At 38.8% G+C, this 72,089-nt stretch overlaps 3 protein-coding genes and 1 pseudogene across 9 annotated transcripts in view; 2 read left to right on the top strand and 2 right to left on the bottom strand.

Moving 5' to 3' along the window:
* LOC146453132 (uncharacterized) overlaps window positions 1-11,823 on the top strand; it is a 20,866-nt pseudogene extending 9,043 nt beyond the window's left edge. Inside the window, exons 3-5 of the transcript XR_014859563.1 lie at window positions 5,525-6,603; window positions 9,128-9,284; window positions 10,682-11,823. The product of XR_014859563.1 is annotated as an uncharacterized LOC146453132 (transcript). The remainder of the gene's footprint in view (window positions 1-5,524; window positions 6,604-9,127; window positions 9,285-10,681) is intronic.
* A 6,998-nt stretch (window positions 11,824-18,821) lies between these two features.
* On the top strand, window positions 18,822-22,111 carry LOC146453131 (apolipoprotein L3-like). Its single transcript, XM_085097002.1, has 2 exons — window positions 18,822-19,390; window positions 20,678-22,111. Exons 1-2 carry the CDS (start codon window positions 19,381-19,383, stop codon window positions 21,754-21,756), a joined length of 1,089 nt encoding a protein of 362 aa, XP_084953128.1. The 5' UTR covers window positions 18,822-19,380; the 3' UTR covers window positions 21,757-22,111.
* A 1,807-nt stretch (window positions 22,112-23,918) lies between these two features.
* On the bottom strand, window positions 23,919-46,342 carry LOC146453130 (anion exchange protein 2-like). Of its 6 annotated transcripts, none has more exons than XM_085096990.1 (16): window positions 46,163-46,342; window positions 44,923-46,085; window positions 44,137-44,222; window positions 39,012-39,460; window positions 36,718-36,818; window positions 36,291-36,465; window positions 35,252-35,553; window positions 33,882-34,160; window positions 33,248-33,425; window positions 31,636-31,985; window positions 30,902-31,096; window positions 30,043-30,210; window positions 28,394-28,916; window positions 26,926-27,095; window positions 26,094-26,264; window positions 23,919-25,645 (listed from the first exon to the last, which is right to left on the bottom strand). In XM_085096990.1, exons 4-16 carry the CDS (start codon window positions 39,376-39,378, stop codon window positions 25,598-25,600), a joined length of 3,027 nt encoding a protein of 1,008 aa, XP_084953116.1. In that variant the 5' UTR covers window positions 39,379-39,460; window positions 44,137-44,222; window positions 44,923-46,085; window positions 46,163-46,342; the 3' UTR covers window positions 23,919-25,597. The 6 variants fall into 6 exon arrangements, with proteins under 6 accessions (XP_084953116.1, XP_084953122.1, XP_084953117.1 ...); XM_085096996.1 differs by having other exon boundaries at window positions 39,204-39,460; XM_085096991.1 differs by having other exon boundaries at window positions 45,919-46,085.
* A 3,717-nt stretch (window positions 46,343-50,059) lies between these two features.
* LOC146453129 (Golgi SNAP receptor complex member 2-like) lies at window positions 50,060-61,279 on the bottom strand. Its single transcript, XM_085097003.1, has 8 exons — window positions 61,118-61,279; window positions 59,603-59,667; window positions 57,365-57,473; window positions 56,780-56,858; window positions 55,845-55,898; window positions 53,620-53,763; window positions 52,978-53,064; window positions 50,060-51,634 (listed from the first exon to the last, which is right to left on the bottom strand). The coding sequence occupies exons 1-8, from the start codon at window positions 61,267-61,269 to the stop codon at window positions 51,560-51,562; spliced, it is 765 nt and encodes a 254-aa protein (XP_084953129.1). The 5' UTR covers window positions 61,270-61,279; the 3' UTR covers window positions 50,060-51,559.
* Between the last annotated feature and the right edge of the window lie 10,810 nt (window positions 61,280-72,089).

Below are 72,089 nucleotides of genomic sequence, written 5' to 3'. Positions count from 1 at the left end.
ACGAACTTGGGCAAACATTTGTTGTTCGTCTGGTTATTCGTTTCTAGTATAAAGACGGGCAAAGGGCGCATAATCCGTCTGGACAAACTATTTTCCGTTGTGCGTCGTTCAAGACGAATAATTGAAGATAATTCGTCCAGACGGATAATACGTCTTGTGCCCGTCTTTATACTAGAGACGAATAACCAGACGATCAACAAATGTTTGCTCAAGTTCGTCCAGACGGATAATGCGTCCTCTAGTATGAAAACGGCCATTCTCAAGTATTATTACTTGGGCCGTAAGGCGGCACGAGTTGGTTTCGGTAGCATTATCAAATTCTTTTATAATTTTTTGGTCGCGATGGGCCGAAAGATAAGACTTCGGGCCACGAGTTATTGTTCTCGTTCTCGTTTATCATACTCGGGTGGCACGAGTAAAGTATTCAGTCGCGTTATCAAATTCTTGAAATTTTCGGTCGCGTTCTTTGTACTCGGGCCGTAAGGAGTGTATGCAATATGCCAGCCAGCGAGGCATGCGAGGCAGACGTGCGAGGATTGAACAAAACATGCGAGGCATGAACAACCCCAACATAAACTGCTAACCGTTAAGCTAACCGGGGAGCTATTTAAGCTAACCTGAGTGGTATTTAGGCTAACTGGAGTGTTCCTCAGGCTAACCTGAGTGCCTCACACGTCTGCCTCGCTGGCTCGCAGATTGTGCATCCCCGCCGTGAGGCGCCGCGTCTGAAGTTCACCACATGACGTGTCACATACAGGATGGCAGATGCAAGACAAATGACTAAAAATAAGACTTATTACTTGGGCGGAGCGCCAAGTTACAGGCGGTGTGCGTCACCACCCACAAAGGGTGTTGGGTAAAAATATGGAAATGGCTCATTTGCCTCTGGTCACGATCGAGTAAACATCTCCCGAACGTAAGACTTAGGTCGACTTACAGTCGCACTGAAACTGGGCATTCATAGTTTGCTTTCTTTTCCAAAAACTATCACTAAAGACAGCAATTTGGCAAATTTTAACGGTCTAGTGGCAGCGGTAGATGCTTCTTGTTGGCTATTGACAAGGCGATTTCGTTGAGTTATTCCCGGTTCGGAGACAATCGAAGGCAAGAATTTTTTTATGTTTATTCTTATACTAGTATTAAGCCCGCCGCACACATGAGGAAAGAGCTGAGCAAAATGCCTCGCGAGGCAGGTAGCTCAGCTGTTTCCTCTCGTGTGCGGTGAAGTTTTGGTGAGAATTTCGCCTCGCGAGGCGAAATCTCAAATATCCAACATGTTTGATATTTGAGATTTCACCTCGCGAGGCGAAATTCTCACCAAAACTTCACCGCACACGAGAGGAAACGGCTGAGCTATCTGCCTCGCGAGGCATTTTGCTTAGCTCTTTCCTCACGTGTGCGGCGGGCTTTAGGTGCCGTCGCGTCTGCTTATAGACGCTTTTTATACATTTATATTTAGACCGCGAGCGGTCGAGCGGTCTCTTTCTCCCAAGTTCTGTAGCTCAGAGTTCATTTTTGGAATTTGCATAATTTTACTGTCACTTCTCGCGCGTAATCAGTGAGGAAAAAGTCCGACTCCTTGCAGTCTATTTTTCATTGCTTTCGCTCATTTTTAGTTTGCTTTTTTACCTCAGGGTGAAAGTGATCTATATTTCCTTCTTGGATTTCTTGAAGAGAAATAGCATTTGCCCGTTGGCTTTTCCGGTCGGTTTCCCGGGATTTGAGCTACTTGGTTTACACGATCTCTTCATAGATTCTTTATTAGTTCAACAGCTTCCAACGGAAAAACCATAAGGGGTAGACCCGGGTAGACCCCGAAAATTCCAAAGTAGAGAGGATAAGCTAGCTTAACGTGCAAAATTATTGGCCAAACCCAGCAAGAGTAAGTAGCTTTAGCCTCAAGAAATGCAGTAAATCAACGACCAAAACAACATGGCGGCAGGCGCGAGGTCGTCACCTTTGAAATGGCTACAAACGCGAACAAATGCCTCAGTTTAAAAAGTAACCTAACCAGCATTTCGCCAAATTGTTCCTCTAACCTTAAAACAAATTTAAACCGGGAAAAAATGTCTCAGACAATTTTCGAGAGGCTGACCTCTCCAGACTGATGTTCTTGGGCGCGAAGACTACTGATCAAATAACGCATTCTGATTGGTCGAATTTCGTGACGCACACCGCCTGGCCAAGTTATAAAATAGGATTTCTTCGTATACGCCAAATTGCAGAGATCTACTGCGCGTGCGCTACATGTTGGCCGAGTCTGCGAGTCTGCATGTATTCATCATAAGCTATCATAAGCCGCCATTAAGGGACAAAAAACAAGGACGTAAAATTAACACAACGAATATCGTATTCTTAAAAGAAAACAGCTAGTATGTGTGTTGTCTGCTAACTCCTTCCATTGAACGAAACTAAGGGGCAACTTTCATTCAGGACGGATATTTTCCAAAAGTTCGACTTCAATTAACCTCAGACGCTCTTTTGGCTCTTCTCGATAAATCCCCATTCGGTGTCAAACGTAATTGATAAGATCAGGCCGTAAACACTGAATTTACATACAGCCGAGCAAAACATTTCATTTCCCTGGCCGCAATATAAAAAAGAAAACGTTCAATTAACTTTAACGATTCATGACCATTCCGTGGGTGAAAGGCTTAGGGTAAAGTAGGAAACTAAAACTAAAGCTTCGAAAATAAATTTCATTCGGGGTCCAGTGTGAGCGATAAGATCTATTCACCAGAACAAATGTAAACACTGAAAGTTTGCTAATGCACAGTGACAATCAACGCTTGACTATTTACGTTCACTTGGATAAAACCAAAATGTGATCCTCACGGGAAAACAGGGGAAAAGGTGAACGCACGGGCACGCCAAATTGACACGCTAAACGTAGAATCTGAAAAAAAAAATCTTTCCTTCGGAGTCGAGTGTTAGCGATAAGATCGATTCATTGGAACAAACGTAAACGCCGAAAATTTGCATATTCATACCAACAACAACTGAGTACCGCAACGCTAAACGCATTTTTATTTTTACGTTGGATAAAGCCAAAATAGCAACTTTAGCACCCGGGCTTTAGCAAAACTGAAAGCCCCTTCCGATGATACAAAGCGTTGAAAGAAGCCGTCGATGCAGAAAGGAATTGCCACGCTGAAAACACCGGGAAGAAATCGGTCACGTGCTAGGTAACCAAAATCGTTCACGTGTATCACGACACGGCATTCAGAAAGAAAACATTTTCGGCGGTTCTTGGAAGGAAATCTGGACGGTTTCTGCTTGTTATTCAATTGCCACGGGAGCTGCAGTGTCTTTCCACTTTATAAAACCAGCTTCTTTCATTTAAAGCCCTTTTAAATCCTGGAAACACTCTCTTTTGTGTCATGATATTTTGTCCATTGGCAATCACGCAAAACCACTAAAAGAATGAACGTACACTTCGACCCTTGCGTTGCCTTCCAGTGCGAGTGAAGTTTATTTTCTTTTTTGCGTGTTTAATAAACAAATAACTGTAGACATAATTTGAAATAGTTCATTCTTTGGTCACTCACAGAGCGCTTTGATTTTGTCATTTAAGTTCTGTCCTATTCCAGTGATCATGAAATAGATTCGTTGAGTTAACTTTCTGTAAATCGGATGTTCTGTGAGGTTTGTCTTATCCGCACGCGCCCCATATAGAACGCATGTCTTTTCGCACGCGTGTCATATTGCACGTTCTGCGTGACATTTTGCGATCGTGCGCTGTTACCAGTGAAAAAGATGGAACATCTCTCATAGAAAGCCCAGAAAAAAAGGGTATCAGGGTGGAAAGGTATTCGCACAAATACCCCTCTGTCGCCAAAATTCATCATTACCACTGGAACCGAAAATACTCCTTTGTCGCCAGAATTCATCATTATCTTAGATGCACCTCATGGTTACAAAATCCGACGTGTTTAGTATTAAAGAGAGTAATGTTTTATTTTGTTTGCGTGACATTTTCGGTCGAACTACATCACGTTTATCGCAAAAATGATGTCTTAGACTCTCAGCGAACCTTTTATCGTTCACCTGTCACCAAAGACTGAGCTCAGATACTCCTAATACAACGGCGCCCAAGTAAACGCTCCCACAGCGTCTCGTTCCTCTAGAATTTATCAATTCTAACAGAAACGGCATTCGCTTACCTAGAGAGGCATTTTCTATTTCCAAGGCGAAGACTCTTACACTTTATGTGATGGACAGACGCGAAGAAACATAATCTGTTTATATGTCTATTTTTATAGTGTCGTTTGTGCATCTTTTAACTTTCCAAGTTTTTCAACCATTCATATCTCATCTTTTCATTACTAGCACTTTAAAAATTCGAAAGGTTTTTATCGTTTTTTATTTACTTGGCCTTTTTTTAGTTCCTCAAGGTTAGTGTGGTTTAACCGAAAATTTGGCAACTAAATCAGTCTATGACCCCGCGCGCCAAGATAGATGAAAATGTCTCACGTTTACTATAAAAAAACAATCAATGTAGAAACGGTTTCTGTCTTCAAATGGAAGGTGAATAACAAATGCTTTCCCCTGAATTTGATTTAAAAATATAAACAGCGAAACCTTGAAAAACGTACAACGATAACGTACGCGTGATGTGTAACGTTACTCTAGACCAGGTCTAGATCATACCGGAAATTACGATCCGCCATTGACCCGGCGTCACATACATATCAGGAACGTACAAATGGTTTCTGTCTCTAAACGAAAGGTGAAAACGTGAGGATTAAAGCCCGGGGATTACAAAAAGCATTCGAATGACAAATATCATTTCCCTGTATTTCATTCTGACTGCAAGAAACGCAATTTTGTCTGGTGGTTACTTATTACCTCACTATATCTCTGTATCTATCTCATTATTTTGGGGAATTAGCGATGCTGGAGCGGGTTATCACTGCTAAAAGATTGTAGGCTTACGCACCACACAGTCAAATATGGCCCGAGTATGAGCTGAAAAAAGCTTCTTGTTTAACAAATAGTTGGAGTGTTTGTATGTCCGATATCAATACATTCCTTTGTTTACTTTATGCCTTCTGTAGAAGTGACTTCCCTTATTGTACAACTTTTTTTTTTCGTTGAAAATAGTTCCCCCAGCTGAGGTTCTTGATTTTCGCTTTGTTTACCCTCGCCCATCATTGCCACTGTCTAAGTCAGCCGAGCAAGCCTGCAGAACGGGCATTATATTTTTGGCGTTTTACAGGCGAGCGGACGGGAGGGGTTCCCGTCGCGAGTGACTCGCACTCCGCGCTTGCCTCGTGCTCGCCTTCTCTCGCCTGAAAAACGCAAAAAAGTAACGCCTGTTCTGCAGGCTGTATATTAATCAGATATGTTGCCTTGTTGTGTCCTTCCCATTAGACCACGAGTATAGTCCCATACTTTTCACATGGATAGTTAAATGCGCGAGATACACGCGAGCTCGCGTGAAAATCCCTAAGAAAAATAAATAAACTCGTGATCTACGTTTGATGATCTGTGCCAGTCATGTTCAGGAATTAACTTTTTGCAGCGAATGATCCGACACGAACGGGAAACGATGACGATAGTGATGATCTACCAGATAACGATGTCGGGAACCAAATCACGGGGCAGTTTAAACAGCTGCGTAGACTTCGCAAGGACTTACAGAACACTTTTCTTCGATGGATACCGATAAGAACGCGCACAAAGGAACAGTTAGATGAACTCGCAACTAATCTACAGGAACATCACAAGAACGTGAACATTTCAACCGTCACGGGAGCGTCCATGGGTACCTTGGGAGGGATCCTCTCGGTAGCGGGCCTGATTGCTGCACCCTTCACATTTGGGGCCGGGATTGTTGTATCTCTTGTGGGAGCTGGTATTGGTGGCGCGGGCGGCCTTGTTATGTCTGGGTCTAAAGTAGCTGAAATAATTCTGGAAAAATCAGGACTCAAAGATGTCCAAGCAGCGATTGAGGAAGATCACAGAGCTTGCACAGAACTTCAACAGAAGTTAAACTCGATAGAAGATTTCATTTTTCAGCTGGTGCAGTTCCTTAAGCCTCTGCACGATAATGCAATGCTGCTCAGGGAATTGGAAGGGAGTGGCTTCCAGTTCCTTCGTGACCGGTTTTTCGCTGAAGACATCGCTAAATCAACGGAAGAAAGAGTAGACATTGGTGCCAGGTTCTTCCGAGCGGTCACATCTGGCGCTACAATATCAGCTTCAGTAGTCGCGACAGCAGGTGCCGTGGCGCGAAGCGCGGCTGTCGCGGGAACGCGCGCGGCGCATATCGCTGGTTCTGTGGTAAGCGCAGCTCTCTTACCACTGGATATCACGCTTCTCGTGAAATCATCTTTGGAGCTTCATCGTGGGTCCACATCCAAGGCCGTGGAGGATATCAGGGGGATTTTAAACCAACTAGAATGTCCGAACGAGGAAGAAATCCGAGGTTTAGTGGAGAGTTTCATTAATGAAAAGTTTACCGAGGCGTATAACCCCGGGCGTATAAAAGGCTGGATAGCAATGAACCAGGAGAGAGCGAGGATGATGATGACGGAAGAGGAGTACTTTGATGACGATGATATCCAAAAGGACGATGAGAAACGGAGGGGGACCGACAACTGACGCAAAAGTTATTCCCAAAAGAAAGTTCATGAGGAAGATGGAGTGGATATTAAAGATAAAAGAAATGGTCCTGTGTTTGTTTAAACAAGGAGATAAAAAATTCAAGATTGCTGTAGCTCCAGCGTTTGTTTGACACAATCAAAGCCGATAACATACGCTGTTTATATTTCCACTTAAAATTATTGAGAGCTAATTAAAGCTTAAGGATATGCTAATACAAGCGAACGAGGTTGAAAGGCAACCATAAAAGTAAGCATTGTAGTTAATCAAGAGATGGTCATTTCTCTTGAGTGAATGTTGTTGTAAATGCCACTTGTTCCAAGTAAAGTGTGGCCCACACTATCTGCTTTCGGATTTATTGTCTTCATTTTTTTTTATGAATACGAGATATTAACCTGAGAAAACTGGTAAACGAAGTGAAAATTTTCCATTTTGCGTTCATTATTTTAAAACCAGTGCAATTGATACTTGCCCTTAAGCCCTCTTCCTTAAATTAATGAAGAAAGTGAAACCTCCTCGGCTATACTTGTTAGGAACATATGTTAAATAGGGCCATTTATACGGGAGGAAATAAGACGCAAGACGTATCTTATTTTCTCCCGTATAAATGGCCCTAATGTCTTTGTCTGGATATACCAGAGCGTGTTGACACCAGTGCATTGACGCGAAGAAAACGCTTTTGAATGTTTCATATAATTGCCTGATTTCATACCGTGGGCGTCTGGGTACAAGTCTGTGTATTATGGGATATGGGACTTAACACCCACATAGCCAGAAAGAGCACATCAAACTTTACAACATCCTCAAGTTTGGCGTCAATCAAGCTGATATTAGGCGAGATACAGCCCTTCAAAATCTTAAAAAATTTACTAAGAAATGTATAGAAGGACGGACAAATCGTCCGTTCCATACATTTCTTAGTAAAATTTGGAGTTTTGAATGGCTGTATCTTTCTTAATATTAGCTTGATTAACACCAAACTTGAGGATGTTGTAAATTTCGGTGTGCTCTTTCTGGCTATGTGGGTGTTGAGTCCCATAACCCATAATACAAAGACTCGTACCCAGACCCCCACGGTATGAAATCAGGCAATTGTTTTGCTTTTGCATCACGCAATCTCTTCTCGTCACGTTGACGTGACAATTGCTAAAGTACAAAGGTTCGCGCACGCTTGAAATGTTCAATGAACAAAAACGGACCCAATGATTCAGCTGTTTGCTAACGGATCATTACAGTAAACAACAGTGTCACAAGGGCAAAGTATTGTGGGATCGTCACCAGCTAGTTTCTTGGAAACTTAAATTATACCGGGAGATAGGATACATGTTGACAAAAACTGATCCCTTATAAATATATTCAAAACTTTAAAAACTGCAAAAGCCGTGAACGAAGATCCTGCTTGCTTGTACGTTGGATCTCATAGGAGATCTAATCAGCCAAGCTTGAAAAATAGACGATGAGAAGTCCAAAGACTACTGCAAAGCTGACACAACGTAGTATATTTTAAAACAATATTTCGGCTGGCCAAACCAGCCTTCTTCAGGTTCAGATGCTACTAAATTATATAAATGAAATTACAATATTATATTATGGACAAAACTAACATTACATCCAAACCAACCACTGTTTCTGAATATAACCACTGCCACACTGACATGCAACTAATACCACTTGAAGTTATCCACTCCTCACGTGATTCAATCAGAAAAACCAGAGAGTCTTTTCTTATTCTCGGTTTTCACTGTCACGCCATTGAAAAAAAAAATCGAAACCATTCCATGAATGAAGTCAAGAAATTGACATGGTATAGAGGATAAATAAATAAGACATCTGTCCAAGTGTCAGGTCTGTGCGGCATTCCGTACTCGGGTTATTTGACAAAATGTTCCACATAAAATTTATCGAGCTTAGTATGGAGACGCCATGTTTGTGTCCCTCTGAGGGGCACAAACTGATGGCGGCCGGAAATACGAAAAAACATCTGGAGTTCACTTTTGCCAGAAAAGAGGTTTGTTTGCCCTTGTGAATTTTCGAATGTTTAGATTAACATTTCTCCTCAAACTTAAATTGTTTAGAATGATGAAAATCACCCGAAGAGTCATTTTTAAGATACGGAAAAGCTCTGTCACGGCCGTCCTCCTGATGTCACGCACGATGGAAACTCGGAAATTGAAACTGTTCTATTTTCAAAAGGAACCACGACATCGAGCTAAGAAATTGTGAACAGGCATATTTTTAGGTAATCTTTCCTTGAATTAAGTTAAAAATTTTGTAGGCCTCCCAGTTTTGAATTCTAGAATTTGGTGACGTCACGTGAAAACCGAGAATAGATTTAGCGGGGACCTTGGAACCCCACGGTTTAAATAGACGTGATCAATTGTAATTTTTGTATTTTATTTTACTTATTTCCTTATCCTTTGGTACCACCTTGTAAACGTCATTTCCGCCGCTCCTATGTACTGCAACATCCTCCATAATATAATATTGTAATTTCATTTATATAATTTAGTACCATCTAAACCTGAAGAAGGCTGGTTTGGCCAGCCGAAATATTTTTTTAAGATATATTACGTTGTGTCAGCTTTGCAGTAGTCTTTGGACTTCTCATCGTCTATATTCAAAACGACATCTCCTCCATCAAAACTGGAGAAGTGAGTTGCTTCAAGCCATGGCAAAAGGTTTGTTCAGATAACAATTTAATGTAAATACTGTTCTATGCGTTATGCTTTTGTGAGATTCAGTGAGAAATCTGATATAATTTTCACACGATAACGCCGCACATTGTTTACACCGGATCTTCCTTGGTTAAAATTAATATTTCGAGTATGACTGTAGAATTTGCTGATTATGATGACGTTTGCTACACAGTTTGAGCAAAGCAATCGAATGAAAACGAAAGATTGGCCATATTTAATAGCAAAACTACACTGAAACTGGGAATTTACATAATTCCTTTTGGCAATCGCCTGAAGCAAACAAATCTCAGGTTAATCGCCGATATTGGTCACATGAAACAGCTGTGATCGTGCGGAAGATCTATTCCAGTCACTGCTGTATTGGTTTTCACTTCCGTGTTTAATACTGAGAAACCGCAAGCTTCTCATGTTTCCAATAATTTTAGCCAAGTTAAATCCTTTATATTTTTAAACAAGAAAGGTATTCACAAACTTCCCTTTCCACTCCAATATGCAAATTTAAGTAAAATTTTACTGCCAACTGTGTCAAAATTCTGTCACGACAACTGAATTCGCGCAGCCAGCACAAAGAGAACGGGCGCGAAACGCGAGTATACGCGCGAGGAACGTTTTCACATGCCACTCATTCCCAAGTATTTGAGATGTTTGTATGTCCGATATCAATACATTAGTTTGTTTACTTTATGTCTTCTGTAGAAGTGACTTCCCTTACTGTACAACTTATTATTATTTTTTTTCGTTCAAAATAGTTCCCCCAGCTGAGGTTCTTGATTTTCACTTTGTTTACGCTCGCCTATTATTGTCAATGTCCAAGTCAGCCGAACAAGCCTGCAGAACAGGCGTTGTATTGTTTGCGTTTTACAGGCGAGCGCGAAGCGGACGGGAGGAGTTCCCGTCGCGTGTGACTCGCGCTCCGCGCTCGCTTCGCTCGCCTGCAGACGCAAAAGAGTAACGCCTGTTCTGCAGGCTATATATTAATCACTATACTCGTAGACCACGAATATAGTATCATATTTTTCTTAGGGACAGTTAAATATGCGAGACACGCGAAGTCGGGTGAAAATCTCTGAGAAAAATTAATAAACTCGTGGTCTACGTTTGATGATCTGTGCCAGTCATGTCCAGATATTAGGGAGCTTAAGCACAGACGTTCATGAGCCGCGCACGGCAACCGGAAGTAGAATGTTTCCTTTTTTGCCGCATTTTTGCTCCTCACAACGGACAGGAAAAGCTCTCGTTGATGACTGTGATTTGACGTTACAAACGCGATGACGTGCGCGATGACGTGAAAACGCTCCAAAAACAGAAAAATTTATTTTCCGGTTGCCCTCCGTGGCTCAAAAACGTGTGTGCTTAAGCTCCCCATTAACTTTTTGCAGCGAGTGATCCGACAGCGACGGGAAACGATGACAATAGTGATGATCTACTAGATACCAAGGATTCGTTTGTCGTGAACCAAATCACGGAGCAGTTTGAACAGCTGCGCAGACTTCGCGAGGAGTTACAGAACACTTTTCTTCGATGGATACCGATAAGAACGCGCACAAAGGAACAGCTAGATGAACTCGCAACTAATCTGCATGAACATCACAAGAACGTGAACATTTCAACCGCCACGGGAGCGTCCATGGGTACCTTGGGAGGGATCCTCTCGGTAGCGGGCCTGATTGCTCTGTTTGCTGCCCCCTTTACATTTGGGGCCGCCGCGGCGGCCTGGATTGTTGTATCTCTTGTGGGAGCTGGTATTGGTGGCGCAGGTGGCCTTGTTATGTCGGGGTCTAAAGTAGCTGAAATAATTCTTGAAAAATCAGGACTCAAAGATGTCCAGGCAGCGATTGAGGAAGATCACGAAGCGTGCAGAGAACTTCAACAGAGGTTAGACTCCATGGAAAATTTCATTTTTCAGCTGGTGCAGTTCCCTAAGCCTCTGGACAATAATGCAATGTTACGCAGGGAATTGGAAGGGAGTGGCTTCCAGTTCCATCGTGACCGGTTTTTCGCTGAAGACATCACCCAATCAACGGATTCCCGATCCCGAGCGGTCACAGCTTCAGTAGCCGCGACAGCAGGTGCGGCGCATATCGCCAGTATCGCTGGTTTTGTGCTAAGCTTTGCTCTCCTACCATTGGATATCACGCTTCTCGTGAAATCATCTTTGGAGCTTCATCGTGGGTCCACATCCAAGGCCGTGGAGGATATCAGGGGGATTTTAAACCAACTAGAATGTCCGAACGAGGAAGAAATCCGAGGTTTAGTGAAGAGTTTCATTAATGAGAAGTTTACCGAGGCGTATAACCCTGGGCGTATAACAAGCTCGATAACAATGAAACAGGAGAGAGCGAGGATGATGATGACGGAGGAGGATTCCTTTGATGACGATGATGTCCAAAAGGACGATGAGAAACGGAGGGGGACCGACAACTGAAGCAAAGGTTATTCCCAAAAGAAAGTTCATGAGAAAGATGGAATGGATATTAAAGATAAAAGAAATGGTCCTGTGTTTGTTGAAACAAGGACATAAAAAAATTCAAAATTGCTGTAGCTCCAGCGTTTGTTTGACACAATCAAAGCCGATAACACACGCTTATTATATTTCCACTTAAAATTATTGATAGCTAATTAAGAGTAAATGTCTGTAAAAACCAAAGAAATCCCGGACACAGCTCAAAATTCGAATTCGCTCATACTTTGTAGATTGATAGGCCCTAGTACCACACTTATGAAAAGGACATCCATTTAACCAAATAACCACTCGTTTACGAGAAACGAATTTTAAATGATCAACGGCATTTTTGGTCAACAAAGCCTCAAATAATGTCAATATTCATTAAGCTACCGAATCAAGCAATCGTAACTTTTGAATCTTTTACACGCAAATCCTATTCATTAAATGCTTTTTTAGTTCTCTGACTTGTAACATAGCCAGGCAACTCTTCTTATAAATATTTTACGATTTTTTTTTAAGGAATGCCAACGGCTTCTCTTAAAGGCTTTGTCAGGACCTCCAACAAACTAGCCATAACTACCTGTGGTACCCAAAGAATCTCACCGAAAAACCTTCTGGGGGTACAATTTATGATAGTTTTCAGTTTCTACCGCTTCAATTTCTTGGGATCTTTTGTACGTTAAGAAAAAAACATTTCTAAACTGAGCATATTTTCAATATCCGCCATTTTGAAATGAACAACAAACACACTTGAATTGTTTATAAAACTTACATTGTTTTTTTTAAAATAAGCCGCTTGAAACATCTATTTGTACCAAGTATCAACTGCGGTAAATCCCTTTTATGTTCTTTTTTGTGAATTGAAATCATAACCTAAAGTGTAGCAAGTTAACATAACGAAATCGCGTCTGGCAATGGTTTTGCATAATTTCTACATTTTTGCCGTGACTCACCTCATTCCTGTCACTGACCTTAAACAAACTTGATTTCTTTGCCGTTATTTTCTTAGTTCTCGGTTTAATCTCACGTTCCCTACTTTACAAGCCAAGCTACAAACCATTGTGAATCTTTCACCGCGAGCTCTGCCGTTCCAACCAGAAATTTGTGCAGTATTTTCGTCTACTTCGAATACAGGTTTTACAGAAATTCACGTGGTCAACACGGAACGTCACTTTGTGTTACTTTGCGTCACGCTCACGCAACTTCCGATACCCCTTCCTTGGCAAAACGCGCTTATGCAAACCTTGAGACTGGAAAAGGTCAAAACAGCCAAACATATTTTAAAACTTAAGCTAAGCGAAAAAAGATAATAAACTTCTTGTCGCTATTTGTCTAGGAAGACGTGAATTAACTCAACGGGAACTCCAACCAATAAACCGGCAAATGTGTGGCTTACTGCAGTACACTTTTGTTTTACGAACTTAAAAAAGATTAAATAAAAGTCAAGGCTTTTCAAAGCACTTTCAGGCTAAGGTTGACTAAAATAGAAAATGAATGAATGTTTTTAAGTTGACTGTGATCAGTTTGTACCATATAACTGGGTTTTCATATACCTTATGCAAAAATGACTGACATTTTAACATTCCTTTTGTTGCATTCACTAGCCTCGTTCAAGGTAAAATATTCTTTTGATTTTTAAACTCAATAACGAAGCTAGTGAGGCTAATTTGAATGCAAACAAAAGGATATTAAAATGTCAGCCATTTTTGCAAAGGGCCTATGCCCCCACCCTCCCACCCATTTTCTTTAAAATGAAACTCACGGTCGCGCGCAACAAGACAGTTACCGCTTCGCAGGACTTTCGCGCGCGGGGCAAACTCACGCACAGCGTCTTCTATTTGTCGCTCAAAAATTGTGAATGAAAAAGAACAAGAATTATCTTAGCCCAGATTCTAGCGGAGATAGAGAGTCTGGCCCCTCGATCTTCGTCCTTAACCTATTGCAAACACTTTCATTATATCCAATTCTGATCAAACGAGGACTGCATGAAGTGCACCAACCACACATAAACTAAACACCTTAGGGGTTCGTCAAAATAAACAATTCTATGTGAAAACGTATTCTGGCAGACTTGTTTTCACTAACACCTCTTTGTTAATGCCAAATTTTGTGGCAACCTTAGCTTATGTTGCACTGTCCAATTGCAGCTTACAATGTGAGATTTGGAAAGGTTATAATAATAATAATAATAATAATAATAATAATAATAATAATAATAATAATAATAATAATAATAATAGTAATAATAATTTTGGCAGGTGTCATTTACGTGCACATGAGCTTTCCCCAACAAGCTGGGTAAGCAGATCAATGAACGGCAAGTTCCATCCACATTTAATCCCAGATTCTCACAAAGCTCCCTCAACATTTTAACTGGAAAATTTGATAACTTCTTCTCGCACGCCAAGCTGCATGGCTTTATCGATCAACGCCAACCTAATCTCGACATTCCCGAACCGACTGAGATCAGGGTACGAGATTACCGCCAACCAATACCCAAACGTTCACGGTGCAAGGGACATATGGTCATTTCCTGGATGTTCGGCGGTGTTAGAAACAGGCACTTCTTGCTAGTATGAGCTCGACTTCCGTCTCACAGCCACTAAATTTCAACAGTTTTTTTGTGACCTGATACACTCTTGTTGCACGATACAAGAGGTAGGATCCCACACGACGGAATCTTACTTCTTGAATCACATCACATTCGCCACCGACCAAAAGAGAGAAAGAGCAAGACATTTTCCTTCTTCTGACCAAACTTATCAGCTTTCGGTTAACAGCCGCATTTCGGAAACATGAAAGAAAAGAGTCGGCTCCGAAAGGTTGTTCATTTCAGTAAATATTCTAGTAAGTTTTATTAAACTGAGAACCGGGTTTGCGAGATAACTGTCTTTCCTTCGAATTTGATGTAATAACGGCATCTATCCTTTCATGATATTTGTTTTTATTCCATTTCGAGTTTCGTTTCGACTGATTTGCTTTCTTCACTTTGCAAGAGACTCTTTAACCGAGGCACGTATTCAAACAATACTTGGCATTGCTACGGTTTCACGATTGCCGCGGGCTTTTGGACTGAACAGGTACATAATCATAGACATTATGGAGTTTAATACACTTTGGACTTATTCTGCCGTTTTGAGGTAAATTGAAGGGGTAAAGTAATGACGGAAGGCCATGTGACGTTTACTGTGAGAAACGGCCCTTCGACAAGGGTAATTTGATACAAACAGGTAAGCTTATTTCAATCCATTTCTTTGTCGGATATGTGAAACTCTGTAGTAGTCCCGAAACATTTTATTTTTGGATATTTGAACCACCAAAAAAGAGAAATTTTGGACTGACGCTTTCGAAAAAACAAACAAACAAACAAACAAACAAACAAACAAACAAACAAACTCAAATACATGCTCAGTCAGTGTCTGGTTTTCCAGGAAACCCATTCCAAAAGGGGCAGCACTAAAAGCAGGAATCCGGAATCCGAAATCCGAAATCCGAAATCCAGAATCCAGAATCCAGAATCCGGTTCCAGAGAAAGCCTCAAGATTCAACAATTAGATTGTACAAAGATTGTCTCCAGAAAACCTTAACATAGTTTCAAAATGAAGATATAGACTATCAAATTTCTTTTCTTTACTGTACGCTCGATTGTTTTTAAATGTTTTAATCGTGAGACCAATCATTTTTCATTTGCGGGAAATAATGACTTAATTAGATTTTTTCTCTGGTGCCACGAATAGAAAAATAAAACATTTGCGTTGACAATATTTTCAGACAATTTTTGTACAATCTAATTGATGAATCTTGAGGATTCCTCTGGATCCGGAGTCCAGTTTTCTGTTCCGGATTCCGGATTCCGGATTCCTGATTTTCGTGTTGCCCCTTAGTTTTCAAAATGGCGTCCGTTGGCAAATTTGTTATATTAGCAAACTTCAACGAAGTCGTACCAGTCAAACAACCAACCAACATCCCAAAAAAATGCCAGCATAACTTTTGACATCTATCCTTTATTTGTATCTGCAGTATAGTCTGAAGTCCTAGTTTGGAGTACCGACATGATTTTTAGGGAGTTATTTTAAGGTACCTCAAAACTATTTGAAAAGAGTATCGAAGGTGGCTTCAAGAAAAAACCCATGACCGTTGTTTAGGAAGAAAAATAACTGCTTGTCTTATCATTACTGAATTTTCTAGAGACCAAACTATAAAGTTCCAGCAAAGGAAGATTTACAGTGTATTTTTAACGAACACTAGAACGCCATGAATATTGTGAAATTAGCCTCAAAACCAACGCAAACGTTTTTATTAAATTACTCTTAAGGAAACGAATTTTAAAACGAACTAACCCCGTTTTGTTTAGTTTGGGTCAAAGGCCTATCTACAGAAAAAGTATGAGCGAAATCGAATTTTGAGCTGTGTCCGCGATTTGACGATTATATTTGATGCTTAGGGACATTTACTCTTAAAGCTTAAGGAAACGCTCTCTAAATACAAGCGAACGAGGTTGAAAAGCAACCATAAAAGTAAGCATTTTTTTGGATTGAGAACACACACACATACACAAGAAAACGAAATTACAAGCACTACTACAAAATATATACAAGGTATCATCTACTCGATCATTTACATATTCATTCTGTAATAATATTACGAAAGTGTTACATGCTAAGACCTTCCAATGAATATTTCTGGTTAAGATTTGCTATAAAATCAATCATGGAAATTTCACTACACAATACCTTTTGATTATATAAATAACACTTAGCATTTAAAAGGGTGAAGTTGAGCTTTTTGACGAAATACGAATCTACATTTTTATCATCAAATTTTCTACCAAATAATATTTCTATCTGTGAGTAGCGTAAGGAGGTGGCATTTTCATTATTGAACCACTTTATAACTTCCGAAAAAAATTGTTTTGTCAAAGTACAGTTTTGTTAAGTGTGAATAATTGAATCGTTCATTTGGCAGTACTTGCAAAGCATATCGTCTTTTATACCATACAAGAACAACTCCTTTTTTATTTTTAGTGACTATTATTCTATGCAAAAGTTTCAGGTAAAATTCTCTTAGCTTATTGTCTTTGCATAAAAATTGGATTTCACTGAAAAACGATTCCGGGGGGATTTGGTCTACCCGTGAATCACGAGCCCACTTTGTTTTCGCTTTGAGTTCGGTTTTCTCCGTGTTAATTAATAATCGATAATAATCTTTGTTTTTCATTTTAAGTAAGTTAATAGAGGTTTCTGATGAAAGTGGGAACATCTGTTCTGACAGGAAATTTGTTTTATCTATGACGGTCGCCCTTGTCATCTCTAGGAGATGCCTAGGGATTGTGGAGATAACTTGCCAGTAAGCAAGAAAATTACACTTTACCTGATATTTCTCTATAAATTCTGGGTACAGTAGAAAATTACCGTCCGAATTTAGAAGATCCTGTATAAGGTATACACCTTTCTTCAGCCAATTTCTATAAAAGATGGTAGATCCATCCAGCAGAATATCTTTGTTGTTGAAGAACACAAATTCCTCATATAGAGAATCTTTGTAGGATTTTTTTAGCTCGAGAAAATTTTGGAGAATCGATTTATAGAACTGGGGTAAATTTATCCACGCAAGAAACTTTTTGTCAAAATTACATCTTAACAAAAAATTGAGACCACCAAATTTTTCCAACAGATAACTGGGAATGACCTTCCAAGATTCCTTGTAAGTTTGCCCTTCAGGTAAAAATCTCGAAATCCATGCTAGGTTCTGCGACTTTGCCTTGACATCTATACTGGGTGCGCGTATACCTCCTTTGACATAGTCTGAGATCATAACTTTACGTTTGATTTTGTCTTTTTTCTTTCTCCAGATAAATTTGAATATGGCAGAGTTAACAGCATGTATATAGTCATTTGAGACGTTAAGATTTGAAATCATGTGAACCAGTTGCGAAATTCCAAGGCTTTTGGCTATGAGGCATCTTCCAAATATTGTAAGATTGCGGCAGTTCCAGATGTCCAGAACAGTTTTCAATTTCTGCAGTTTGGCTTGGAAGTTATATTTTTCATTTTGCTTTTCGTCATAAGAGATGTACGTCCCTAGGACTCGAACAGGCTCTTTAGGCCACTTAAATCCGAATGGTTTCTCTGGTTTCTCTTCACAATGTCTCCAAGGCCCGAGCCACATGGCTTTAGTTTTCGAGGGGTATAAAAGTAAGCATTGTAGTGAATCAAGAGATGATCATTTCTCTTGAATGAATGTTGTCGTAACTGCCACTTGTTCTAAGTTAAGTGTGGCCTACACTATCTGCTTTCGGATTTACTGTCTTCATTATTTTTTTTTTATGAATACGAGATATCAACCTGAGAAAACTGCTAAACGGAGTGAAAATTTTCTAATTTGCGTTCATTATTTTAAAACCAGTGCAATTGATACTTCCCCTTCAAGCCCCCTTTCTTAACTTAAGATGCGTCTTGCGTCTTATTTCCTCCCGTATAAATGGCCCTATTTAACATATGTTCCTAACAAGTATAGCCGAGGAGGTTTCACTTTGTTCATTAATTCAATTAATGAACAAAGTGAAACCTCCTCGGCTATACTTGTTAGGAACATATGTTAAATAGGGCTATTTATACGGGAGGAAATAAGACGCAAGACGCATCTTATTTTCTCCCGTATAAATGGCCTTAATGTCTTTGTCTGGATATACCAGAGCGTGTTGACACCAGTGCGTTGACGCGAAGAAAACGCGTTTGAATGTTTCTTATACAGCTGTTTCGACAAAGGTTGTCTGGGAAATACCCAAGAACTTTCAACAAATGCTCAGAATCCACATTGCCCACCATCTCAAGTCTTCGCTGTACGGTCGAGGGATTATGGATTCTGAGCTTTTATTGAAATTTTCTGGTATTTACCAGACTACCTTTTAGCTCTGTCGCGTACGCTTTTACGCTTTTTTGGACAACCTTTGTCGAAACAGCTGTACAGCATGTTATGCTTTTATATTCCCAAATACAAAATGAACAAATTGACAATGGCTGTACAAATTACATCTCTGGTTTATTCATTGGTTCGAGGCAATGCATAACCGCCCGAGCACCTGCTCTTATGAAGACAGGTAACTAGTGTTTCACGACACAGTAGAACCCCGCTTTACGACCACTTCGTTAATACGACCACCTCGTTATTACGACCCTTTTTTTTGTGCCCCGAACGAATTTAAAGTCCAGTCATTTCCTTAGTTTTACAGCCTCTTTAATCCGACCACCCCGGCCCGTGATTACGAGCACATTTTCACGGCCCGAAGGTGGTCGTATTGACGGGGTTCCACTGTATTTGTTTTGCTTTTGCATCACGCAATCTCTTCTCGTCACGTTGACGTGACAATTGCTAAAGTACAAAGGTTCGCGCACGCTCGAAATGTGCATTGAACAAAAACGGACCCAATGATTCAGCTGTTTGTGAACGGATCATTACAGTAAACAACAGTGTCACAAAGGCAAAGTATTGTGGGATCGTTACCAGCTAGTTTCTCGGAAACTTAAATTATACCGGGAGATAGGATACATGTTGACAAAAACTGATCCTTTATAAGTATATTCAAAACGACATCTCCTTCATCAAACCTGGAGAAGTGAATTGCTTCAAGTCATGGCAAAAGGTTTGTTTAGATACCAATTTAATGTACATACGGTAAAATACTATTGTATGCGTTATTCTTTTGTGAGATTCAGTGAGAAATGTGATATAATTTTGAGGCCATAACGCAGCGCATATATTGTTTACACCGGATCTCCCTTGGTTTAAATTTATATTTCGAGTATGATTGTAGAATTTGCTAATTATGTTTGAGCGAAGCAATCGAATGAAAACGAAAGATTGGCCATATTTAATAGCAGAACTACACTGAAACTGGGAATTTACACAATTCCTTTCGGCGACGCCTGAAGCCAACAAATCTCAGCCGGTTAACCGCCGATATTGGTCACATGAAACAGCTGTGATCTTGCGGGAGATCTATCGGCAGTCACTGCTGTATTTCCACGATAAATCGACCGACGTTTGCGACACTAACATTTTGAATAAAGGAAAGTTTCATATTTTCAGAATGGAAATTTGGTTTTCACTTCCGTGTTTAATACTGAGGAACCGCAAGCTTCTCATGTTTCCAATAATTTTAGCGAAGTTAAATGTTTATATTTTTAAACAAGAAAGGTATTCACAAACTTACCTTTCCACTCCAATATGCAAATTTAAGTACATTTTTACTGCCAACTGTGTCAAAATTCTGTCACGCCGACTGAATTCGCGAAGCCAGCACGAAGAGAACGGGCGCGAAACGCAAGTGTATGCGCGAGGAACGTTTTCACATGCCACTCATTCCCAAGTATTTGGGGTGTTTGTGTGTCCGATATCAATACTTTGTTTACTTTATGTCTTCTGTAGAAGTGACTTCCCTTACTGTACAACTTATTATTATTTTTTTCGTTCAAAATAGTTCCCAAAGCTGAGGTTCTTGATTTTCGCTTTGTTTACGCTCACCCATATCATTGTCAGTGTCCGGTTAAGTCAGCCGAGCAAGCCTGCAGAACAGGCGTTATATTTTTTGCGTTTCACAGGCGAGCGGAGACAAGCGCGAGGCGAGCGCGAAGCGGACGGGAGGGCCGTCGCGTGTGACTCGCGCTCCGCGCTCGTCTCGTGCTTGCCTCTGCTCGCCTGCAAAACACAAAAAGTAACACCTGTTCTGCAGGCTGTATATTAAACAGATGTGTTACTTTGTTGTGTCTTCCCCATTAGACCACGAGTATAGTCTCATGTTTTTCTCAGGGACAGTTAAATGCGCGAGACACACGCAAGCTCGCATGAAAATCTCTAAGAAAAATAAATAAACTCGTTGTCTACGTTTGATGATCTGTGCCAGTCATGTTCAGATATTAACTTTTTGCAGTGAGTGATCCGACAGCGAATGGAAACAATGACGATAGTGATGATCTACCAGATACCAAGGATTCGTTTGTCGTGAACCAAATCACGGAGCAGTTTGAACAGCTGCGCAGACTTCGCGAGGAGTTACAGAACACTTTTCTTCGATGGATACCGATAAGAACGCGCACAAAGGAACAGCTAGATGAACTCGCAACTAATCTACATGAACATCACAAGAACGTGAACATTTCAACCGTCACGGGAGCGTCCATGGGTACCTTGGGAGGGATCCTCTCAGTAGCGGGCCTGATTGCTGCACCCTTCACATTTGGGGCCGGGATTGTTGTATCTCTTGTGGGAGCTGGTATTGGTGGCGCGGGCGGCCTTGTTATGTCTGGGTCTAAAGTAGCTGAAATAATTCTTGAAAAATCAGGACTCAAAGATGTCCAGGCAGCGATTGAGGAAGATCACGAAGCTTGTGGAGAACTTCAACAGAAGTTAGACTCGATGGAAAATTTTATCTTTGAGCTGGCGCAGTTCCTGAAGCCTCTGCACGATAATGCAATGCTGCTCAGGGAATTGGAAGGGAGTGGCTTCCAGTTCCTTCGTGACCGGTTTTTCGCTGAAGACATCGGCAAATCAACGGAAGAAAGAGTAGACATTGGTGCCAGGTTCTTCCGAGCGGTCACATCTGCCGCTACAATATCAGCTTCAGTAGTCGCGACAGCAGGTGCCGTGGCACGAAGCGCGGCTGTCGCGGGAACGCGCGCGGCGCATATCGCTGGTTCTGTGGTAAGCGCAGCTCTCTTACCACTGGATATCACGCTTCTCGTGAAATCATCTTTGGAGCTTCATCGTGGGTCCACATCCAAGGCCGTGGAGGATATCAGGGGGATTTTAAACCAACTGGAATGTCCGAACGAGGAAGACATCCAAGGTTTAGTGGAGAGTTTCATTGATGAGAAGTTTACCGAGGCGTATAACAAGCTGGATAGCAATGAAACAGGAGGGAGCGAGGATGATGATGAAGAAGAAGAGGAGTCCTTTGATGATGATGATATCCAAAAGGACGATGAGAAACGGACGGGGACCGACAACTGAAGGAAAGGTTATTCCCAAAAGAAAGTTAACGAGGAAGATGGAATGGATACTAAAGATAATAGAAATGGTCCTGTGTTTGTTGTAACAAAGACATAAAAAAATTTAAAATTGCTGTAGCTCCAGCGTTTGTTCGACACAATGAAAGCCGATAACACATGCTGTTTATAGTTCCACTTAAAACTATTGATAGCTAATTAAAGCTTAAGGATATACTAATACAAGCGAAATGTTCTAGGAACGAGGTTGAAAGGCAACCATAAAAGTAAGCATTGTAATGAATCAAGAGATAATCATTTCTCTTGAATGAATGTTGTTGTAATTGCCACTTGTTCTAAGTAAAGTGTGGCATACACTATCTGCTTTAGGATTAATTGCCTTCGTTTATTTTTTATGAATACGAACTGCTTAGCGGAGTCAAAATTTTTCAATTTGCGTTCATTTTTTTAGTAAACCAGTGCAATCTCAGTCAGTACGATCTTGTGACAGTATTTTATGCTCTTGATTCGCGCCTGCGAGAAACACTCCCCCTCCCCCTCAACCCCTAAAAAAGGTGAACGAAACCAATGCTGAAAGATGTTGAAAGAATGTTTGATTGAAATCAAACTTCATTCAATACTACTCAACAAAACCTAGCGTCATTCAACGGGGCAACCAAACAACCGATTCAGCATCTTTTTAACGCAACTGTTTGAAGATCTCTCTCTCTCCCCCGGTCCGCCCTCGTTTTCGTTTCCCTTGCTCGCTCTCCTTTCGCGTCGCTGAGCCTGGAACAGCCTATTTTAATCAGTCTAACACTTTAAAGCCACTGGAGATGCCTGCAACTCTTAAAACGAAAGAAACATTCTACCTCGTGTTTGATATATTATTTCAAGCCCCAGAAAACTGGGAAAGATCGACGTAAAACATCCCAATAAACGCACACACAAAGAATAACTATTTTACATTACCCCGTAACTGTCAAAATTCCCGCGCGCTGATTGGCTCATAACTATTGTCTTTAAGAGTTCAGACAAATCCGCGCGCTTTCTTAACGGAAAATAAAGCCAATTCCGCTCGTACTTTTTCCATGTTATTGTAAAAAAAGCAAGAGAGGATTCATCCCCTCTTGAAAAACAAAATCGACGGTAGTTTTCTATGGTCTATACTCTTACAGACCATAAAACGACGCCATAATATGTCCAAAACTTGGGAGTGAAACCACTCGCCTGTGGCTCGTGGTTCCACTTGAGTTTTGAACATTTTAGGACGTTACTTTATGGTCTGTTAAACGCACTTTACTGCGAGTGGCGAGTAACCTCACAGCCGAACAGAGCACGAAGGATTCGATTCTTATCAACCCTTCTCTTTAACTTAGGGCGCCGCATTCTTTTAGGAGAATTCTGGCTATTCTTGTTCCGGATCAGGAATAACAGAACCTTCCCAAAAGAACGTTTATATTCTGAGTAAACCGTATTTCGTACATTTTGCTATCAGGGGTAGAATGAACGGAATAGCATTCTGTTCATTCCGAAAGCAGAATAGGGGTCAAAAGAACACGAATACAGTCTATTCTGTGTATTCCTATTCCAGAATAGTCCTAAAAGAAGTAGCCTGCGAACACAGACGTATTTCCGGCTGACGCTTCTCTCCGCCGGAAATACGTCTGCGTTCGCAGGCTATAAAAGAACGAGCCCTTTAATTGCGTCGCGCGGATTTTTGTTCCTTTTAGACTGCAGGTAGTCTCTTTTGCTCGAAAATCCACAGAGAAGAACGCAAAAAACTGAGCGAATACGATATTCGAGGAAGCCGCGAGTAGTGCGGGCTTCGCCATTCGTTCCTCGAATATCATGCTCGCTGAATTTTCTGAGTTCTTCCCCGCCGATTTTCTAACAAAGGAGAGACTGCTCGCGGTCAATGTTCCTTCTTGATTAGGGATTTTTCTTTCCTACTTGGTTATGTTTCTCTTTCGAATAACATCACTCATACGCAAAATACTGATGGTTCTTACTTATCTGTTTTTTATCTATTTCACTACCTCTGACCGATTTGCAAGAATCATCATTTTTGATGGAGGTAAATTAATGGCAGATAGAGAGATAGATACTGCAAAGAAGAAGACACGAAGTGTAAACGAGTTTTCTTTTCAAGACCAGATTATTTTTATTTCTTTCCACATAATACATCACAACAGTAATAGTTATTGACAAAAAAGAAAGACTGAAAAAAGTGTAAATGTAACGGAGAAAAGGCAACAAATAGTTTAATACTTAGCCCTTAACATATAAAGACAGTAAAATTATTGCTTTCTGTAAGGGATAAATTATCAGTTTTTTGAAAAAACAAAGCTAAAGAAAAAATTGTATACCTTATACAACATAAAATACATTATATAACATTAACACATACATAGCGACAGACAAAACCTATTATAAGGATTATAAGGGCAAAATAATTATATTAAGTCAATCGTAAATCGTAATACTGAGAAAAGTACAATTAAAAAAGAGTTTTCTTACATAATTTCTTTTGAGGCTTTGTTTGAATAGATAGAGGAAAGTGGTTCCAGAAATGCCGTACAATAATAGACAATTTTTTTAGGAGTATTGATTCCAAATGGAGGCATCTGTAACAGTCAAGAGAGCGGTAGAACTTTAACTAGTTTAATAGCTTGCGTAGCTGGCGGCTTTATCCACGCGCGAATATAAAGTTTTGGCGGTGAAGTCACCATCAGCGACGTGAACCGCGGCAAAATATGAAGTCGCCTTTTCCCCATTCCCCTCGCAGCTTCGCTGCCTGTTCGCCCATTTTCCACCTTCGCCCCAACCCTCGTTCCCAGGGCCTTTCCCTCTGGGTGGGGCAATGAAAGCCCCCGGGAACGAGATTGCCTTCGCCCAACATTCCGCCAGCTATGCAAGCCCCCAGTTTAACCCTTTAACCGCTAATATCAAGGAGGAAATTCTCCTATCTAAAAGTACTGTGGAGAAGTTATTGAAAGATCAAGAAAATTCACCTTGGATGATCATATCCTTAATTCTCATGACCTCAGGGGTTGAATAAGCATTCATATTAATAGAAGAAATTTGATGCTGAATACTGTCAGGGCGATGTTTCCAAATTGCCATTAACACTCGAAACCAAAGAAACTTGGTAACAAATTCAGTATACTAGTAAATTTTTATTTATTTTTTACAAAATGGACAACGAACGCTATGTTTCCATATCACCTTCGTTTGCTTTTTATTTAAGGATGTTCAACTTTAAGGATGCTCAAAACTCGAAATAATCTTATTTAAAAATTTACAAAAACCAAAATAGTTGACATAGCCCCCTGCTCTAAACGTTTCACCTAACGATACATCAAAGTACTAAACCCCTTCTCCGTTTAATGTTACTGTCGGAAAATCTAAGCTGAAGAACACGCTAGAAAAATGTACAGGAAAATACGCATTATAGCAAATGTTGGCTTCATCTCGGTGCAAGAACCTTTAAAACTCACAGCTGACGTAAAGCAAAGGAAACAAAAACGTCAAAGCAGTACAGGGAAGGAAAACAATAACCTACAACAGACACAAAAAACCAACCTGTCAGGTTCTTTCACCGAGGGAAAACCCAAATGTTTCTTAAAGATGGATATTGAAACTCGAAATAATCTTATTTAAAAATTACAAAAATTTCCACTCCGGAAGGTGTTGATAACAAAATTGCCAAAGTTTTCCTCAAAAGCGTGGAAAAACGATCATCGTAAAATTTATTCACAATGAATGTGTCCTCTTCATAACGAGCCCTCAACGGAGGTGTCACATAAGGCAAATCATGTCATGCAAGTCACGCAATGCGAGTAACGCAACTGTCGGCGAAAACGTTACAGTTCAAAATCACTGTCTTCGTCTTCCGACTCTGAATTGTCAAGCTGCAAGACAAAAATGTGAAACGAAAAAATTAACACAAATTTTTTTTCAAGAGCCTATTCTTCACAATCGTCAGAAAGCCGCAAAGTTAATCCGCATGATGATGATAATAATTTAGAGTTTGCAGTGGTTCCAACTTTTGGGTCTGAAAGGAATTTTCAAATAAAAGCTACTAAGTACTTTGCTGTGATCCTTTAGTCCTAAATCCTAAAGTGTGACCATTGAAATGAAAGCTACTGAGCAGTACTTTCCTGAGGCGCTGTTTATTATGCTGTACAAGCTGGTTCTTTCTTTTGAGTCGACGGATGAAATCCTAAAGAGTGACGAGAAGTGAACGCTCTCGGACAGTAATTTTTATTTTTCAATAGAATGTTTTACAAAATACAAGCGAGGACTTTTCCAGTTATGAACTCAGATATTTTTAGGACTAAAGTTCTAATGCCAGCTTACCTCCTCAAGTTCGTGTTCATCGTAGAACTTTGTTAACAGGTTACGCAGAGGAATCAGGCAGATAATGAAGAACGGAAATGATGGTGCGAGTCTGGTGAGCTTGACTGTAACCAGGAAAGCCAAGGCCAACACTTGAATTATTGTGTAGATGTGGATCTTTCTGGTCCTCACCTGAACACGAAAGTTAAAACAAATTTCATTTCAAAGACACCAGGCTTCCGAAATTTTCGGGAAATTCACAAATTGGTCGGCAATCTTCGACAGCACGGTCAATTCACAATGCAAGATAGATCACCTCAGCTTGCTTATAGTGCACTGATACCCGGCAGTCTATATCAAAATCACTGCACATATTGTACCATGTAATGAATGTTTGGTTTATCAACAGAGTTGAGAACTAACGTTTCGAACGTTAGCCCTTCGTCATTCGGAATAATTTGGATTCGGGTGAAAGTAATGAAAAGCAAATTCTTGGCCATGCCAATGGGAATTCGAGTAACCTGTGAACAGGCTCCCAAACTGAGGCAAAGAGAATGCAGAGCGGAGCGGAGTGAGCTGAGCGCGGTCTGGGGTCCCTTCCTTCCTTCCTTGCCGCCAGGTGAGCTCGATTTTTCTGTTCGCTCTATACCCCACTTGGGAGCCTGTTCACAGGCTAGAATTCGAGTTGTACGTTATGGTCAGCTCTTCTTTCGAGTATTCACTTGATATTTTCTTCTTGTTGCACTAAGAACTATTTCATGTTTGAGCAAAGTACTTTGTCCAGATTTGTGCAGTTATGATAAAAACACAACAAATTCAGCATGACACTGTTCATGTCAGTTTAATGACGCACCTTTCTAACATATCCGACATCAGGATGATGTTTTGGCGGCATGAATATCATGACAAACCTGTCGACCATCTGCAGTCCGTACATAGAACACACACCAAGATACAACAGAACACCGAAGAACACTGGAATGGGAATGAGATGCAGCCCTGGCGCCATCAAAATGGACAGACCTGAAACAGCAGCGATCAAGATTAAATTTCTCTCTACAATATATCATGTTTTAAGTGTAGAGGGAAGAATAACAAGGAACATCAAAAATTGCAATGGAAAGGAGATGCAGCTGCTGCTCTAGTGCTAGCAAAATGGACAGACCTGAAACAACAGGATCAAAATTAAATTTTTCTCTACAATATGCCATTTTTTAAGTTTAAAAGGAAGAACAAAAAGGAACGTCAAAGATTGCAATGAAAAGGAGATGTAGCTCTAGTGCTGGCAAAATGGACAGACCTGAAACAACAGGGATCAAGATTAAATTTCTCTCTACAATATAGCAGTGTTAATGTTTTAAGTTTAGAGACGAGAATAAAAGAAACATCAAAGATTGGAATGGGAAGGAGATGTAGCCCTAATGCTAGCGGAATGGACAGACCTGAAAAAGCATGATCAACATCATATTTCTCTACAATATAGATGCAGTGTTACGTGAAGGGGTGAGGAGAATAAAACGAAACATTAAAGATTGCAAAGGAGCTGATGTAGCCCTAGTACTAGCACAATAGACAGACACAAAACCACACGATCAACATTTCATTTCTCCTTAAAATATCAACCTGACGAGGAGGACAAAGATAACGACCAAACAAGGTGAATGAACTACCAAGAATTGGTAGAACTGACTCTTTCAATTTGAGTACATCTTCAAACTGCAAGGTGGTAAATTAATTCCTCGTCTTTCTGATTCTCATCGTTGCTCACACGAGCCTGTTCTTGTGGATTTTAGACGTATTTTTTCCCTCATGTTCTCTAACATAAAGTAATCTTCAGCTGGCTTTAGCTGGCAGGATCTGTGTTGAAAACGTAACCGCAGGGTATATGGGCAGGTTTCTTGAGTAAACGGTCGCAGGCCACCACCCCAAAGACGCAAGGTTTCAATTCTTGAGCCAAATCAAAGAAGACGCGGTTTGTTGTTGGTTCTCGTCTTTGCTCCGAGAGGTTTTTCTCCCTGTACTCCGGTTTTCCCCTCTCCTCAAAAACCAACACTTCTAAATTCTTGAGCCAAATCAAGAAGACGCGGTTTGTTGTTGGTTCTCGTCTTTGCTCCGAGAGGTTTCTCTCCGGGTACTCCGGTTTTCCCCTCTCCTCAAAAACCAACACTTCTAAATTCCAATTCGATCTGGAAAGTGTCCCCAATTAGTGCTCTGCGCTAAATACATTGACTCTTAAATAAAGTGATTTATTTTTTGTTTTATTTATAAATCAAAAACTGGACTGAAACTGGATATTTACTGAGAAAATACAGTGAACTCACCGGTCAGGAGATGTATGATAACATTTGTGATCCTCTGCTCCTTCACTTCAAGAAGACGCGGTTTCTCTCCAGGCGCATGTGAAGTACTCCAGATGGACAAAGCATTTACGTGCGAGGCAGACCGCACGGTATCCGCACACATCCATGGCAGGCCCATCAGTGAACAGCCAAACGATAACATTCCTACAACAACCAAATCCAAGTTGTACCCAGGCCCCTTCTCCAGTTTATGCTCCTTCTTGCTCAAGAGAACGCCTGTCATTTCAGTTTCCATGAACAGCAAGATGCCAACAAAGATTGCTGGGATAATGGCGGCAAAGATCCATCCCATTGACATGCTTTTTTTCATTCCTCCAGGATTGATGAACCAATCCCTGTCAGGGTGTGTCGGGTGGAAGCCTTCAGTGAGTGGATTGGAGATAGACACGTGTGGTGTGATGACTTTGTCTCCCAGAGCAAAATCCAGAGCAACCATTAAAACCATGGCTATGACCACACTGGAGTCACTGACGAGTCTTCGAGACTGGAAAAACGAAATGAAGCACATTGTTTAGAAATCTTACATTTGCATTCCATAGTGGTTGAAGTTATGAAATGAGATTCTGGACAACTATGGGGTCTGTGAATGAAATTTCCACATGCAGTTAAACGGTTGTCAGTTTCACACACTCACAGTACTAGTTTGTTATTCTGTAAGAGTGCAACGATAAATCCTAGATAGAACTCTGGCATGGTTCTAACTTTTGACTCTGTCGATGAAATCCTTAGCTGTGACCATTCAAATAAAAGCTACTGAGCATTACTCTCCTGTGGTGCTGTTTATTATACTGTACAAAGTGATTCTAACTTTTGACTCTGTCGATGAAATCCTTAGGTGTGACCATTCAAATAAAAGCTACTGAGCATTACTTTCCTGTGGTGCTGTTTATTATACTGTACAAAGTGATTCTAACTTTTGACTCTGCCGATGAAATCCTTAGGTGTGACCATTCAAATAAAAGCTACTGAGCATTACTTTCCTGTGGTGCTGTTTATTATACTGTACAAAGTGATTCTAACTTTTGACTCTGTCGATGAAATCCTTAGGTGTGACCATTCAAATAAAAGCTACTGAGCATTGCTTTCCTGTGGTGCTGTTTATTATACTGTACAAGGTGATTCTAACTTTTGACTCTGTCGATGAAATCCTTAGGCGTGACCATTTAAATGAAAGCTACTGAGCAGTACTTTCCTGTGGTGCTGTTTATTATGCAGTACAAGGTAGTTCGAACTTTTGAGTCTGTGGATAAAATCCAAAAGTGTGACCATTCAAATGAAAGCTGCTGAGCAGTACTTTCTTGTGGTGCTGTTTATTATGCTGTACAAGGTGGTTCTAACTTTTGATTCTGTGGATAAAATCCTAAAGTGTGACCTTTGAAATGAAAGCTACTGAGCTGTACGTTCCTGTGGTGCTGTTTATCATACTCTGCAAGTTGGTTTTACCTTTTGAGCCGGTGGATGAGGTCCTAACTTATGACCATTCAAATGAATATCTAGTTACCCTTAGCTGAAGGGCAACTAAATGAAAAAAAGAAGAATGGTGAAGATAAGAAAACGACGCCTCTACTGTGTTGTTTTAAATAAAACAAACAAGAAAGCCTGGTACAAACCCTTTTTCCAAAAAAGTGACTTGTCCTGAACTTGCGCATGTAGAAAGCCACGAAGAAAGTTCCAAGAACCAAGATGGTGGAAAGCAACGCAGTGTTAGGTTCTCCTTTCACATCATCTCCGTAAGTTTTTCCTGGCCCTTGGCGGGTTAAAGGATTCTTTTTGTACAACTGCAAAACACAAACAAAATGGAATAGTCGTGCATAGTTCCTCTGTCCGTGATTATTAAACAGACCTGGTGGTGATTGTTCAAATCGGAGAGATGGAATTACACAGGTGAAAATCTGCAAAAGATTGTCAAGTATCTTTGAAGATCTGCACTGATAAAGTTATTTAGGGATCCCCAAGTCTCCTCACTTCAAATCCTTCAACCATTTTGCATAATCTTGTAACCCTTCTTGAGCACCGTGCACATTTCTTGCACAGATCGTGATGGATCTTGCTATGAGCGTTTTTTTCACTTTTACAGTTTAACATTATTTTGTAGCTTTTTAAATCCATTGATCTGAATCTATGATAATCATACATTTTTTTACACACGTTTTCGTATTTTGAACAAGTTTTAACCCCTAGACGTAACGTGTCTAACAATCTTAGTACCTACATAATTCAAAACTATAAGCCTGGTGGTTTCTAGAGGTCACCTCGCCATACATTAAACACTCAATTAATTATAAATATATCAGAGAAAAGGCAAAAACTAAATAGAAATAAATAAATAAAATAAACATAACTGAAGGGACTAATAAGTGCTGCAAATTTCAGGCCAAAAAGGTGCCATTTTGCTGCCAATTTCTTGGCACTAATTGACTGTGTAGTGTTTAACAATCACCTTGAAAACCAAGCAAAAACAAAGCTCACCTTGATCAGCAACGCAATTGGTTCATAGATGAAGATTGCAGAGATGAGAAGCTCAAATATGTCCTCAGTGAAGCGAGTGAAATACTTGATCAAGAAGCAGCCCTCCAAGGCAACCACACCAAATAGAATGATCATAACCCAGAAACCAATCCAACAGCGCCACGTAAGGAACTCCACATCATACTCCTTACAAAACTGAAATGGAATGAACAATATTAGACTGCAAGAAGTCTCTTTCTTCTCCTAAATTATTTAGTACGCGCGAGTTGAATCTAGCAAGCAGCGAGACTCCCCAATCCCTCCTCATTATTTTTAAGTTTACCGTCAGTTTGCATGCGTGATCTGAGGAAAAAAGGACGACTGCTTTCTAGCACAACATGAGCACTAAATGTAAACTTCTTATCAAATTCATGTTGCAGCAAGCGCTTATATCAGCCTGCAAGCTTCCTTCATTATAAAACTGAATGAATAGATGGATGGGCACATGGTGGGTTGATGAATGGATGAAGGAGTAAATGGAAAAATTGCAAATTGTGTCCTAGCCAAACTAAATGCTACATTTATAAAAATTTTTAACAGCCCCTAGTGCTGTCCATATTGGACTAAATAACAAATAGTATTATTATCATATGTTTTGTGGTAGACATGTTTTGTGATCAACACTGCTTTTCTTATAACATGCCTCGCCCTCTTCCCTCTGCTATACTAAAGAGAATTTTGACTGTGATATTTACATCATAAATACTCTGTTCAAAAACCAGTATAGGACCAGTAGCTCCTATGATCATCATCGGCTGTCCAGCAAACAGTCCCAATATTATGCTACAAGTACTAGCTGCCACGATCACTTCTGTCAGTCCAAGCCAGCCCTCCGTCTTGTCTTCAAGGAGACCACCAAATGCAATGTTTGTGGCAAACAGAGCAAAATACAGAAATAGAGATGCAAGGAGACTATGCATGTTGAACCCATCTCTGAAATCGCTGAGGTAGAACTTGCCACGACGCTTGACGTCCGCGAATAATCCTCCAAAGAAGGTGCCTGTTCTCTGCAATGCAGTGTCTCCTTCTGAGTGGGAGGATGACGCTGGAGGAAGCAAATTGAGAGAGACAAAGCATAAGACCAGACGAACAAAACAACTTGAAGTAGATAGGCCTAATAAAGAAATAGGAAGACTTTCTCTTATTATAAAGCACAGAGGTACTATGACATGGAATGCTATCTCCGTCAAAGTCAAGAACTGCGATGACATCAACACCTTCAAAAAATACCTTAAGCAAATACACAAAACCAGCAATGACTTTAGCTTCGATGAAGAAGGTTCCTCATTATGAACAAGAATGACTCCTTTTATTATTATTGACTTCATTTTTATTCTTAATAATCTATCTCCTTTTAGTCTTCTTAAACATACATATGTAATTATACACATGCGAACACAATTTGTTACATATTTTTTGTTATTATTTTCTTTCTGTAAATTTGTCAGTTTACTTCAGACAGGTCCACATCAGCCTTCGGCTCCCAGATGTAAACCTGCATTACCAAATAAACGTCTATGTATGTAGGTAAACAGAATGATAAGGGTGCATTCTTTTGAAAAAGTAATCAAATCTATCATAAATTGTTGAGCTGTCAATAGTCACAAAGGAAACGCCGATTTTGACAACTCCAACCCCGCTGTTGTCAAAATCATTGAAAAACTGCACAGTTTTGTAACCTGATCCACGAGACACAGGCTACTGTTGTAGTAGAAGAAAAAGTTTCGAATTGAACACTCTAGAACTACAGCATACAAGCCTAGAAACTGCTCTGGGACAGTTGGGTTAAAATCTGTTTTAAATTTACCACACTCCAATTTAAAGATTTTAAACAGTCCAACACTTTTAGGGAAAATTTGCTGAGGTTTTGCAATCACTTTCATCCCACTCCTAGGTATGTACTAAATGATATTTTACAATAACTTTCAAAATTCCTGTACACTGATTGGCTCGTTGCTATTTTGTATAAGAGTACAGAATATAAAAATGATGTCAGATGTAACAGGTGTGCTTTCTTAATGGCAAATAATGCCAATTCTGGTGGTACTTTTTCCATGTTATAGTAAAAACAAATCAACACAGTTATCTATGGTCTACACAAATGTACTAGCTATGTTACAAACTCTCATAGACTATAAAATGATGTCATAAAATGTTCAAAACTTGGCAGTGAAACCACTCACCTGCGGCTCGTGGTTCCACTTGAGTTTTAACATTTTAATGATGTCATTTTATGGTCTACACTGTATAAGAGTATAGACAATAGAAAACTGCCGTCAATTTGTTAATTAAATAACAAATACTGACCAGCCTTTGCCATCTTTCTCCGGAGTGCAATAGCTCTGCTCTGTGCAATAAGAATGGGTAACAGGACATTTCGATCCCAATTTCCTGGCGGCAAGACCACAGTATCCTCAAGAAACTCATTAATGGATGTCAACAGTTGCTCACGAGAATCTGCACAGTATGCAACATCATGGAAAGCCTGAAATAAAAAAAATACCAAACAGATAATGGCATTGATCATGGCAACACTCAGCAGAGGTGATTGTAAGAGTAACTCATTGACTTAAGTATAAAGAGCAGTTTTCACATATTCAGTTAAGGTGCATTTTACAACTGGAGGAGAGAGAGGGAGGGGTTAGATCATGTAGGTGTCATCATGCCTAGTGCAGCGACTATCCAATGAATCTGTTTGAAAATTACCCCATCCACCCCTCCCAGCCATTAATAAAATGTTAGCAGACCTGACCACAACAAAGGGGAAAAGTTGTGCTTCCCATTCTTTTCAAGTAGTGATGTGGATTTCTATGTTGTTATCTTCATGCTACAGGAGAAAAAACTCACAGCTTTACATCACTGGCAGAAAAAACGATCATCTGAACATACTTGTAAACATATCAGAACTCTAACAAGTGTGTTGTTATCATCATATACTTACCTGGTCTGACATCAAGGTTGCAATAGAGCGACCAATCTGATGGTATGATTCCTTATGTGAGCTTGGACCCAACATGACAAACAGGAAGCGAACAGGTATAGACACTTCTGATACCTGTCCCAGATCACACCCTTTTGCGAGGCGAACAAACGCTAGAACTGAGTGTTGTAGCTCATCTAGTGTGCCCACAAGGACATTCGTGGCCTCCGCTCCCTCCGGAATTCTACACTTGACGTCTGATTCTAGCTCATCTAAAGCTGGCTCCACTGCAGGTGGATTCTTTTATAAAACAAAAGATAGAAATATGAAAAAGAGAAAAAGAAATTAGGAAGCGTAATGTCCCATAATTGATTGTTATGCGATGGCTTCTGGTCAGTTAAATTCAATTTATACTTGTAACTGCAATTAATTTGGCAAAATTAATACCGAATAGCAGCCAGAGTTCAGTAGTCCCATAGCTCTTCCAGTCCGCTATTTTTACTGGTCTCTATATCCTGCAGCCACTATTATTCTCAGTGGAGGATTTATTGTTTCTATTCTATTTCCCATCGTTTTGTTCTCCAATCACACACCTTGCCTGGAACAGTACGGGGTCGCCCCCATATATAGTGGGGTTCCAGAAAATATCCTCACCCACCTCAAGAAGGGTAATTGGAAATTCCAAGGGGAGGGGAGGCCTAAAAGGGGAAACGTTTTATAAGAAAGTACATGTATGAAGCTAAACTTGAATTTTCAGGGGAAGGGAGGACTCAAAAGAAAAGAAAAGAAAAACCTCCGTAGGGTTTCTGGAACCACATATTTAATGTTTCATTTTATAATGATGCATATCACCACATTTTAAGAGTTACAGTTAAGATCTTAGCATGACTGGAAAAGAGAAGATTGAAGAGTTGGGGCTAAAAAGACCGGTTGTTCAAATTAGGAAGCCTGCAAAGAGCTTTGCTAACAGAAGGATATGGAGACCAAAAGAATGAGTTGCTGAACAGATGCTACTCAAGCATTGATGAAAATAATGACGACAGTATACAACTCTCGCAACAAAAATATGATATGACAGGGAGGCAGCGTGGTCGAGTCGTTAGGGTGCCGGACTTGAAATCCAGAGGTACAGGTTCAAGTCCCAATCTAACCACTATCTGGACTTGTTTCTTGGTAGCCATGATTCTCTCGGACACCCTTGTAAATAGCCAGCTGGTCTGCCTCCTGCCAGTTGGGATTTTTAACCATGTTTTTTTCAATTTTAATTATTTCTTTTGTGAAGTTTAATGCTCAGCCCCACTAGCACTTGTGTTATAAACACTGCAGAGGGTACAAAAAGGTTATTTATTTATTTATTTATTTATTTATTATGATTGTTAATTCAAACCAACCTGCCCAGGGCCACCATCTTTTGAGTCATGAATTTTCACTCGAACGCTACCATTTCCTATTCCTTCTCCATTGGCATTGTATCCAATATTAGCCACACCGCTTCCAATTTTCCTCTTTTTCTTGGAGGACACACGGCGTCTCATGCCAGGTTGTTGATGCTGATGTCTGTGCTGCAAAAGCAATGCTTTCAGAACCTTGGCACTGTCCTCCTCTTTCAGCTGGTCTGTGAGAACCATGTTTTCCACTACTGCTTGGGCTATGCTTGGCAAATCAAATTTCTCCAAGTCCAAAAGCACAGTGCCTAGAGAGAAACAATCACATAATAAACGGATTATGAGTTCTTTCCTGGGGCTAGCATACCACAGCATTAACTCCAGAATTTTATTAGGTTACCCAACTAGTTGGCATACATTCATACTTCAGGTTAATAGAAAGAGAAAAATTTAACAATTAACACCATGTATGATGAAGACACTAACCTCAAACTACGAACCATTCAACCTCATAATTAAAATACTATTATTTACCCTAGAGGATGTTACATGGCAGCGCTAAGATGTTAATTTTATTTTTGAGTGGTAAAAACAATATTTTATGAATGAGCACAGTGAGTGAGTAAAATATTGTTTTTAACAGGAGAAAAAAAATGATATCTTCAAGACACCGTATAATTTTCTTTTTATTTTATAGACAAATCTATCACTCCCATTTTTCATCGACTGTTTGCACGAACAACTGTGAAAAAGCAGGAAATGATGTCATCAATATCGTCACTAGTGAGGATGTGGAAATATCCCACTAGGGTCCCAGATGTAGTTTCGTATGGATTTTATGAGTGGTGCATTTTTCAGTAAAACACTCATGCCTACATAATAAAATTAATGGAACTATGGAGTCACAGTAATGTTATTAACTCATTTACATGCTCTTTAAAAGTGATACCAAAGTACCCTTCCCCCATCCGACTGCCTTAAAACTAACGCAAGGCAAGCCTCTTCGTCAAAGTAGAACACTAATGAAGTGGATGTGTGATGGCACCTTTTTCCAGCCCTTTCTTTAGCTCAAGCAAACTATGGAATGTCAGTGATGCCACGTGTGGCCTGCCCCAGCGGTTAGAATCCTCAACATTTTCTTCAAATTTGATCCATCGAGCAGTCTCCTTCCATTCCATTTGTTCTCCAACCTTTGTCAATTCCTCCAACTCAACAAATGCCTGGAATATAACATAAAATTAGTTATAATGAAGATAATGACTTGCAGATTCTGAAATGCAGTCTTGGAATTTACAGACAGAAAGCAAAATTGCACTCCACATATTAAAACTTTGGAATGATAAATAGAAGATTGCTTCTTATGGTTTTGAGCAGTGAACCTGTTAGCCCATTCAGTAAACAATATACCAAATTTCTACATTCTTGCTAACTAAAGTTGTTGACATAAAACATAAAAAAGAATCACAGTATACCCCATGTGGTTTGCGGTCATATTCTGTAGGCAACTTCTCCGTGGTCCTTAAAAGAGTTTGCATTCCAGAGCTCTTGCGTGGAAGAGTAGTTGGTTTCCACCCTGCGTAAAATAAAATAAAATAAAATAAAAATAAAAATAATCACAATTAATTAAGTTTCTTTATTTCCATTTTTGCAATTTATATTTTCAGAATGTACACTTTGAGAAGGAAGGGTTGTCAAGTCCTCAACCAAAATGGCCTGGGTTTCAATGCTGGTGATTGCCTTGTGCTATCATGACTGGCCTTTACAGCGGTTACCAATAACACCCGACCTACGGCATTCAAAAGAGTCTGATAAAGTTGCGTTTTGGTGGACGTCAATCAAACAAAAGCCGTTGGAATTATTTTGAATTCTAACAAAATTCCATGGTAACCCAGCAAGAAACTAAGAATTTTACCTCGCTAACAGAAAGTAAACTTTATTTAAATTGATTCTCGAGCCTGATCAAGCGCAAATAAAAGGTATCTTTAAATCAAAAATTTTTTATTTTCACTGCACGTGATAATTTACTCACTTGCACTCACTCACTCACCGATTTCAAATGTTTCATAAAACAAAATACGGTTTCATCTAAACAATGCCCATTTTTTTTAGATAATCTGGCTTGGAATCAACTTTCATAAAGTTTACCATCCGTCAGCGGATAAAATTACTTGGTTCTGTTGCCTTGAAATGGTCTCGGAATTCAAAATAATTTCAACAACTTTTCTATGATTGACGTCCACCGAAACGCAACTTTATCGGAGTCTTTTGAAGGCGATAGGTTGCGTGTTACTGGTAAACGCTGTAAGTTGCCAACTGAAGATGGTCGACTAAGCCTGGCAACTTGATGTTTTATAACCAACTTCAAGTTGCACTTTCAAACCAGAATTTTTTAAAAACTAACTTCTGGAAAAATAAACCTTTGTAACACAAAAAAATATCATTCTGCAAAATACAGTGGAAGTTCTTGTAAGTGGACACCCTCCGGACAAAAAAGGTGTCTGGCGGCTCACAAGAGTGGTTCTCATAAGCGGCCACTAGAGGTGTATGGATAAATGGTTGCTTACAGGAGTTAACAATAAATGTTCTGAATGCAAAAAAAACACAATGTATTAAATGATTTTTTGGTTTTATTGCCTTATGCAATAGCTGCAATAACTGTAATTATTGCACTGAAAAATCTTTATGATGAACAGTGATATGAGGTTGATTCAGAGGCTAATGGTGTCTGCTTACAGGAGCTTAAAAACAAAGAAAAAGTCTAAATATTAAACCCTGAAAGTGTCAGCGGCTGCTTACAGAAATGTTAGTTTACGGGAATGTGTAAATCCTGAGTTTGTAAGGGAGTTCAATCAGGGTTTTGTGAAGGCGTTCGTAAGTAGGAGCTGTTCACTTATGAGAGTGTCTGTAAGAGAGCTTCCAAAGACTGTAATTTACTTTCCAGCACCTCATTAATCTGGGAAGTCAGGTTCAAATTCCTACATTGCATTGTTCATTATAAATATTCAGCTAACGACTGAAGAGACTAAACTATACAGAAATATGTTTTGAAGGCTCTAAAACAATGTGACGTGTGGGACACACCAAATAACACTCTCAGTCTTGCTTACTTTAATCAATGAGTTCCCTTGTTTATAGCCATTCATAACTGAGAAAATTAAACTCTACAAACAACCAGGGTGACTGGTCAGTGCCTGCTAATTAACATGTCTAACTTCTGGCAAAAGTCACTTACTAACAATCTAAAGGTGGTGGTAATCCTTCATGAGTTACGTCATTCTGCTTTAACATTTACCACTAAATTTGTTTTAATTTCTCATCATTTCTCTAGACGCTGTTGACACTACAGCTAACTGATACTTGCAGCAATACTTAGCAAACTGCGTAATATATTTAACCTTCAAAATACCTCATAGGTTCATGACAAATGCATTGCGTAATAAGCAGTCGATCATCTCAAAATGTTTTGTTGTACTTGGCAAAATAACAAGAGTGCCAGTTTAGACAAAAAGAGCTAAGTTGAAAGTTGTCTTGAAGGAAATTGGTGTTAACTAAGCAGCAAATCATTGTCTGTAGGCAGCAAAAGTCGCCAGCTACCAGTACATTTTTAGAACGCTACATGAGTCAAGCAATACATAGCTTTTAAATTTAACAAATGTTTTAACTCTCTAGAGCTTGATATCAAATTAATTCGACATCTTCCACATCTTAAATCTTCCACTTTGTCAAGTAATTTATTTTTATTTTAACACCTTTGCACTAAACATACCCGTGACATCAATGTCAATATCTACCGGATCCATTCCTCCCAAAACATTTCTGTCATCTTTCTCTGTTGAAGTCAGTCGATCATGGAGACATTCAATGTCTTTCTGTGTCACTAATCCTTTTCTCACCCTCTCTTCAAACTGCTCTCTTTCATGTTTTGTTCTATAATGGTGAGCATGATGAGTTTTCTCACCCATCTCTGCATCATGTCCCTGGGCAGCACGAGAACGGCATTCATCCAGAGTTGGCATGTCTGTTGCTTCATGTCCTTGGACATCTCTGCCATCAATAGAATTGTGAGTGTCTGCCCCTTCATTGATTTTAGGCAGAGTAAAGCCTTGACTTCGCCTTCTATCCATCGTGTTCATGTTGTCTGCTTTAACCACTGTCAACTAGGACTGTGCAGTAAGTGTTGAGAGACTTCTATCTGAAAACTTGCTTTATGGAAACCTGACAAAGACAGTGATAAAAAGTGGCTTTCAAAAACTTTTAGCGTAGAAGGTTTAAGAATTGTATGGTGTACAGAATATCTTTACTTTTCAAGTGTAAAGAAATTATTGTTGTTAAGCCCTTACTGAAAATTCTGAATAATACTGGGACATACAACTTGACTCACTAATTAAATGCCTTTTTTCTGAGATCTAAGATGAAAAGTGTTATGGCATCAATCCACAAAGGCAAAAGTCCTTCTATTTTCATTTTTAAAAATTACTTCCTGCCAAACTCCAAATGAGTTCTTACATATCATCCTGTTAAATTTGCAGAGCAAAGTACACTTCAAAAATTTGAAATTGAATTGATGTTCTACCTGAGGAAATAAAGGAAGTCTTCCTTAGACCAGTCAAATAGTCAAGCCAACTTTTTAACCAAACCAGACAGATTGGAAATAAAATGCTAACTAATACAAAATGACATACTGTTGATGTCATACAACACACTCACACAGGTTGCTGGTTCATGCACGAATACAACTCAAAGTTCAATGTTTAAGTACCTCTTTGTGCTGAAGATATTAATAAATAATGTGTTCACGTCAGAGAGAAATCAAGAATTTTGCAAGCATTGCCTCAATCTAATGTGAGCTATAAACTGTTACTGCATCCTGCCTCAGACAATCTAGGGTTCTGGCTGCATATTAACAAGGATCACTCTAGCGTCTGTTTTTTTTTTTCAAACCGGCCATTTTACTTACAACCAATATATTTTGCTGCAGTCACCCAGTCACTGTATATTCCACTCTACACAGTTTAGAAGCTATACAGATGAGTAATGGGAATATATTCTATCAATTTCTGCATAATGACCAATTCAAATATGTAAACAGAAATTCTTTGCTTGGATTTTATCTTTTGCGTGGGACGTGCTAACATTTCCCTGACCTCCAGTCACACATTGTGTTTACACATTTTCTTGCCTTGTGAATTAAAAACCTGAAGAAGTCAAAATCTTTACACAATGTACAGCAGTCCTGCTAACATTTTCATGACAATGGCAATATCACATGCTGAATACTGTTTTTTCTGGTGCAGGAAAATGAGTTTCAATATTTTCAAACTGCTGCTTAAACACAATATATGCAAGAAATTGAGCAACATAATCATTGTGAGTTAGCAATTTGCAAATCCGATGGCTACACACTTTATTAGATTATATGGCATTTTCACGAGACAATGATACTACAGTATAAACCACCCTCCGCCAAGGTTCTGTATTTTCTGAAATAAGTCCTGCTTATAAAAACTTTACTGTTGTAGTGCAGCTTCTCTAAGAGCCTCAAAAATTGGTCTTTTCTCACAATCAATTTGCCAAGGAAGGTTAATTTCAGAAAGTTACCAATATGCATGGTGACACACAGGGCCATCTTTGTACTGCTAATTACAACTTCTGTCTGGCAACGTTCTCAACATTGTGTCCATCAGGGCATCCCTAATTAACTTGTAGACTGTTCAAAGTCCAAACAGTCTTATTTCAAAGGTAATGATCATCAGGTCCAGTCCAATTCAATCCAATCCTCACTGAAATGATTCAACATGATCCAGTCCACTCCAGTAGTCCAGGCCAAACTAGTCCATAAAATTCTTGTTTTTAATTAGTAGTTAGAAGACAAAATAAAAAGAAAATTAGATCAAGTTTAGTGTCTGTTGATGAGATTCCTTTAGCACAACCATAAAATGATAACCACATCACAATCTTATGCGGACATGTAAACACCAAAAAATGGTTCTTTACATGTATTTATATTATTGTTCAATATTATACCGAATCCATGTAAAAAGTGCTTCATTTAAAAGTTAAATTGGGTTTAAATAGGATAACTTTAGCCATTGCTTATTAGAACACATTAGGAAAGATAGGGATAAACTAAGTGGGTCTTTTCAAAACCATTTTGTTTACAGGACACAAAGATATTCCAAAATTGCATTGTTTTGAATTAATTCACAGACATATTGTATCACTCACTGATGAGGTCACAGGTTGCTACTTTTGACTAATGATTCACTATAAGAGTTCATATTAGTCACTGCCACTTATAAATTCTGTTGTCATTCCATAGCAATGAATTTTATACATGCATTTCTCAGTGCCTGCAGTAAGTCTTTCTTTACATTTTAGATGTAGTTTGTGTTTTCCTCTGTCCAGTATAATATAACCAAGCTAGCTGACGTAAAGGATTGCGGAATTTCAAGCAGAAAAAGATGATTGCATGTAATAACATATAACCACAACACCCCAGCTTAATCAATATCGTTTATGACCCCAAAAGTAGTATATTGGAATAAGTATTTTTATCTTCTGCTTATAATAACAAAGAAAAGAATAAACTATATTAAGAATGACTGCTGAAGCTATTGAACATTATTAAATCATGAACTCTCTTTCATCTTTACAATTAATAATTGGCTAAAGTAAATCAAATATAAATTTGTTTAAATGTTATCCTGTTTAAAATTGTGGCACAAAAGAATCAAAAGAAACCAAAGACGTCACTAAGCACTCTGTCAATATCTTTTGGTGTTCAAAATCCCTTAGTTGTGTCACAGCCCTTTACACGTCCAAGTGACCTAAGGATCATACTGCCAAAAACAAGCTCACATAAAAACAGTGACCTAAATTCTTTCTTCGTCAAACTAAAATTTTAACTTTCCCTGTTAACAAATGACTTATTTACAGCTTAATAAAAAACACAGCCTGGCTGACTATGAAAGTAAAATATAGATGAAATTTTCTAACTTGTATGAACCTTGTAAACAACATGTAACAAAGCTTGTGCAATATGAAAAAACACTAATGCAATGTCTTTTTTTGAGGTACTTTTTTTTTCAAAAAAAAGTTGCAAAATTCTGGAAAATCTCGTTTATTGATTATTTTCCTCCAGTCTAGACACTGTCAAGTAGTCAACAAAGAGAAAAAATTTTATCGCAAATTTTCAAAATAATACATGTATTAACAAGTTGTTAGGATGAGTTGGTTGTACCTTGTACATTCCATGATATTGTATTTTTTGATAACAGCAAGCATAAGAGGTTGAGATAGCACGAACACACTTTTTTTGTACTAAGCCGGCACTGTTTATGATCACCCAGGGGGAGGGGGTACACCTCTAATTCCGACTACTATAACTAAATAATCAAAATCAAAACAGTATAATCTGCTTCCATTTCATTATTTTGAAATAAACATAACCAATCTCACACCAAATATTTAAACATATGTACACAATTTGAAACAAAAATTGTCCTTATTTCACACAAAAATGACTCAATGTGCAAGGGATGAACCCTCCCCCCAGCCCAAAAATATGTTGCACGTGAGCATCATAAAGTAATTTATGAAAAATATCACCAGCCGAGCATGTTTACTGCTACAGCACGTGAGCGCTGTTTACCTAAAAGCAACTGTGGGCTCATGAAGTGCAATGTGTGGACATTTTATAACAGTAAACTCCTGTTGTTGGATTGATGACATGAAATGTGCCATGAAAATTCTGCCCATGTATTTTGAAAAATAAAAGATTCAACAAGAACAGACCAGCAATATTAGCAAAAATATGCAAACAATTCATGACAAAGTGAACAAGAAAAACAACAACGAAATAATCAAACGATTCTCAACCATTGGCTTTGTAAAGTCCATAATGAACACATTATAATTTCATGTGAAAGAATGTTTGTATTTATGTTCCAAGTTAGGCTCAATGAACCCCACAGAGTGGGTTCAAACAGTTCTCACATCCGGTTTTCTTTTTAAGATTGGCTTTGGCAAGCTGAGATTTATGTACACTGCAGAGGTGTTAAAATGCTTGCTCTGATGTAGGAGACTATTTATCCAAATCCTTTAAGTCATGCCTGCCATTAAGTATGAAATTTTCATAGCAACAATTCATGTGAGAGGTGTCTGGGCCGCAGCAAACCAAATATTATTAAGCAGATCATTGTAATGTTGCAACCTTTTCCTGAGAAGATTTCTTCAAGTCAAGGATTTTCTTCTTTTAATTTGCCAAGACAAAGCAGTTATTATTTCTTTTCCACTGAGATTTGTCTCTTTTGTTTTACTCCATTTTGCTACGTAATAATTATTAAAAGTATTGAACATTCAAATTTGAAAGACTAACTAATATAAAATGCATGTGAACAAGGCACATGAAAAATTGCATACTAACATCTATACACAGTGGTTAAACATAAGACATAATAATTAAACCATCTCTCTTTCCCTTTCTTTTCCCTTCCTTAGATCGTTGTCTAATAAAATGCGATTGATAAAGGCATATTTCTTTGTTTTTGATCAAATTAAGTGATGCCTGACTAGCTACAGATATCATTAATACGAGACAAAATTGATCATTAAAATAAACCTAGGTTTTAGACATTTCTTCAGACAGAATTCTACTCCTCGGAAAGTCTGTCATAGTTGTCCTTGTTTTTACAAAAAGAACAGTCACAGACAAAACTAAATCAAGTTCAGAAAGGCATGCATCATACACTACATACAACATCTCATCATAGTAGCCCCTAACTGCCAAAATTAAGATAGCAAAACCCTTCACAATCCATCAAAAGGGCACAAGAACCATACACAATACAAATTAAAGCTGTCCTGTTATGTTAAAAGTAGTTAAAACAAACCTTTGGCAGATGAAAGATTTGCGAAATGAAGGCACCTTCAGAAAGCTGGCTGCACTGTAACACTTCACAATATTACAAACCTTCATCTGCAAAACACACATGGATAAAAATTCAATATTGCACAGCTAAAATATCTACGTATATTAGCTAAGCTCTTCAATTCATAGATCTCTTCTGTCTGGGGGAGGTGGTACTTATGACAATTTAATTTCTCTCTCAGAGTCAAGCAATGTCCTTTTAATTTTGTGGAAAAAATCATTCCTTCTGATCATTTTGAAGAGAGCACTTGTGCAACACTCTTATGCAACACTGCTTATAATACTTTATGAGACGCTTCCAAAATTTTAGCCTGTTGATGAAATCCTTCAGTGTGACCATTCAAATGAAAGCTATTGAGCAGTACTTCATATCAATGGTGCTGTTTATCATATAATAATAATAATAATAATAATAATAATAATAATAATAATAATAATAATAATAATAATAATAATAATAATAATAATAATAAATAAGATCTTTCAACAGGGAGCCCATGTCACAAAATGTGGTTTTCAGTGAGGCCCTGCATAAATCTAACGTAAGAATACAAAAAAAGAAATTACAAAAATAGCTATCTAAAAATAAGGAGTACAAAAGGGTGAGATCGATAAAAGAGTCTACATAATTCTAATAAGATGTCTAATCATCATGCTGTACAAGATGGTCCCAACTTTTAGCACGTGGATGAAATCCTAAAGTGTTATCATTCAGGAGCAGGGATGATGCAGTGGTGAGAGCACTCACCTCCCACCAATGTGGCCCGGGTTCAATTCCTGGACTCCGTGTCATATGGGTTGAGTTTGTTGTTGGTTCTTGTCCTTGCTCCGAGAGGTTTTTCTCCAGGTCCTCCAGTTTTCCTCTCTCCTCAAAAACCAACATTTCTAAATTCCAATTCGATCTAGATAGTGTCCCCAGTTAGTGCTCTGTGCTAAATACATTGATTAACTTAAATAAAGTGATTTGTTATTATTTATTATTCAAATGAGAGCTACTGAGAGGTACTTTAATTTCCTGTGGTGGCATTGATTAACTCTACAAGGTTTTCTCACTTTTGTGTCTGTGGACGAAGTCCTTAAGTGTGACCATTCAAATGAAAGCTACTAAACAGTAATTTTCCTGTGGTGCTGTTTATTATGTTGTACAAGGTGGTTCTAACTCTTGAGTCTGTGGACGAAGTCCTCAAGTGCGACCATTCAAATGAAAGCTACTGAGCAGTAATGTTCCTTTGGTGCTATTTATTATGGCCTAGAAGGGAGCTCTTATCTTAATGATAAAGTCTGTGGAAGAATCACTCAAGCCTCACATTTATTCAAATGAAAGAAGTTGATTAGCACCTTTCCACGATTCCACTTTTTGCCAATTACTCCTGGTGGAAAAATTTAATGAACTGAAAACTTTGGAAGACCCGTGGACCTATAAACCATGCTCCCACCCCTGCCTAACAATGGTGTGGTTAGGGACCCCCTGATTTTACCAGGATTTCTACCCGTGGTTGTTGGGAACAACTTCCAGATAAGCCTAATATGGAAACCTATGACGACAGCAAGCTCAAGAGGAGCTATTCTGGGTTAGCAATAGAATGCACAATACAGCTTATAACGTCATATGCTGCAATACAGGCTCGTGTGTGAGAATTTCTAACGTTCCAGTAATAGAAAATTGCAAATTTTTTTTAAACAGAAATTTATATTTACGTTTTGCGTAACAAGAAAAACTCAAACTTTGTTTAGCAACACTTACGCTGACTTATTTCCGCTAAGTCACTTTGAGTCCCAAGAGTAGAATTGATGAACGAGGTGATAGAGAAGACACACTTCGTTCAGTTCGTTCCGAATTTGGTAAAGGCGCCTTCGTCGGTCATGAATGTGGAAGCACAATAATTCCTTGACCTCTATGGTAAAACAAACCTAAAAGAAAAATATCGTACAGAGTTATTTAACCACTTTACAAGCGAAGAGCACGCTAGATAACGAAATATTTGTACCTTCACGTAGTATCCGGTCGACCTTGAGAGCTGCTCATGCTTTTGGAGGAAGAAATTGTTCTTCTATCCCTTCTCTTTGAGAATCCATTTGTGTATGCCAGTGAAAAATAATTGAGGTAAGTAAAACACTTTACAAACCTGGAAGTGCGTGAATGCCGCCATGTTGGTTTGAGTTTGTTATCCCTTCACCACCCTGCTCAGTCATGATGCTACAAATCAAGATTTTTGATTAAATCTATTGAAATCTTTAATTTACTTTTAATCTCTAATAAAGACAATTTGGGGTACTCTAAGCCTGTTTTGGTTTGATTATTTCGAGATATCTCCATGTTCCTGTGATTTTGTGTTTGTCTGTCCGGGAGTGGGGAAGGGCATACTTTTTCTTAGTTCCCAGTGTCTCACGAGCCACATTACCCGCCAAAAAAGAGCGCCGAGCCTATCATTTCCATTTGTTGCACCTAACTGAGATGGAAAATAAGGAATCTCCTCAGGTTAACTTGGACAGCTTACCTTGGAATGAACGGTTTGACCTTTTCAAAAATTTATTCAGAAAACGTTTAAGAGGGAAAGTGATGCCAAGAAGCTTCCAGGGAAAAAAATTATTACAAAACGTGAATGACGTCGCCGTGTGAAGGAGTTTTCTGTATCGGTGTTAGCGCGGGTGGTATCACGCCTGCGTGCGAATATAAACTTTTGGCGGTGGAGCCGTAATAAGCTACGTGGGCCGCGAAAACGAGCTAGTAAACCACGAGGAAATACCGCCTGCCAGAAAATTTTTGTCTCGTGGGAAAATTGTAATTGGACGAGACAACTTTTAACTGACGATTTTCAACGCAATACAGCGCAGGGACAACTTTTAACACAACATTTTGTTGCGGTAACTCACTGCGTGGTTTCGCAGACAGGTCAAAAACTTACAATGTGTTGCTGCAACACAGAGGCTTTGTTACTGAAGTTACGTCCGCGCGCTGTCAGACGATCACAAACAGTTTAGGCAAAGCGTTAATCACGAGTCAAAAATCGTCCCTCGTAAAATCACATCAGAACGACAGAAAAGGTCAAACCAGGCGACAGAAAAAAAAGCAAAAAATATTGCAGTCCCGATAGCATTTGGGAACGATCGATATCTCTTTAGGTGAGCTGTTACATAACACAGCCCCGCTATAGCTAATAGTGTTTTACAGTGTTTGTCAGAACTTGCCGGCCAGAGGTGGTTGGCCGTAAATGGAGTCAGTACCAATTTGAAGGACTGATTCGAATTCTTCAAAATGGCACATTCTAAGAGTAGTATGCGCCATTTTGAAGCAATTTACAAAAGTGGCATATGACTGATGCCGTTCAAATTGGTACATTTCGTTTGCGACATGATCAGTGAAATGGCCGGCGAGCTATGACAAATGGTAAGCGCCTTCAGTAAGACTTGCTTCAGTTTCAATCCAATTCGTTGCAAACAATCCAACGGTTTGTTTAGATATTCTGTGGCCGGATAAGTCGTACAGGGAATCTGAAACATGTTTTTTTTTTTCTTTTTTTTTTTTTCAGTAAAATTGCGGAACACTGGAAAACCAATTACTTTCGTTTTCGAAGGGGCAAATATGTCGTTTGGAATGGAAATACAGGCCGGCGGTCAGCTGGCATTTTCGAAAAGCCAACAATAGTTCGTAAATCCAGGGAATAAGATTCCATTCCCTAAAACTTTCTGCAACTTAAATTTTCAGCTAAAACATTTGAGCAGATCAAACTGTATTACTGGGTTTACCTAAGTATATCTTTAAAGCGGGACATCAAACAATCTGGGAATTCAGAATTGAAGTATTTTGCCTAATCATTCTCGTTGTGTCACGGTCTCTGGCTTAGGAAGCTATCTCCAGATATGTTCCTTTTCACCCAACCGACCCACCTTTTTCAAAAATGCATCAAAAAGTAAAAATAGTAGATAGTTTCTGAATACATTGCTTGCTCACTTTTCTCGTCCGGGAATGGCGGTCCAAAGACCTAATGGGACCCGTAACACAACGGACATTTGATGACATCACTGAGTCTTAGCGGCGTGTTACAAAATGGCATTCATCGGAAATAAGATAAAGGCTCATTTAGAATTATTTATTTGTCAATGTTCCTTTTTCCTCTAAGCAATAGCATAATGCTTTTTCCGAAACTGGTCATCTTCGCTCGTAAAATGTTTCGGCGGAGATATCATCCCGGCCGGCCTGTACCTAATGAAGGTTTTCACCAGTTGACGGTTTAAGTTTGATCGCCGTTTAAGAATCTGTGATCACCCATAAAAATTAATTAAAAAAAAAAAAAATCACAGCCGATATTCCACTCCCGTTATACAACCTTCACTTTAACAATAGAGCTGGCAGTAGGATTCGAAGAAACGCTCACTGCCGTAAACGTGCACTGATTCAACAGATTAGAGTCATGTTTCTGTCGCGACAAATTTTCCTAGTAATTTAAAAATATCAGCAGATATTGGCAATGTTTTACATGAGGCAGCACTTGAAATGATGGCGAAAGTTACTCTCAAGTGCGGCACTCGAGGGTTGTATGTTCTGATCCAAGACATACGTGGGCAGTCTGGCTGACGCGTAATCACGGCACTAAAGTTTGTACATCATTAAAGCTGTATCGGCTTAACAACATGTTCCGAACATTTTCATCACGATTCTGCTGGCAAAATGTCACTAGCCAAAACAGATTGGCAGAGATGCTTTACTAAAGTGTTGCCGGATTACTGCTGGGTCTCGTCGTTCCCTGACAAAACAGCTGGACCTATAAACTACCGTCGCCTCTCAATCGCCAATATTAATAAGCATTGCGTGCGGTTAGGACGTCAGTCATGATATTGTAATAAATATTAATGCTCCAAACTTTCAATAGAGTTATTTTAAAATTGTACTTATTCAGGCAGCCGTAAACGCGATCTTTATTGATAAATATTAGTAAATTAAGTGTATTGCCGGGTCTAGAGCACGTGATTTCCACGTGTAGTTGAAAGGTGGTCAGTTTGACACTCTCGCGGTACAACATCTACTAGTAGTTAAGTTGTTCTGTGAGGGTGGTTCTAAGTTTTGAGTCTATGGATGAAATCCTTAAGTGTGACCATTCGAATGAAAGTTCCTGAAAGGTATTTTCTTGTGACCCTGTTTATTTTGTTGTATGAGGTGGCTCTGACAAGAACGTTTGAGTCTGTGGACGAAATCCTCGAAGGGTGACCGTTCAAATGAAAGCTACCGATTCCCGTGTTGCTGTTTGTTATGCTGTACAGGGTGTTTCTGTGGAGGGACCATGTAAAGCTCCCGAACATTAATCTTTCCTGCTGCATGTACATAATGGTTCTAAATTTTAAAGGAAAACTACTGAACAGTTTTTTCCTGGGCGGTGTCATTTTGTATCACTATTTCACTACAGGAAATTTTGAGATCTAGCAGCTACAGATCAAAAGCTTTGAAACGAACACGAAACAGAAAGCTTGAATAGGCGGCCTGCCCGCCAGTCCACCTTTCCCCGATTCCACTATTCCTGATGCAGGATAAATATGTGTTGAATGCGGCTAGGATTGATTCAGACAGAACTGTAAGTACCATTTCCTTTGGCGTTCTAAGGACGTGATAATTACAGTTTCATGACTTAGCGACTAAACCACCCAGCGAGAACATTTAAGCAAAATACTTCAAATGTTGTCTGCTGTATTCCTCGATCGTTTTATGCTCTTTTCAAGGGATAGTTGTGGAAGCTAATATAGCTTGATGTGTCGGATGTTTTGGCTGTAATTTTAAGATTGCAGAAAGGTGTATGATAATGAGTTTGAAAAAAAAAAAACGAAAATAAAATTTAAACCAAGGATAAAATTGAACCACAACATGAACGAGTTACTCATAAAGAACAAACAACACAGCTTCAAGAATTTTATTTATTAAAATAATAGAACAGGCATCTATCTTGACAGTTAAAAATTTGCCCTACTAACCTCATTATAGAGTAAAAATTCTATTAAATTTTGCACATGCTAACGAGGCTAGTAAGGCTAATTTTCATGAAAATAGAAGAATAATTTATTGGCTGCCATTTATGAATAAGATCTATAAAAGAAGCATCTTTTCACCATTTATTTCATTCAAAGTCTCTAAGCGAAGGATACGAGCTGATAGCTTAATAGTAACAAGCCAATCAGAGTGCAAGCTTGTTAATATCCAGGGGTTGTCTATATAATAATCAATTTTCTTTTTCCTTTTATTTGCTTCGACGAAACATGACATCATAGACAACACAGAGATAAAATACTAAGTGACGCAGCAGCAGGGTAACCGCAACTAATGCCAACCAGTACAACGGGCTCACGTTAAATAAGAAAGCAACCTAGAGCAAAAGGGAACGCGTATGCCAATAGCTTTTTCCCCAAATCAATAAGCGACTGGATTACTTTGCCAAACAGCATCAGACAATCAGAGATAGAGCGGGATTTCAATTTAAACAAGCCCTTTGGGCTCAATTTTCTATCGTTTGATTGATAGTTTTTCTTTTCTTTGTTTTATCCTTATTTTCACATTAAGGTCACCATGCACCGCACTGTATTTGAAGGCCGTAGCCTGTTTATTAATTTTTATACTTTGCACAAACACCTTCACTACTGGCGAGATGAACAACCTTTGCCTATTACCAATGTAGATATAGATGTAGATTATTAAAATATACAGAGTACGGCAACTGAAATTTATAGCGGCAAGCAAAAGTACGAATTAGGCTGTGAGCGATATTGCAATTCAGCCAAATGGTTTTGAACGAGCACGATCTTCAAGCATGGTTAATAGTTAAAGTAGTATGAAAATAATTAAGAAGAACAGGCTTACCAAGGGAGGTAGGTCTATCACTTCGAAATTAATGTTGAGTTCATGAACTAAAGTGTTCCAAGTCCTTATAGCTCTATCAAAAATGAATTCTGGATGGTTGTAGTCTAAGGCCATGTGCACACTTGGTTCCCGAGCATGATGTCCGAGTACGATTCTCACTGGGTACTACAGTAATGGACACTATTCCGCACCAGAATTTGGGCACGGTGTCCATGGGCACGTTTCTCGAAAGTCTCGATAATTAACGGGCTCGGAAAGCTGTTGTTGCTTACATTCAAGATCACGGTTTCAATAGTTTTGCAGATAATATGATAAAACTATCAGTTAACAAAATAAAATGGACTGGTTTGTTTAATTTGCAGGGACCCGCGCTTTTATTCTTAGATTTTGATTTGTCCACCATTCTGTTCACATGTGTCAGTAATATGTCCAATACTTAAACTTATCAACCCAAAAGTAAGTATAAAAACAGTTTGAAGGTTATTTCATGTGGACTCCTGCCTTGCTGTTATTATTTGATAAGCTACTGGCTTATCCTTGAATATCACGTGAGGTATTTGATGACTAAGAACATAATTATGCAGGTTACGATCATTCCTCCAAACACAATCCATTTGTCCTAATAGGAAGTACAGAAAAATAAACACATCATTAGGCTATCTCTGGGGGATTTATATTAGTTGCATATCTAGAATTTCTGTAAGACAAGAGGCTAGTACCATTACCCTTTCGGTAGACTGTAGAACAGTCGCTTTTTTCCCTTGAAATTCACATACATGTGAAGAGTAAATTGAATTTACGAGGAAAAATGCACTGAAAGCATAGAGTATGATTGCGAGATATGAGCATGCGAGGCAAGAAAAAGTCTCCAGTCTCTTTCTATTTTCTCACTTGCTCCAGACTTTCCCTTCAAGGGCCGTGCATTGATACGACTTGCAACGCAAAAAATTTTCTTTTCTCTGAACAATGAGTGGGACCTTAGCTCCCAAGCCTCTCTAGAAGGCAATAGTGTTTTAGATATCAAAGCAAAATTTTTATAGCATGCACAACAGGTTCATCTCGTTTTCCTACCTTCAAGAAACGAATGCGCAAGCTTTTATTGAAATAATTCTGATTTGTTAATGCTGCACATATGCAGTACTATTTTGTATTTATTGTGTTTTCGAAGTGACCTCTTTATATAAGCCCGATGGTTTCTCGAGGTCTCCTCGCCAAATCGTTATTGCTCCTTTTGTATTACGTTATTGTGTTTTACAGCAAATAAAATAAATAAATTAATTAATTAATAGCAGTTTCCTTTATCTTTTTTGTCCCAAGCTTTTGACTTGTGATGAGTCAGTGACGGTATAAAATGCTGACGCCAGGCACAAGTCTTCTCAAACTCATTTTAAAATAATTCATCAAGCCAAAACAAAGCAAATCACTACCGTGAAGGAGGTTGAGAAATGTGATCTTAATTATCATAAAATTTTGTGAACTTTTGCTTCGAATTTCTCCAAGAATTATCAATAGTTTGAGAAGCTATACCAAACACTCGAAAGAGGGTTTCCTTCTATTTCCAAACACCTCGAAGTTGGTTAACAAAATCTCGGCTGCACCTCGTTTTTCCAACCTACTTCTTGGTGTTTGGAAATCGGAGGAAACACTCTTCCTCGTGTTTGAAATATTACTTGCAAAACTGTGACAACTCACAATCAGTTTGTTCTAAAGTCTAATATTTGAAGGAGTCGGTGCATGACCAATCCATAGTGCACAGACATGTTGCACATAATCATAGGGTTTTAATTGCAAATGAAACATAAAGCAATGGATAAAACATTGGGACAGTGTTTCCTGAAGATATTCAAGGCCACATGCACACATTTTGGTGAATTTGAGCTGAAACAGCAAAAAACCAATCTGAAATGCACCGTAGGTCGTTTATGGACCGAGCCCTTCATTTGCACCAACAAACAACAATACCTGTGTTGCTCTCTTGTCAATCAGCCTCATAACAGTGTTGGACAAACCAAGCGTGCTGGCAATATCCAGTATTCTTTTATGAGCTCCCTGTTGAAAGACAGTCAATTGACAAATTTGCTGTGATGGCCAGTTGGTCCAGTGCAAGGATACTATTCATTAAATAAATGTAAATAAATGACAGACAAACCTTGTTTCTTGAGAAAACTAAGCGTAAACCAGTGAATAAAACCACAAAGCAAGGTTCACTAACAAAACCAAAGGCCACATGCAAAAATTCAGCCACTTTTCAAGCGAAATGAAAAATCAGCCTAAAATTTGAAACAAGACGGTTATACAATCAGCCTTCAAATGTTTTTGATACAGATGGAAAAGATAAATATGGAGACCAACTTCAAGTTAATATAGTATGTTCTTGATTTCCTTCCTACATAAAATTTGTAATAACTTAGTGTAGCTTGTTTGTTCTTTGAACATTACTTGATGGGTGAAAAATGAAAAATACAGTAGATATAAACTACATCATAAAAAGGTGTCAAATAAGAATCAAAACTGCCTTAAAGTTCCTTTTTCAAAATACTACTTAGTAGAATGTCATGTTTAAATGAATTTATTATTAAGTTACTGGAAATTTAATGAGCTTACTTTTAAAGTTATACGTTGACCTCTCAAACTTGTCAAAATACTAGATCCACTGCTCAATAAATCACTTATTCCTCTGTCTGCATTTTGAAGTGAAGTGTTGTGCTGTAGTTCATGGTCTATCATGATAGATGTTTCGCCACTATCCTAAAAGACAAGTAACACAATTTAAACAGTCAAGTACAGCTGTTCATCATCATCATCATCATCATCATCATCATCATTAAAAAATTTGACATCATCATTCTAAAATGAAGTAATGTTTGAAACACAAACAGCAGTGTTTAATCAAAGGAGGAGATATCAAGTATCCCATGAGTCTCCGCGAAAAATTATCGACTAGAAGGTGTCAAGTATCGATGCGAAGTCCCAAATCGACTGAATTTCAAGTGGCTATTTTTTCTTATTCAGGATCTGAGAATGTAAGTTAAATCGTTTTGTGTATTGCTTTGGCAATTAAGTTCAAGCTTGCATTACAATTTCGCAGCTAATTTGCCTAAGAATAAAGAAAAACGTACAATTGTTTGGAGTGGTATGCATTATCGACTCGCTTTGTTCGTTTGCGGCTCTCAAATGCTTGACCCAAATTTGACCCTAGCGAGTTCAATCCTGGGTACATTAGAGTGAAATCTTGCCTGTTGTTGCTTGAATAGTATCTCCTTTGAATTTTATTCAAGGTCCCCTTAAGTCCCCATGTTTTGAAGGAATTTGTGTTCGTTGAAGTTTGCCTAAATTGGCGCCAAACATGTAAACAACTGCATAATGCTTTTATAGTATTAAACTGCTTTTGAACGATCACTCGTTTTTCCGGTCGAAATGAACAGTACTTTAAGCACGATTCTGTTCAGTTCTATTCTACATCAAGTGGTGACATAAATGCTTCCTTTTAAGTCGATATTCAAGCAAACGGTAAATGCATGGAAGAAGTGGAAGAAGAGTCGAGTGACAAGCGGCCGTTCAATGTTTCTGATCGCACAAACAAGCAAAGAAGCCGCTCTCGTAAGTCTTTTGGAAAACTTACGTGTCCCATGACCGTTAGAAACCGACAGCAGGCTAAGTTTGACGAATTGACATAACTCTGACTGTCTAAATCTAAGCAATTCACGTACAGCAATGGCGATGGAGCGCAGGTCAGCGTTCACTCCGAGAAGCCCCATCGCAAATGCGAGATCACGTACCAACATCGAGTTGATAATATAGTTGGAAGCGAGGCATTGTGGGATACCTGAAATTTACTCCTTTTGTTTAATCGTGATTTTTGAACGCCTTCAAAAATATTCCTGGAAAAGCCTGTGTCAAGAGAGTTCATGATGCTTTTGTGAACGTTAGAAATTAAAATACGAGAAAAACATAAAACACCACATACTACATTACTTGCAAAAAATTTCGGACGTTAAAATTTCGGACATTTAATTTTCGGACACTTTTTCCCTCAATTCGGACAATTTTCGGGCAAAAATTTCGGACACTGCGCTGAAACATGCCCAAAGTAAATTTAAGACTAAAAAAACATGAATTAGACTGAAATAAAATCAGTGAAAATGATAGTTTTACTGTACCTTCAAGGTTTTACAGCCTGATACACCAACGAGAAAATAACACAAACTCAATCAAGCTTATGCCTCAAGCAGTGTCTCAAATACTTACCTTTCCAAAGATAAAAAGAACGACTGAGCAAAGCCGCCTAATCCGAATTCCAAACATACCATGTATATTGGCTTTGAATATGTGATGCTGTCACCCAGAAAGTACTTTTAAAGTTTTATACTATACTGTAAAAATTTCGAACGCTTAAAAATTTTGGACGGTTTTATTTTCAGACACTATTTTTGTCCGAAACTAATCTTAATTTCCTATAATAAGGTATTCAAACCTTTGCAAAATATCAACATGTGTTTACTCTCCTTTCTGTTCTATCATACTTAGCTGGGAAGAATTTGTTTAAATATCAGAACATGTCATCTTTTGTGATCATTTATTTGTTTCTCATGACCTGTATGTTTGAAAATGTAGTCATGAGGTATTTTTTAAAGAGAAATTAGATTCTGGTCACTAGATGGTTAACCTATAACCCCCACTATCACCTAGTAAGCTTAACACAGGGCAAAAGAGCATTCATAAAAATCACTATCTGATGGCTTTCATCCGAATGGTAACAGGATGATTTCTTCCACTGATTCTGGAAGTAAAAAAACACACATCTAACATGCTAAAATAATGTAGCTTACATTAGTTGTAAACCTTCTGTTTAGAAGTTCTTCTCTTTCTTTCTCTTCTTGTTCCTGCCAAAAGAATCAATGTTATCAGCTACAAAAACAACAATTTTAACGCAAGGTCCTTTTATTCCAAAAGAAGAGAGGATTCTACATGGCAACAAGTTTGTCATTATATGGTTCTGCTGCTCATGAAGACTGGATGACTATTATCTTATTAGTTAAAAATAATTTCTGAGGTTAAATTTTATTATTGGAGGCATCCTCACTGACAGATCATTGTTGTATGTTTAAATAGCTTGTCTCACATTTTACTAGCTTTTACTAAAATTCAGTAAACCAGCCAACCACCCAATGCTATGAAAAGTAAACAATGAAAATTCTCGGAAAACAATTTCCAAGCCCCCACCAGGAATCAAACCCGCAAACTTCCAGATACTAGTTTGGATGCTCTAACCACTGAGCTTACTATAACAGGTGACCTCAAGCCTGACCTGCTCACCATATGAATGACCCATTGCTCAGTGGTTTGAGCATCCAAACTAGTATCTGGAAGGTTGTGGGTTCGATTCATGCTGGGGGCTCGGAAATTTTTTTTTCTGAGAATTTTCATCGTGTACTTATCGTTATCTATTTCATTTTACTAAAATACAAATAATAATCAAATAATCAAACTTAATCCATGGAAGATTTAGGATGTGTTTCTTTGGAAAAATCCAAATCTGGATTTTTGATCTAAGGTCACTTGGGTCATGTTGCATCAAAGGAACCGACGTATCTTTACCAGAGTGGATTCGTTAGTTCCTTTGATACACCATGATCTGAGTGATCTTGAATCAATAATCCGGATTCGGATTTTTACAAAGCTAATAATGAAGAACAGGTTAAGAACTTGTTAGCCAACATGCTTACTGGCAGTGAGGTAACAATGTCATTATTGTTATATGTACCTTCATCATCTTCCGATGTTTGTAGTTGTTAAAGCCTGTTTTCAAATGTCTCAAATCATATGTAAGTTGATCCACTTTTCTGTGAAAACATTAACATAAAAAAAATAGTATATCAGTATCAAGTAAGTATAAAATTTGGGATGAGATTGGACATCAGCATGTCCCTACTCTTTTCAAACAGTGTGTGGGTTCTTTCACGTCCTACAGATTATATCTCTCTGTACTGTCCTGTAAGGCAAATAATTAAAAAAAGAAAAGGTTTGTCAGAGGGTGTAGTCCTATACCTTAAGTGGAAAGAATTCATCAATAGCAGTTCCCAGAGGTTTGTGGAAAATGTCTTTTTTTTGGTTCATGGTTCTCAAGATTAAAAACCCCATTCCAGTTTCTATTGGTGATCAATAAATTAATAATAATCATTGTCCTGTAAACTCCTGTCTGTTATTTTGCTTTATCTTGTTGCTGCAATGAGTTGATTTTGGATGAATGATTTCAACCCTTATACCCAATTTTGTGCCAATGGGAACAAGATTTAATAACCTTGTCATTATTTCATCTTAAACAGAAGAAACTTTCAGAAAGACTTACATTCGAGCACTGTGCTTTTTCTGTGGTGGTTCTTTGTTAATAAGGATGGTGAGTCGGTCACAGTTTACTGAAGCTTGTTCCAAGTTGTGTTCTATTTCTTGTTCAACAGCTGCATGACAAAAAAGAAACATGAGTAAATACAATATCAGTCTATCTCCAGACCCAGTTAAAGGGCCAAAGCATGGGCAAGGGATGGAGGCAGTAGTTCGATCACAACCCTAGAAAGACAAATTAAGAGACAACTTAAAGCAAATTAACCCTTTATGCCCCAACAAAATAACCAGCATCTAATTTCTTCTCACAATATCACTACCGTAAAGTTGGGAAAGTAACGACTCTCCGAAAGTAATGACCACCGAAAGTAACGTCAAAACTTTGTGGCTTCTAATAAATCCCGAAAATAGCGAGTCCCCAAAAGTAGCAACCCCCCCGAAAGTAGCTAGTCCCCCACCCCAAAAAGTAGCGCGACAAAGTTTTTTTTAAATGACCTTATACACATACCGAATGCCAATTATTGTTTTCCGATCCATAGTCAAATTTTTAATGTGCAATGCTAATATCTTGGTGCATTGACAAATTGATCATGATAAGGCACTTTTAACAAAGGAAAGCCTTAATCCATCATTCGTCCTTGACATCAGTTCACTGATGGCATAATGTAAAAACTAAACTGGTATAATTTTGTATTAACAACAGGAACGTTTCTTCAAATTAAAATTGAAAACTGTAAATACTGGACATAGTATAAAACGCAATGGACTGTGTCATGGAGTAAAAGCACTGAGTTTAGCTTTCCTCCCCTGAGTCAGAGAAGAATTTGATTTCCTCTACATTGGCTGATTCATTCATGCGGTAGTCCAGTAGACCATTGATGTTTATTAACACTGTCCCTACTACCAGAAATGGGCAGTGCAGTACCACATTTCACAAATGAATGGATAACTGTGTCTTTCAGACGACCTGAGATCTCTTGCCATGCTGTGCCTACCCATTTCATGAAAAGCACACACCGATCACCAGCCCTTAATTTTTCACTCATAAATAGCTCTGGATTTGCGATCAAGTGTTCGGAGTGAGTCTGTCAACAAGTGCAGCTCTTCTTAAATTCTGCATTGAATGCAACATCGAGTTATTGAATCTTGCTCGTTGCACCTGGAGGTGAGAGCCCCAATGTCGTCTGGCACTCTTACATCAGAATGGTCTTTATTCTGTCCGCTGTTTGAGCTCTGTGCGAATCATATAATTTTTCATTTCGGAAAAAAGAGCTAGCGCTAGCTTTGTTTCATGGTTTTTTGTTCCCCGAAACGACTCCCCAGAAGTAACCAGCCCCAAAGGCTGCTAATTCTGAAAGTAATGAGGGTCGCTACTATCGGAACTTTACGGTACTTCATCAAACATTCAGATTATGAGAGTAAAGGAAATGATCACCAAGAATAAAAATTGTCTTTTCTTCCCTTGGGAAAGAACCCTGGTTTTGGCTGGTTACATGACACCTAAAATGTGTTCTGGATGAAATTTCCTGTAAAGGAGGGGCAGTAAAGTGCACAATATTAAATTCCTTTAAATGAATGTAAATATACGCAACTTATATTTTGAACTGCAGTTGAAAGATTAACTAGAAGAAAAATCCTCGCAGTTAGTATGCAACTTTAAGCAGTTGCGAAAAGAAAGCCTGAAAAAAATTCAGGCTTGAACGCGATTCGAATCCATAACCAGGGTTCTTTCTTGAAGAAGGAACAGCAAGGACCCTGGGAAAAAAGTCTCGGTGTTCTTACAGTATGGCTAGCAAAGTGCCTCGGGGGGGGGGGGGGGGGTGGAGGTTTCTCCTATATAAAAGTGACAGGGGTGATCATCGGAAATTTTGAACAGAACCCCTAAAAGGTACCAGAATTCTGTTTTGTGGGCATGGTCTGAATAAATTTTTTACCCCCAAGAGGTACCAAATCAGTTGACTGAAATTTACTTCCTTGTCATATTTTTTGGCTTAATGCCCTAAAAGGTACCACCATACCTCTTAGCACCCTGAGGGGTAACAAACTATGAATTTTAACCCCTAAAAGGTTTGACAATCACCCCCATCACTTTTTTATGGGAGTCCCCTCCCCCTCCTGGGGTGGGGGGGGGGGTAGAATCAGTTGTGGAATGAAACCCTTGGCAGAAATGAGGGAAGGGTGAGAGGGATACACAAGCCATTTGGGAGATATGGGAACTATTCTTAACATGTTGATGCTCTCTTACCATGTAACGAGTCTGGATGTGTTGTACTTAGCTTACTCAGCAGTCCTTGTACTCCAACGATTAGCCTTAAGTAAGAACAGATACAAAAACATCCAGAGCATTAGTTTTCATGGATAAAACAACTGAACTTGCCAGTGGCTTGCTTTATTATGAGTCAATTTTACACCTGTTTCATGTATTTTTCTTATATGAAAAAATGAGATTCAATTATAAAACAAAGGCATAAAACCATGGTCTATGTTTTACTTCAACTTGTTCGCAGTTAATCCACAAAAGCAAAGGCCATAATGTCGAGATCATAGGGTGCTAGAGTAATAAAACAAAATAGGATAAATAAATTGTGCAGTGGTGCAACTCTATGCTAATAACTATAAGCTTACATAAAATACGCTAAGAGTATTCTTAAATCTACACTGTAACCATCAGTCGGTTAAGTGTCCCATGTCATTTAATTAAAGTGTTCTGGAAGATCATAGAGGCTCCCTTTATAAGCGTTTGAATTACATTTCATCAAGTTAAGGACGGTGCCTACTTTTGTTACTTCGCATATGTTCTGCGCATCTCAAAATACTTGGGTTTCCAATGGGTGATGCCTACTAATACAGGGATATTGTTGCACGGTTTAAAACTATTTGTATCCAGAAACAAAATTGGGGGTAACCATGCATTTTTCAGAGATAACAAAGCTTCAATTTGGAAAATAATGCCATACATTGCTTTGTATTTTTCTTTTTTTAGAATAATTGTTGCTTAATTATCTCTAAAAATGCGTGGTTACTCCCAATTTTCTTTGTGGATTCCAGTAGCCCTTGCTAAGATCTGCTTTCCCGGCATAGCCATAAACCACACAAAAATACTTCTTTTATTGTTTATTGGTAGGCACCGTCCTTAAATTAATTTGGCTTGGATGATACTGCATATAAAAGGGGACATGTGCTCTGGGTGGTTGTGTCAGTTGGGACGGCAATTTTAAAATCCACGCGCAATTTTGTATGTCACGGTCTTGGCTTTATTCTCCTCATTGGTAATGTTCCATTTAAACTTATAGATTTTGGGTCACAAAACTTTACTTCATTTCATGACAACCATCATTACCAGATTGAGAAGTCGGTATTATAAAATAATATTTACAGTTTTCATTAAAATAAAATAGTGAGCGTAATTGTACAGTAACTAAAGGCCGATTTAGACGGTACAACTTTTTGAAACATGTTTTAAAATCCTACGACATTTTTTGTGACGTACACGACAGTCGTAAGCGAGTTGTAGGTTTGATTTACACGAAACAATTCGTGTCGTAGGCCTGTCGTAAGCTTGTCGCATGCGACAAAGTCGTACCGTGTAAATAACCCTTAAGGGAGGTTCCAGAAAAGTTTAAGTTTTCTTTTCAATGACCGAAATAACGCATTAGTATAAGGCACTTTCAATAATTTTTACAGTAAAAGCTTATCGACACGTAAGCACGGATCTACAGTTCGATTTAAGCTATGAACGAGAACAGGGCAAAAAACTCACCGATTAGTCTCTTGATAAAGACTGTCCATGGCTGAAAAACGACTGTTTAACTTGATCAGGATAAAAACACTTCTCCCTAATTTCTCAAAATTTTTAAAATCTATCCGTCGGCATTTCCGAACCCATCCGCCAAACCGCCATTTTGTTTTCATGGACTCTTCCGCTGACACAAAACGAGACACGTCATTACGCCATGGACAGTCAACGCCATGCTCGGTACAGCGACAACAGCCGCAAAAATGATACCCATCGAACCGGCTATCAGCCGGTCATTTCCCTACCCCCTTTAGTTCTATGATTCTGGTCCCATTGTCCATAAGCCAAGGCCTGAAAAATTAATTTCCGTAGCACCCCCCATGGGACATAGTGACTTTGGTATCAAATTAAAGGTTATTGTCTGTATTTTACGAATCTACTTGTTACTTTTTATGTAACTGGTGCTTGAGCGAGAAATACAACTGTTTTTAAGGGGGGGCGGGGGGTGGGTAAGGAGAAATTGCAATATTAAGTCTACAGCAACTATAAAGTAGCCAATATCTCATCAAATGCCTGACACATTTACACCAAAATTGGCAGAAATACTTATCTCGTCACAGTAAACAAATTTCAGTTGGCAGACAAATATGCAGTGTTGCCATAGCAACGGTCACCCTCTCAATAGCGAATTAGGGCCAAATTTCTTACTTTTATGATCCAAATTTTATAAGTGAGTACGATTTAGAAACAAATTATGCACCCAGAAGTAAAAGTAACTGTTGATCACCAATTTTGGATGTTACCGGCTTGTAACAGTTCAGGAATTTTGCACAAAATATTGTTCTTGTAGTTGTAAGTGCCAATTTTCCGCGATGGTCTTTGATGTGAACTCTAAATGTCAATATCTTTAAACACACTAATGGGTTTGTAGTAAATTTGGTGAGAACATACCTCTTATAAGAAATAGGTGATTGCGCATTACAGAAGCTGACTATATCGTTGCCATGGCAACAGTTGCTATGGATTTCTTTGTTATTTAAAATTGTTCCTTGGGTAAAGAATATTAATGGTATGATAATAAAATTTGTATGAAACATTAAACAGCAAAAAGCTATAAAGTGTAACTTTTGTCATATTCAACAAAATGATGTCGTCTTCTTGTGTTACTATGGAAACTGCTTATAACTAACCCTCTATTGTTAACATTGCAGGCCCGTAGTAGGGGGAGGGGCAGGGGGGGCTTGAGGCCCCCCAGAATTTTTGGAAGTTAAAAAACAATGTGCTAAAAAATATATATAAGTAAAACAAATAAATGTGCACTGATCAATCAGTCTTGAACTCTGACGCTGAAAGTGTCTTTTCACAACCTCCAATAATTTGTTTACTACGGTACCTGTCAGTTTCCTTCGCTAACAGTTTGTTTTTATATACAACAACAACAACAACAACAAAGGCACTCCTACGGTACCTTGTGAATCGGAAAAAAGAACCAAAATGGATCGAAATCAACCGGCAATTTCAAGCCGTGAAAGCTGTTGAAATAAACTGACATCGGCTCATTGATAGCAATATAAATGCCCTTAGATTATAACAATTTAGTGTTCACGCGTAATTATCAAAAGCCACACAAGTATGTCCTCTCAAAAGCCATTGTTACTTGTCACAGCAAAAAAGTTTCATCACAGCATCGGGGGCAGGAGCCTGATCAGTCCAGTAGATTTCCAGTTGGTCCTCCTTCAGCTACCAGCCTGGACCGTTTGGGGCGAGTACCCCTTGCACGGCAAGTCACTTTAATTTTTCGTGACTCTGAATTTTCCCGTTTCACGACATTTGCTGCTGATAACTGTAAGGGCATAAAGGGTTAAGGTAAGTCGCAATTTTTCTGCAGTGTTTAATTTCTAGGAAATGTCGCGTAGTGTTCCCTTGATATCCCTGGATTGCATAATTGAGAAATGATGATGTGTTAATGGTAACTTACTCGTTTGGAAATGTAAAGAAACGTTGAATGTATCCATATGTGCAAGGAACAAAAGAGGAGAGAATCTGGGAAATAGTCATTTCGCACAGCATCGTGACGTCCTTTGCCTGGAAGGTAAGCCTGTGTTAATCAGCGTTCGCAGTCGTGTTATTTTTACATTCATGTGGCGTAGTTATTCTCTATATTTCAGCCGTCTGGTGATTGAGGGACATCATAAAGTCCCGATATCCGCAAGTCACTGGCACCTTTCAAAGAACTGAGACGTGTCTTCCATCCTTCCATCGTTGAAAGCGCTTTTGGGCGCTATTGTTTTGGCGATGGCTGGTGGATCGATCCAGACGGAAGGTGTATCAGCAACTCTTCAATATTACTCCCCATGGTAATCTTTAGTTTAGCTTGTATAACCGTAAGTTGTGGCCCATTTGCCAAGCTATGTGGTGATCGAATTTGGGAAATGAAGAGTTGCTTTTAGACTTATAATATTTTTCTTTCACCGCGGGACTGTGTGTTCCGCGTCAAAAAACTCCGTCATTACCCACAATGCAAAGAGAACCTTCATTCTGTACCACAGTCCACCAGGCTCGCACGCGAAATCAATCTAATGCACTCCATGTCGCTTTAAAATGGGTAAATTTCCTTTTGGTCAACCTCGATTTCAAGCAAACTTGGCTTTTCTGTTTTTCACAGGTAATTATTTAAGACTGCAACCTTTCCAAACCGGCTAGGTCGAAAAAATTCTTGCGACGAACACTCGACAAATAGAAGAGTAAATTAGAGAGAGAGAGAGAGAGAGAGAGAGAGAGAGAGAGAGAGAGAGAGAGAGAGAGAGAGAGAGAGAGAGAGAGAGAGAGAGAGAGAGAGAGAGAGAGAGAGAGAGAGAGAGAGAGAGAGCCAGAGGCACGGGCACTTTTGTAACGAAAAAAGGGCACTTTTGTAACGCGATAGGGAACTTTTGTCACGAAGCTAGGGAACTTTTGTAACCCAGGGCACTTTTGTAACGTCACTGGGGCACTTTTGTAACGTTCGATAGGGCACTTTTGTAACAATAGGGCACTTTTCTAACAAACTGGCACTTTTGTAACTGGCACTTTTGTATCAAGTTGTACAAACTCTAACTGTTGTTGTTACCACTATTTAGAAAACAGGTTATGCACATGATTAAGCGCGATAACCTAAAGTACCGTATTTATTCGAATAAACGCCGCCGCTTTTAATAAATTTTGGCACTTAAAGGGGAAGTATCACGCAAATTTGCTGTCATTTCAAAACCAAAAAATGTTTTGTCTGTCAGCAGAAACAACGAAATAATTGTCAAGTTTGTTAAAAATTATCACCCCAGTGCAATAAAACTGTCGATTAGTGCCTCTGGCCAGTGACAGGGTTGGCCGGTTTGGATTGGACTTGAAAAATATTAGGTTAATGTTTTTCAAGTTCTCGCTTTTTTGTTTCCAAAATGCGCTAGAACAGATCACAAGTTGTTTCTTTCAAGAATTGAGTTGATTTCGTTCCTCTCGTCATTCTAGAATTATTTGGCAGCTGATTGAAGGTCTTATTTCATCATTGTTAACAAAAGATATCAAAACACCCATGATACTTCCCCTTTAAGATGCGGCGTTTATCTGAGGGCGGCGTTTATTCGAGGGCAGCGTTTATCGCAAACCTTGTAACAACAATTGTGATTTTATTGTCATTTAAACGTCTGTCGAGCTTATTGAATAACTTCCTACGCGCAAACACTGAGAACAACGTATTTGCAAAAGTCAATGGCAAAAGAAAGAGAGAAATCAGACTAGTTGTACCGGCAAGATTCTAGGCTGTTACCACGGAATTGCGCATCGCAGAAGTTTTAGAGAGACTGAGCTAAGCAGCCAAGCTACGAAGTATAGCCACTTTGAACTGAATAACATTACAGTCGAGAAAAATAAATTTCCACGACTGGTTTAGATTGAATGTTGGCTTTTGTTTTTAAAGATGGGTACTTGAATTGCTTATATTGGTGATAAATAGATGCTTCGAATAAACGCCGCAATGTCGAGAAAGATCGCGGCGTTTATTTGATTTTTGCTAGTCCCTGCGGCGTTTATTCGAGGGCAGCGTTTGATCTAGGGAGGCGTTTATTCGAATAGTTACGGTACACTTATTTCACTTTATGACCGAGAGGCTGAAGCACACATTTCAACTTTTTGTGTATTTTAAGTATTGCTTGTGTTACGTCACTATTTTCAAAAGAACAAGATGCAATTTAGTTACTTTTGTTAACTTAACTGGAACTAACATATTCCTTTATTTCATAGGAAAATCAATTACAACAGAGTTAATAGCTTATTGATGCTGACGGGATATGATAAACGTGCGAGGGCGTTTGATTGCCCATATCCTGTGCTATGTTTATAAAGAAAATGACTTCCTGAAAATTTTTAAAGTCGAGCACATTGGCTATAATTAACGAGCTTGCTGAATACAAGTTACAGTTGAAATCTACAATCTAGCTTTTTAGTAATAAATGAAATTGAGTTTTCTTAATTCAAATTGTTGGCAAAGCATACCGTGAAAAAAGTAGCAATAAACGCAAGCTACATGAACTATCATACATTTTCAGGTATTCCCTAAAGCCGCAGCTACAACATTTCTTCTTCTTCTTTTTTTCCTTGTAAAGGTAATATGATTTTTGGAAATATTGTGCCACTAGCGCGTGGTAAGAATGGTACGTACAACAACCCTAAGAGAGCTGAAGAAACAGCTTAGCAACTAACCTAAATGTCGAGTGTCTTTACATCATCCGAGTGCAATTTCCGCTACAAGAATATTCCAAACATTGCGTTAACCACGCAAACAAAAGAACAAATCGTGTGGCTGCGGCTTTCTGCGTATTTTTCGACAACTGCAACGTTTTGCTAAAACAATGAACAATCTCGCATGCACTTGGATCAAGTGTCTTAATCATGGGCAATAGAGCGGTTTTCAGGTCAACATCAACAGTTATTGTTGCTCCTTTGGGTTGATGAGGTCTGAAATTGAACAGAAACACCGCGCGCTAATTTATTTTTTTACAGGCCAAAGTACTAAACTTTGTGCTAAAAAGTATTGAAAACCACTCCATTACCTAATGTCTTTATCATGCTTAACATTAACTCAACCGAACGAGAACAAGATAAACTTATTGCAAATACTTGCCATAGAAGAATTTTACAACAATCCGAGGTACAGCCAGTCCGCGAGAGGTGTAATCCTTGGAAAATCCTGAATGCCTCGTTAACTGGGCCTATTAAGATTGTGATTGGCAACTTTTTGAAACTTTTCGGGGAATGTGAGAAACTTTGTAGCAAAGAAGTAAATTCGTACAACATTTCCTCCGCATAGCAAATACTTGCACTACACATAATTTACTTGTTTCTTTTATATAGTTAGATTAACCGTATGTAGATTGGTAGAAGGGATTCTGTCCACGGCGACTTTAAACCTGCATAACTTTTTTAATATTTGCGCAAACTCCATGAAACTTAAGGTCGTTTTTAGAAATTTAACTGAAAGAAGTTTTATGTATTCATTGACTTTGATGACTTTTCGGGGAATGTGAGAAACTTTGTAGCAAAGAAGCAAATTCGTACAACATTTCCTCCGCATAGCAAATACTTGCCATAGAAGAATTTTACAACAATCCGAGGTACAGCCAGTCCGCGAGAGGTGTAATCCTTGGAAAATCCTGAATGCCTCGTTAACTGGGCCTATTAAGATTGTGATTGGCAACTTTTTGCAACTTTTCGGGGAATGTGAGAAACTTTGTAGCAAAGAAGTAAATTCGTACAACATTTCCTCCGCATAGCAAATACTTGCCATAGAAGAATTTTACAACAATCCGAGGTACAGCCAGTCCGCGAGAGGTGGAATCCTTGGAAAATCCTGAATGCCTTGTTAACTGGGCCTGTTCAGATTGTGATTGGCAACTTTTTGAAACTTTTCGGGGAATGTGAGAAACTTTGTAGCAAAGAAGTAAATTCGTGCATGCAACATTTCCTCCGCATCGAAACATTTAATTTTGAAAGCAACTTTCAAGATTTGTCAGAGATGCATTTTGTACGTATTCCAATTATCTTTCTATAAGCGATCTTTTGGAGCAAGTTTGACACAATCTTGAAAGGCCTACTCTAAACTAAGAATGTTGAGCCCACTCGCCTTTGGGCCCTTTTAGTTATCTGCTTGTTAGCAGGCGTAGGTTGTTCATAAGGCCAAATTATCGCTTTTACGCGTCAAAGTTTAAAAATAGTGTTAAACAACCCTAAATGTTTTTAGGTTTGCCCATCTTGGAAGCCCTACTTTGACACCTTTCATATTTTAACCGTTTAACCGGTTGACGACCGTGTCCAATGAAACTAACAACGCTAAAACCATGAGAAAAGAGAATAGTTTCTTGGTATGGCCCTTAATAAATAATACGTATAAATTATGGCGTGAATTAAACTGCATAAGTTACATCTCAGACGGGCCTCTTGTGTGTGTTCCTTTAAAATGAATGAAACACACCCTTCGTTCAAAGTTTCACGTCGATGTTGACTGTTTGGATGTGTTCACACTTGTAAATTTCAATCTTATGATCTTGGGTCGCTTTGTTCGCGGCTTCGTCGCCAATAGATTGCGCAAGCAAATAACTCATTTGATACCGATTCTGGAGTTTTTTGAGAAGAAAAAAGGGGTGGGGTCGTTTGCATTTCGTCAGCCACCGCCTCCTTGTTTTAACCTAAGCCTAACTGGAAATTTGTCCGTAGACAACTAGATGTATTGAAATTCTGAAAAATCCTCTCAAAAAGAAAAAATTGAATAAAAACAAAGATATAATGGCAACTGCAGTAATAGAAAAACGCGAGATATACGCAAAAGGCAATTATAAGTAGTTTAGAACAACAAAGATTTACAGGGCTGGTGCACCGTGCGTTAGTTATCGCAGTGCCTTCTGATTGCCATCATTGTCTTTAATGAATCAATTGAGTCCATAGTATCACTGCTACTTTATATTTTCTAAATTGAACTTGAACCTCACTGAGGTTTGCCCTGGAGCCTTTAGGGTGTTTTCTTGACACCGACATTGTGGTCAATCTATAATATAAAGGCTCTCACTATTAATTAAAACGTTCCTTTCGGATACGTTTCCGGATGTAGAAAGGCACAACAGCAATTTTTCGCATGTAAACCTACTCCCATTATACCTTTCATGATCATTCACCGATGCAATGAGTCACACATTCAACTATGTAAGCAATATATCAGTATCCTCAATAACGCAAAATGCGGCAAGGTTGAATAAACCCTTTTCACAGTGCTAGTTCCCTTGCATTTTATAGGAAAGACGTAAAATTTTTATCACTTATTTCTACTGTGGTAATGTCTAGATTGATGCCCCTTTTGGTTCTTATCTCTAAAGAATTTATGTAGAAATCACTTGTTGGAACTTCTAGCAAATAGGGACGTTTTGTAACGTTGCCGGTTTTAAGACATCGGTAACTTAAAAAATTCATAAAAAAATAAAAATACATCCAATTCACTTCAATCTTTCTTTGTCAAATTACCAAAGGACTTGTTAATCTTCCCTCAAAATCGTGTGAATGCTGGTTAGTTCAAATTGGCTAAATCGCTTTTCCAAAGTGACGATGCAAAAAACGGGCTTTTTCCGAATCGTGAGTCTTTTCATGGACATGAAAAGTCAAACACAAACACGGCGAAATTTTCTGGGCCGCAATATCTCCAATTTAAATTACTGTGGTAATCGAGAGAATGGTATGGCATAGAAATGGTAAGGCAATAGCTACAATTTGGCAGGGAAATCGATCAAAAAGCTTTTTAAAAAGTGCTTACCACGGAGTAGGGATCTTTTGTAACCTCCTAGCCATAAAAAAGCGTCTTAATCCCTTTGATTGTAAAGTTACTTCTTGAATTTTGGCCTGCAAGGGGTTCATTATGAAAGGCTTCCACTGAAAAGTTGGTGTGCGTTACCACGTAAAAATCGGCAAATTATTGCAAAAGGAGGGAAATGTTACAAAAGTGCCTGACGATACCTATGAGAGAGAGAGAGAGAGAGAGAGAGAGAGAGAGAGAGAGAGAGAGAGAGAGAGAGAGAGAGAGAGAGAGAGAGAGAGAGAGAGAGAGAGAGAGAGAGAGAGAGAGAGAGAGAGAGAGAGAGAGAGAGAGAGAGAGAGAGAGAGAGAGAGAGAGAGAGAGAGAGAGAGAGAGAGAGAGAGAGAGAGCCAGAGGCACGGGCACTTTTGTAACGAAAAAAGGGCACTTTTGTAACGCGATAGGGAACTTTTGTCACGAAGCTAGGGAACTTTTGTAACCCAGGGCACTTTTGTAACGTCACTGGGGCACTTTTGTAACGTTCGATAGGGCACTTTTGTAACAATAGGGCACTTTTCTAACAAACTGGCACTTTTGTAACTGGCACTTTTGTATCAAGTTGTACAAACTCTAACTGTTGTTGTTACCACTATTTAGAAAACAGGTTATGCACATGATTAAACGCGATAACCTAAAGTACCGTATTTATTCGAATAAACGCCGCGGCTTTTAATAAATTTTTGGCACTTAAAGGGGAAGTATCACGCAAATTTGCTGTCATTTCAAAACCCAAAAATGTTTTGTCTGTCAGCAGAAACAACGAAATAATTGTCAAGTTTGTTAAAAATTATCACCCCAGTGCAATAAAACTGTCGATTAGTGCCTCTGGCCAGTGACAGGGTTGGCCGGTTTGGATTGGACTTGAAAAATATTAGGTTAATGCTTTTCAAGTTCTCGCTTTTTTGTTTCCAAAATGCGCTAGAACAGATCACAAGTTGTTTCTTTCAAGAATTGAGTTGATTTCGTTGCTCTCGTCATTCTAGAATTATTTGGCAGCTGATTGAAGGTCTTATTTCATCATTTTTAACAAAAGATATCAAAACACCCATGATACTTCCCCTTTAAGATGCGGCGTTTATCTGAGGGCGGCGTTTATTCGAGGGCAGCGTTTATCGCAAACCTTGTAACAACAATTGTGATTTTATTGTCATTTAAACGTCTGTCGAGCTTATTGAATAACTTCCTACCCGCAAACACTGAGAACAACGTATTTGCAAAAGTCACTGGCAAAAGAAAGAGAGAAATCAGACTAGTTGTACCGGCAAGATTCTCGGCTGTTACCACGGAATTGCGCATCGCAGAAGTTTTAGAGAGACTGAGCTAAGCAGCCAAGCTACGAAGTATAGCCACTTTGAACTGAATAACATTACAGTCGAGAAAAATAAATTTCCACGACTGGTTTAGATTGAATGTTGGCTTTTGTTTTTAAAGATGGGTACTTGGTGATAAATAGATGCTTCCAATAAACGCCGCAATGTCGAGAAAGATCGCGGCGTTTATTTGATTTTTGCTAGTCCCTGCGGCGTTTATTCGAGGGCAGCGTTTGATCTAGGGAGGCGTTTATTGGAATAGTTACGGTACACTTATTTCACTTTATGACCGAGAGGCTGAAGCACACATTTCAACTTTTTGTGTATTTTAAGTATTGCTTGTGTTACGTCACTATTTTCAAAAGAACAAGATGCAATTTAGTTACTTTTGTTAACTTAACTGGAACTAACATATTCCTTTATTTCATGGGAAAATCAATTACAACAGAGTTAATAGCTTATTGATGCTGACGGGATATGATAAACGTGCGAGGGCGTTTGATTGCCCATATCCTGTGCTATGTTAATAAAGAAAATGACTTCCTGAAAATTTTTAAAGTCGAGCACATTGGCTATAATTAACGAGCTTGCCGAATACAAGTTACAGTTGAAATCTACACTCTAGCTTTTTAGTAATAAATGAAATTGAGTTTTCTTAATTCAAATTGTTGGCAAAGCATACCGTGAAAAAAGTAGCAATAAACGCAAGCTACATGAACTATCATACATTTTCAGGTATTCCCTAAAGCCGCAGCTACAACATTTCTTCTTCTTCTTTTTTTCCTTGTAAAGGTAATATGATTTTTGGAAATATTGTACCACTAGCGCGTGGTAAGAATGGTACGTACAACAACCCTAACAGAGCTGAAGAAACAGCTTAGCAACTAACCTAAATGTCGAGTGTCTTTACATCATCCGAGTGCAATTTCCGCTACAAGAATATTCCAAACATTGCGTTAACCACGCAAACAAAAGAACAAATCGTGTGGCTGCGGCTTTCTGGGTATTTTTCGACAACTGCAACGTTTTGCTAAAACAATGAACAATCTCGCATGCACTTGGATCAAGTGTCTTAATCATGGGCAATAGAGCGGTTTTCAGGTCAACATCAACAGTTGTTGTTGCTCCTTTGGGTTGATGAGGTCTGAAATTGAACAGAAACACCGCGTTCTAATTTATTTTTTTACTGGCCAAAGTACTAAACTTTGTGCTAAAAAGTATTGAAAACCACTCCATTACCTAATGTCTTTATCATGCTTAACATTAACTCAACCGAACGAGAACAAGATAAACTTATTGCAAATACTTGCCATAGAAGAATTTTACAACAATCCGAGGTACAGCCAGTCCGCGAGAGGTGTAATCCTTGGAAAATCCTGAATGCCTCGTTAACTGGGCCTATTTAGATTGTGATTGACAACTTTTTGCAACTTTTCGGGGAATGTGAGAAACTTTGTAGCAAAGAAGCAAATTTGTATAACATTTCCTCCGCATAGCAAATACTTGCCATAGAAGAATTTTACAACAATCCGAGGTACAGCCAGTTCGCGAGAGGTGTAATCCTTGGAAAATCCTGAATGCCTCGTTAAAGTGCCCCTAACCCTTCAATTTGTTTTCTTTTGGTAGATTTCCATATCTTTCAAGAACTCATTTTCGAAAAAAATTTTGAGAAATATTGAATCCTTTTTTTTTTTACGAGCGCTAGAAGTGAAGGCAGTCTTGTCGATATTTTCACCTATCGTTCGCATTAGTCCCCCACTCGGCCAAATATGGAGCGTGACGTAAGAAAAGGACAACGTGCAAAAATATTCGAAGATTCGCG

The sequence above is a fragment of the Pavona decussata genome, unplaced genomic scaffold, assembly GCF_977016875.1.
Source record: "Pavona decussata unplaced genomic scaffold, jaPavDecu1.1 SCAFFOLD_348, whole genome shotgun sequence".
NCBI lineage: Eukaryota > Metazoa > Cnidaria > Anthozoa > Scleractinia > Agariciidae > Pavona > Pavona decussata.
The sequence above is the reverse complement of the archived record's forward strand: the minus strand, read 5'-3'. Positions and strand labels throughout refer to the sequence as shown.

Coding starts and splice junctions, on each gene's coding strand:
- LOC146453129 (XM_085097003.1), bottom strand. CDS start 61,269: ATGAAAACAAAATGGCGGTTTGGCGGATGGGTTCGGAAATGCCGACGG. Junction 56,859..57,364: donor AAAAAGCACAGTGCTCGAAT/GTAAGTCTTTCT, acceptor ATGTTTTCACAG/AAAAGTGGATCAACTTACAT. Junction 55,899..56,779: donor AACATCGGAAGATGATGAAG/GTACATATAACA, acceptor TTCTTTTGGCAG/GAACAAGAAGAGAAAGAAAG.
- LOC146453130 (XM_085096990.1), bottom strand. CDS start 39,378: ATGAACACGATGGATAGAAGGCGAAGTCAAGGCTTTACTCTGCCTAAA. Junction 33,426..33,881: donor CAACCTTGATGTCAGACCAG/GTAAGTATATGA, acceptor TTTTTATTTCAG/GCTTTCCATGATGTTGCATA. Junction 31,097..31,635: donor TTGAACAGAGTATTTATGAT/GTAAATATCACA, acceptor ATTCCATTTCAG/TTTTGTAAGGAGTATGATGT.